The sequence below is a fragment of the Spea bombifrons genome, chromosome 1 (genome assembly GCF_027358695.1).
Source record: "Spea bombifrons isolate aSpeBom1 chromosome 1, aSpeBom1.2.pri, whole genome shotgun sequence".
Taxonomy (NCBI): Eukaryota; Metazoa; Chordata; class Amphibia; order Anura; family Pelobatidae; genus Spea; species Spea bombifrons.
In genome coordinates, this window is record NC_071087.1 from 53,350,186 (window position 1) to 53,422,274 (window position 72,089).

At 40.0% G+C, this 72,089-nt stretch overlaps 2 protein-coding genes across 2 annotated transcripts in view; both read right to left on the reverse strand.

Annotated features, from left to right (window-relative positions):
- Nucleotides 1–3,392, reverse strand: part of LOC128487786 (proepiregulin-like) — a 10,313-nt gene extending 6,921 nt beyond the window's left edge. Inside the window, exon 1 of the mRNA XM_053461627.1 lies at nucleotides 3,131–3,392. Coding sequence (XP_053317602.1) covers nucleotides 3,131–3,173 — 43 coding nt within the window. The 5' untranslated portion in view covers nucleotides 3,174–3,392. The remainder of the gene's footprint in view (nucleotides 1–3,130) is intronic.
- A 15,345-nt stretch (nucleotides 3,393–18,737) lies between these two features.
- MTHFD2L (methylenetetrahydrofolate dehydrogenase (NADP+ dependent) 2 like) lies at nucleotides 18,738–56,435 on the reverse strand. The gene is made up of 8 exons (XM_053461619.1): nucleotides 56,259–56,435; nucleotides 48,910–49,094; nucleotides 47,919–48,041; nucleotides 34,932–35,084; nucleotides 32,448–32,555; nucleotides 30,079–30,171; nucleotides 24,966–25,091; nucleotides 18,738–19,001 (listed from the first exon to the last, which is right to left on the reverse strand). The coding sequence occupies exons 1-8, from the start codon at nucleotides 56,372–56,374 to the stop codon at nucleotides 18,889–18,891; spliced, it is 1,017 nt and encodes a 338-aa protein (XP_053317594.1). The 5' UTR covers nucleotides 56,375–56,435; the 3' UTR covers nucleotides 18,738–18,888.
- Between the last annotated feature and the right edge of the window lie 15,654 nt (nucleotides 56,436–72,089).

Consider the following 72,089-nt stretch of genomic DNA (forward strand, 5'->3'; position numbering starts at 1 on the left):
TAGCTAATCATTAGCTCTGGAGGTATGTTGTAAATAGAATTTCTAAAATCCTTTGTCATGCCAGGCTGGCATGTAATAATGGATGTTAAAGTTCAATAACAGTAAAGTAAGCTTTAGGTTGGCTACCCCATAAGATAAAGTTGTTAGGTAATAGAATCCCTGTAATACAATGTCATTGTTAGCCACCCAGCAAAAATGTATGTGGTATTGTGGAACGATATTACAATGCCTGGATTATAGTCTTTAGGAGTTACAAAGAGAAGCCTGGTAACACCATTCCTGAAATAAGAGGGACTCTGAGTCCTACAGCCAAATATTGGGTAAGATCAAAGCAAATGTTTGACCATTACCATCACAGAATATATATGACAGTTTTATCTTTCAAGGTTGTCCTATTCTGTGATGTGATAGGTAGTAAATATCTCAATGTGAAAAGAGCTAATTTCAGCCAAAAAACACCTCTGCTGGTTTGTGATTTTTCTTTTAACGGAACCAACAACAGATACATTTTATTCTCTGCTGATGTCAGACATTACAAAGGTTAAAGCGTTGCCATTCCTTACAAGAAACTGCATTAATCTTCTCGCATACTGGTGTTTGGCTTTTTCGTAAGTTAACACCAGTTCTGCTGGTTTATTATGCTGTGGAATGTAAAATACAAATGGCACTCCTGGGATATTTAACAACTTGCAGTTCACCAAGATCACATTACAGAGGTTTTTACATTGTCCTGCTAAGGTATGACAACAACTCTGGAATGCCAACTCCGACTCCTTAAGTGAACCAACCCAAGCTATTTATAAAGTATCCTTTACTGGCCAGAATTTAGAAAACAAAAGTAACAACATTGTAAGAGTCATTGTATGCAAACTGGGTAAGTATATGATAGTGGTAGATCATGTAAGACAATTTACTAAATTATTGTTTAAGTCGTTCGAATAATGTGCTTTCTTTGGTGACTTACATGCTATCCAAGATTTAAAATGGTAAGCAACAACCAGAGCTTACAGTATCTATAGGAAGAGTGCAGAATCCAAAGCCAGTTCTCAACTGCACATAGTGTGGGCAAGGAGTGTCGTCCCATGAATTTTAGCACAGGTGGCATGTATTGCATCACCAGCTTTTTTTTTACAACACAGGATAAGGTGTTCTGCTGTGCTAAGATGTACAAAGGTCCCTCCATTAAACTAACGGTAGAACCTGTCAAGCTTACACTCATACCACAAGAGGAAGAATGCTTATTTTACTTTTGTGATCCATAAAGATTTCTTCAGTCCGATATTGCCATCACTGAACTGCTAAGTCATGGGCGACTCTATATGTAGCAGCAGTGGCTAGGTGTTAGGTTAAGTCTGATCCAAGCATGGTATTGTGACCATAGCAACCAACACACTGTTCTTCCTGGCCGGACCATTCTACTTGTTGCTATGGCGAGAAGACCACTTTTGAAATGTTACACCAGAAATATTTGCTCTATATCAAAGCCACTTCTCAATGCCAGGTTCTTTTAGCTTCTAAATTAGATTGCAGGACAAATAGCCCTGGATTCACTGTACCTGAACATTGCAGTGTATGGCCATGAGAACTATGTCAGCTTAACATAGATATAATTAAAAGGTCACAAGCAATTAAACCCGGATAAATGCAACACAGACACAATTGCAATAGGCAAGTGTCTATAATTAGAATGAAATAATGACACCTTTATCCAAACTCATTTGGAATGTGCCGGGAAATGCTGGTTCTAACGTCCTTCTCAAAAGGCAGGGCGTATTTGCCTTAAAAGATATTTTAGGTGTATGATTACACAGGCTGGACATCCACTGTAAGTCATGGTCATTGAGCTATGCAAATACACCTGCTATGATGTAATTTATTTCAACAGCAAAAAACGACAATATATTATTTTGGATTTGCTAGTATTTAGTATATTATAATTATACCTCTCCTAATAAGACCCAGAAAATATTATTAGTATTATTATTCATCATCAATACAATTTCACGCCATGTCTTATAAAATAATTAAGTGTCCACCCTGAGTTACCATGGAGTGGCCAAGAACGCAACTATAAACATTACTGGGAGCACCGACGAAATGTTAACTTAAATGACAGTCTACTGTCTCACTCATGACGAATGCATATAAAAAGTACTTAGTATGTAGTTTAATACAATCCTTCCTGCTAAACCTAGCCATAAAAGTGTATCTACCTAATGAAGAAGCTTCAGCTCTAGAGCTCCAGCTTACCATGCCCTCTTTGGCTGCTTAAAACAGCCAATCGCCAGAAGGAAAGCACTTAGTCTGAGATAAACAGGAGAGCAACAGAAGCATGTGAATGGGCAGTCTGGTTAGACCCCCAAGAAATCTAACACAGTCTAGTGCTGATGTTGACTGGGTATCCGCATGTGGGCATTGCTAAGCAGCTGTGTCCTGCTAATAGGTAAGGGACAAATGCATAGAGAATGCCGACTAATCCATCTACGCATTTGGATAAAAAAAAGGAAAATATAAAGTAACATTCAGTTATCATATGTATTAATGAACATATGATGGCCGTTTATCCAGGGCAACACATACTGGTGCAATAGAGTTTAAGCTTCACAGCCTTATGCAAGGGAAGATGTAATTTTTAATATTCTACCTATTACTTTTGATTTCTATATCATTAATCCTATTCTGTAGTGCTGCCCCCATATATATAAACCTACTACTGAAAATTACTTTACACTATATGCACAACACATGACTCTAAAAAAGCTGAGCATAGGTGTGATGCAAGATATAGATAATATTGAAAAGCAAACACTTAGCTTTAAAAGCGATCTTATTACCATAGCACCATTATAGAATGCGCCTGCTGAATGAACTATTGAAATGGTTGCTATGGTGATAACACTACTTTTCATACATTGTCAAAGAATATATATTTTTTTAAATACTTAAATAACCCTGACAGGCCTCCTAGACTCTGTCATTGCATATAACTCAACTGGTATTTTTAAAATTGTTTAATATTAATTATCAAAAACATTTAAACATGAAATTACAAAAAAAATTCTATAATATTATATATCTATATATACCTATATATATTACTCTATAGGTGTACAATAAAAAGTATACTTACACAAGAAAAGCACCAGACTAGACACTGTCCTCCAGAAATTCATTATGACAGGTAGGATGGGAGTTCTCACCGGCAGCCCAGACTCTTCTGATCCTGTAAGTGTGACTCTTCAGTTCCACAGACTTGGCGTGGAGTGGAGTGGAGTGGAAGGCAGCCACGCTCTACCTACTTGAGACAGTGATTAACAGGGATATGCGTTCGGGCAGGTTTCCCCTCTCACTGAGGAATGTTACCTTTAACTCCCCAGCTTTGCTGTGACCTCTGAGCCACCGCGTCATTTATATAACCAGCCCTTCCAATTAAGACGTAAGTGAAGAGGAGGAGAGATTTTTTTTCTTTCATAATTTTTTTTTTTGTATTTTCAGCCCACCAGCGGAAGTTAATTCCTTAAACCGTGTTTTTTTTCCTACTTAAGCCTCGAACACGGGTAATAAAACACTGGTGGGTGGACTACTCTCCTCAGATACTTCGTACTTTCACCCCCTGTTCTTTTTTTTCTGTTTTACTTTCTCACACACCCACACCGACACGGAATGCTTAGGATGAACTTAATGTATTTAACCATTGCCTAGCTTTCTAAGGTATACCGACCTCTAATCTCTGGCGGGCAATATAAAACCACCACTAGAAAGATAAAGAAAAGTATTGCATACACAGCACATCAAATGTTTTACAGTATGCTGAAAGAGACAGACATTAAAAGGGCATGTAATGTTATAGTAGAAATACTGATAGATATCATTTATTATAATCTAACATAGGGTGAGCAGACGTCCCTTTTTTCAGAGGCAGACTTCTGATCAAAGTTTCTGTAAGAAGCGCCAAAAGTAGCCCAGAGCAACCCTCTTAATGTGTCAGGTGCTGGAGTTGGGACACATCTTCACACATTTGCCCATGGTAATATTTAATAACCCTGACTCCATTTAGTAAGTTGAGACCTCATAAACTGCTTACACTTCATGTAGAAAAATCTATATATTTTTTGGACAAATTTAAGTTGAATTCAGGAGAGATCCTGTATGGAAGAATGGTCTCATATCCCTTGCCATGTAGTCTCCAGGCATCATAGGAGAAGCTGTTATCTTGGCAATGGGAGGTAGCACAACGTATTGACTAAAAGGATGCCAATAATTGTGCCACACATATATTTCACTTTTTTTCTTATAAGCCTATGTTGTGTTTGCAATTGTTTGATATCCATGAGAGTGTAATATTATCTTGCTATGCTAATGAGGTACATGAGTATGTACTAATAAAACTCAGATGCCAGTAGTGGGCAATACAAATAGAGTGATAGCCTCTTTCTTTCCCTGGCATATTTGTACTTTTTGGTCCATTCATTGTTGGACACTTAATTTTGTTTTGTTCACTTTTGTACCAGAAGTTCCTCCAATCGAGGGAGAGGGTATGCCCCCCTTTTGCTGAAGTGCCCCGGGAGGCCTGGTTCACGGAGAAGCGGACAAATAAAGAAGACTGAAAAACAAGAGACAAGAAAAGAAGCGGGAAAAGAAGACAGGGACACGGAAGCAGTTGGCGCAGAAGGTAGAGAGGCATTGAGAGAAAGTGTGAATGAGAGTGTGGGAGAGTATGAGAGAGTGTGAGAGAAGGCATGAATATGTGTGATTTAGTGTGAAAAAACTAATAAAATGCAAAGAAAAATTCAGAGCTCTTTGCTTCGATAGGGCACATCACCCCCTACAAAAAAATAGTGTAGACTTTTAGGAGCTTTTCACAATGTATAAGCTATACTTATGCAATAAAATAAGCTAAAACAATGATAAATAATTGTTACTGCCACATTTGCGTGGAAACCGACCGCAGCCCACTGACTTTACTGAAGTTTAATGGAAGGAAGCGTCACATGACTGCGATTGATTCTTTTTTGACTGCTTGGTAGATTTCACAGTGAAATGTTAAGGTAAAAAAAACAGGTAACAAATATATCCTGCGCACATACATTAATAAATAAATGGTGGATTTTATTATGTCTTGTAGATCACATATGGTTCCAGTATCAGTCCTTATCAGTTTAACTGGTTAATTATATATTAATACGTGGAATCCTGTAAGCTTTACAGAACAATGGTACAGATGATATACTGTAGTTCTATAATAATTATGACATAGAATATAAAGTCAACGTGATAAAACTAGAACTCATATTTCCCATGGTCATATATCTATATATCAAGAGGGTTATAGGAGTGTAGTGATGGGAAGATAAAGATGGGATGTGGCTGTGGAGACAATGCTAATGACAAAGAGGATGAATGAAGACAAAGTGCGTTATAACGCATAAGAGGAAGTACTTCATCACTTTCCCTCTTTCTGTTGCCACATTTTATGTTTGATGGCTTAGGTTGTACCTAAGGGGAAAATCTATGCTGTATCATTTTAGTCAACACGGTGCCTATTTAAATTCTGACATTTTACATAGAAAAATTGGAAAGTTTACAGGAGCATTTACCCTAGTTATTTTCATTTTTTCATAAAAAAGAAAATTGTTGCCTATTTAGAGGTAATCCTTGCCCAGATACTTTCAGTAAGACCACTTAGATGTGGTGCTGGGGGGCCTTGTGGACAGAAGTTGGTGACCACTTCAACTGATGTTTTTTTTTCTATAACATGATACAGGATATTGACATAAATGGTGTCTAGCCATCTAGTGCAGTGTATTTAGCATTACTTCAACAGGGCACGTTTTTAATATCTTCATGGAGCATGGAATATCTGTCTTTCAGAATGAGTAACCTTTTACATCGTTTTGCACAGGTACATAAGATTATGTACATGCAGTGAAGAACAGATGACCTAGTCATGAAAGGCATATTAAAGAAATAAAGGGGCAAATAGTATGAAGTGTGCAATAACTGAAAAGTATTGGCTCAGCGAAAAATCTTCCATTGTTTGTAAAACTATTTGTTTTTAATAAATGTATACTAAATTGCCAGGCATGTCACAAAATGTAGTGCTGGATTGCAACATAGTAGATGATGCAAACAATTATATTTATTTGTGATTTCCTGTTTGCTTTATATTTATGACATCCTGGAATTCCCTAAATGCGAGCATAACTATATTTATATAGCATCATTTATTGATTTCATCAACTACTTTTATTGCAGAATATTTAGACGTTTGGGGTTATTTTAGCAAAAAAAAAGTTCAAAATACATCTTTCTATAGTCTGGTCTTCTGGAAAAATATGATACAGTCAATTGAACCAGAATTCCTCCACTATTCTGTGTTCAGTTTGAATTTTTGAAGGGTAACCATGTTCTATGTTGGAATAATACTAAAGATATATGGTTTCCAGTTGCTAATGAGCCTTTTCTTGAAATGTCCACAAGAAAGACTGTTGTTGCCTATCTATAGTTTAGACTTTATACGCTGGATGAATACTGCACCCCTAGGTTCTTTGGAAGTTTGGAAATGCCTTGAGTCCCATTTGTGGATTTAAAACAGATAGGTATTGTGTTTCACAATAATCATATTCTCCATTTTTTTAAAAAAATAAGATAAAGTTTACACATTTCACTTCACATTTTGCCACAGTTCATCACAGTATATTGAAGCTTCAGTAGATCCAATGTGTTGAGGTGCCATGCAGTTTATTTCCTTTGATTGCTTTTGTAAATTGAGCAAAGTTTGGATAACCTGGAAAAGTTTAGAATGGAAAGAGGAATTTGCTATTTGTAGAATATGTAATTAGAAATACCTTTGTTCATTCCCAACTCCCTTGGACTAAAAACATTGATCATGCATTTAGATAAGGTTGCAGAAGTTGACAGGTAATCAACAAAAGTCATTATGTTGCAACTTTCTTGTATATAAGGTGTGCATTTGTCCACTAACCCCCCCCACCCCCACCTTATTAGTGGGATGGTTGAGATTTAAACCTTTCTGCTCCATCCTGAACCCAAATAACAATGTATAGGAAATCAGCAGTTTTATTTAGGGAATCCTCTCACTCGGGGGCATGGTTGGGCATACTGTAATAATGAATACCAAGTTGTAACTTTGAAGGCAAGCTGTAGAATTCTAATGTATATACTCCTTTTCAATTATATATAATAGCAGATCAATACAAAAATTGGAGCTCATGTAGCAGCGGTAAAGCAATCACAAATATGTGGTGTCTTTATTTGCATGTATCTATGAGCATTTTGGAGCTTTTACAGTTTTGTGAATTCAGAGTATTTTTTTTTCTTAACTATTTCTAATTTGCTTGCTCTTTCGTATTGTTCTCTCTCTCTTTTTTAGTTCTTAACCTCAAAACACACAGAATGTCCAACCTAGGGCACTTCACTTTAAGCTGTAAAGACAGTGGCCCTGGAGTTCTGCCAGTCAGGGGGGCCCAACGGGTGCCGAGCTGTTGTTTTCAGTAACCGTTCGGCGCCCCTCTGTCTCCTCTGGGAGAGGGTAGATAGTGAGGAGGGCGGGTAGGGAGAGGGTAGATAGTCAGAAGGGTGGGTAGGGAGAGGCTAGATAGTGAGAAGGGGGTAGGGAGAGGGTGGATAGTGAGAAGGGGGTAGGGATAGGATAGATAGTGAGATGGGGGTAGGGAGAGGGTAAATAGTGAGAAGGGGGGTAGGGAGAGGGTAGATAGTGAGAATGGCGAGGTAGGGAGAGGGTAGATAGTGAGAAGGGAGGGAGAGGGGGTAGATAGCCTGAGAAGGGGGGGAGAGGGGGTAGATAGTGAGAATGGGGAGTAGGGAGAGGGTAGATAGTGAGAAGGACGGGTAGGGAGAGAGGGTAGATAGTGTGAGAAGGGGGTAGATTTATATATACAGTATACTGTATACAGATTTGGTTTTCCCATCAAAATAACTCAACACACAGCCATTAATGTCTAAACCCTGGCAACAAAAGTGAGTACACCCCTAAGTGGAAATGTCCAAATTGGGCCCAAATTGTCAATATTTTGTGTGGCCACCATTATTTTGCAGCACTGCCTTAACCCTCTTGGGCATGGAGTTCAACAGAGCTTCACAGGTTGCCACTGGAGTCCTCTTCCACTCCTCCATGACAACATCACAGAGCTGGTGGATGTTAGAGACCTTGCGCTCCCCCACCTTACGTTTTAGGATACCCCACAGATGCTCAATAGGGTTTAGGTCTGGAGACATGCATGGCCAGTTTATCACTTTTACCCTCAGCTTCTTTAGCAAGGCAGTGGTCGTCTTGGAGGTGTGTCTGGGGTCATTATGTTGGACAACTGCCCTGCGGCCCAGTCTCCAAAGGGAGGGGGATCATGCTCTGCATCAGTATATCACAGTACATGTTGGCATTCATGGTTCCCTTAATGAACTGTAGCTTCCCAGTGCCTGTAGCACTCATGCAGGCCCAGACCATGACACTCCCACCACCATGCTTGACTGTAGGCAAGACACACTTGTCTTTGTACTCCTCACCTGGTTGCCGCCACACACGCTTGACACCATCTGAACAAAATACGTTTATCTTGGTCTCATCGGACCACAGGACATGGTCCCAATAATCCATGTCCTTAGTTTGCTTGTCTTCAGCAAACCGTTGCGGGCTTTCTTGTGCATCATCTTTAGAAGAGGCTTCCTTCTGCATTCCGAGAAGTCATTTCTAATAGCAGTGTCAGTGAGGGAGACCTGATCGGTTTGCCACTTCGTCGGTCAGGTGAGATGTGTGGATTAGTCGAAACCATGGAGCCTTGGAACAATTGTTGCGTACCCCTCAGAACATTGGGACCCTGGAGCAATTGCTCTGTGTGGTCTGCCGTTAATCCAGCCATGCTCGTATATTATGAATTACACACAGTAAACCTTAATTACATTAAAAACTAATGATATAATATAATGAATGGTATATGGGTTATATATAACACAAAGGATGAGTGTGACACAATATAATTTTCTCTTTTTTCTGCAGTTTGTCTTTTGAAAAGTCAAAGACACTATTATGCGACCTATGCATTTACCTTCAGGTTTTTACTTGTCAAGAAAGTGTTGTAGGCGGAGAATAAAGAAAAGTACCCTGGAGGCTTCTCATTCACATCACAAAATGAAACTTAAGCTGAAGGCATAAACATGTAATCAATCTAATGTGCATAGGTAGACGTCTGGACTTATCTTTTTCTAACTGTGACAATCACAAATGTTTTAGATGTAGCATTAGTTGATAACTTAAACTGGCTTTCAAATGAAAATGCAAACTCAACAGTGGGTAAGGTTCAATTATGAGCTCGATGGACAGTGACTTTTAGGGTCAACATCCTTCCTAAAATTATACAAAAATAGGGGAGCGCATAACTTAAGAAGCATGACTATGGCATTGTCTTAGACCCCACTACTACCACCCCAGGTAGCTTGTTCTTCAAATTCGTAAGGTCCTGTTTTATCTGCCTCACCAATACCCTCCGTGGAACCCCAAATAATTACCCCAGCATAGAACAGCAAAACGTCTGGGGACTTCCCCGTTTCCAATAAATGAAACACCTCCACAATTACGTCCTTCCACCCAAAACCCTGAAACTGAAACAGTTTAATGTCATCTGTGCCTCCCGAAAGCTGCTGACCGCGATCCTGAACTTCAGTTCTTCTTTTGGCTCAAAAGTCATAGAATATCCCACAATCCTAAATGAGTGTGTCCCAAACTGTTACAGTTCCAAGCATAACTGCTCCAAACACAAGCGGGACAACTTTAACCCATTCTCATGCATTAAAAATGTGCCCTCATACAGATGCAGCCTGATGCAGAGATGGTGTTATCTCAACTTAAAGTTCTTTTTCAGATGGACTGGCTTGAGGTTTCCTTACATAAGAAATGCAAAGCTAAAATGTTGTTTAACAAATGGTCAGCTTTTATAGCTACCTTAGATAGACCCCCTAAAATGTCTGTATTGACCTCCTTTCAGGACACAAGACTGTTCTCAATGCAGATAACCAGTAGTAGGCAACCTATATATAGTAGGCAAGTCTATAGCCTAGGGTGTACATTGTGGAGTATTATCGTGTGCATTGTTGTGTAGAAATACATCCGCGCAGCCCTTGCTTTACTTTGTTTTGTTCTGTTCCGGATTGATATCGTACACTGATCTAATGGGGCTTTCGGGACCATTTGTGATACCTCAGCTAAAAGTCACACTATTTTTTTGAGGCATAATTGAAATTCTACACATTCCATTGGCATGTTTATGAATGTTCGAATTTCATTGTATACGGTATCTATTTGATTCATACTAACAGGACTTAATCCTGGATTTATGGTCGTTATCCTGATTTACGGCAATTAGCGTAAGAAGTAGACTATCTTCATACTATCGTCATTACACGTCACCCATTTTTCATCTATAGTTTTCCCACTTATGTGTTTAGACCATTTTTTTGTATATGAGTGTGTAGTAGGCCACACATGTAGTATGTATTTTCCAATCAATCACATAGCAGTATTCAAATTGTGACATGATACCGTATTTGCTCGATTATAAGACGAGGTTTTTTCCAGAGCAAATGCTCTGAAAAATACCCCTCGTCTTATAATCAGGGTCGTCTTATAATCAGACCTCAAATAGGTCTGATTGTGAGACTAAGATCCAGATCCCCCGCAGCGATGCAGAGGACCTGGATCCTCCTGTGTTAACCCCCCCCAACTTACCGGTGCTTCTGAGTCCCAGGTGCTTAGTCCGGGCTGCGTGTAGAGCTCTACGCGATACAATCGCGTAGAGCTCTACACGCTTCCCGGACTAAGCACTGGGGACCCAGATGCAGGGGACCTGGATCCTCCTGTGTTAACCCCCGACCCAACTTACCGGTGCATCTGAGTCCCCGGTGCTTAGTCCGGGCTGCGTGTAGAGCTCTACGCGATATAATCGCGTAGAGCTCTACACAATACAATCGCGTAGAGCTCTACACGCTGCCCGAACTAAGCACTGGGGACTCAGAAGCACCGGTAAGTTGGAGGGGGGGGCCATAACACAGGAGGATGCAGGGGACCTGCATCCTCCTGTGTTATGCCCCCTCCAACTTACCGGTGCTTCTGAGTCCCCGGTGCTTAGTCCGGGCAGCGTGTAGAGCTCTATGCGATTCGCGTGGAGCTCTACATGCTGCCCGGACTAAGCACCTGGGGCTCAGATGCAGGGGACCTGGACCCTCCTGTGTTATGCGCCCCCCCCAACTCAGAAGCACCGGTAAGTTTGGAGGAGGGAGGGGGAGTGTTAAATGGGGGGTGTAAGGCATTTCTGGAGGCAGAGTGCTCTGTGAAATGCCTTTTAACCCCTTTAATGCCACTCTGCCTCCTGAAATGCCTTTTACCTTCCTATATGCCACTCTGCCCCATAATATGCCTTTTAACGCTCTAAGTGCCAGAGTGGCATACAGGGTTAAAAGGCATATCATGGGGCACAGTGGCATATAGGGTTAAAAGGCATATCATGGGGCACTGTGACATTTAGAGGGTTAAAAGGCATATCATGGGGCACAGTGGCATATAGGGGGTATAAGGCACTTCTGGGGCAGATGTGCATAACTGGGGGGCAGGTTGGAAAATAGAAGGAAATAAAACCAAAATATTTTTCTCAAGCATAGCTTTTATTAAAAAAAGTGTTTAAATGAATTAACATTTACTGGTAAAACTTTTTTCCTATAGGGTCGTCTTATATTCGGGCTTTTTCTTTTTTTCCTAAATTAATATTAAGATTTGGGGGGTCGTCTTATAATCAGGGTCATCTTATAATCGAGCAAATACGGTATATACATCAGTTGAGGCAGATGAAATATGGTAGTCTCTCTGTGAGCAATAGTTATTTACACATCTCTGCTGTTGTATGATAAAAGTGTTTTGCCAGTTGGGTGACTGCATTTTTTACAGCTGAAATCACAAAACTAAATTAACTGTAGTGCAGTTTTTAAAAAAAAAAGGCAACAAAGCTTAGTTAGACATGCATCTATCTATCATCATGTGTGCATTGGTTAGGTGGAGATACATATGGGCCAAGGTTTGTTGCTTTTTGATGCTTTACCCAAATATAGACATAGATATGGAAATTTGTCTTCTACGGATAGAGAATTTTCAAAAACTGAAACTTGTGTTGCTCAAAAGAAAAAAATATATAAGCACAAACACTGTATTTTCTGTTGGCTGGCCCATTCATACTCTCACAATGCTCCCACTCTTCAAGCACTTTTCCATTGTTTTTAGAGCCATCTCTATCAGTTCATTTCAAAATATGACGTGCGTGCATTACTTAAAGCAGGATTCCTTTCCTGTGTGGTAAAGGTTATGTGTGCCTAAAATGCCATACTTATCTAGTACGCAGACAGTGTGATATAAAATGGGAATAATTCATGCCAACAAGTAATAGCCTGGCTTTGTTTCTGGCAACTTTAAGTAGTCTAGCATTTTGTGAGTAAAGTTAAAATATTTAACAGGATATGGGAGTACATGAAGAACATATGTTTTTTTTTAATTGATTATATATTATGCTCAAAGCACATGTACTTTATCTATAGATTGTGTGTACTTGATCATTGTAGGAGCTTGTTGCCTCCCTTGCTGTAAGTTTGTAGAAAGTAGAATGGCAACCCATTTGTGCAGGCTTTAATGGAAGCAAACACACTTCAGATAAAGGACTAGGCAAAAGCTGTAGTTAAAATTGAGAATGTTGATAATCCTTAATGGGGGTTTATAGAGCTAGAGAGAGACCAAAGTAAATTTACCTTATACAGGTTAAAAGTATTTCCTAAAAATATTTTACCATCTAATTATTAAATTAAAGCTTTAGGATTGCATGATCTTTCTTAACTATACACCTTGAGATGTATCACTATGTTTTATATCTAGACCACAAGTAACATCAAAATAAACTTTGAACTGCTATCATCAGTGCATTCCACTAATAAAACACAATGCTCCATATTCTAACTGATGATTTCACAAATTGTAGCAGTTGAAGTTTATTTTGATGTTCATGCTTGATGATGGATCATGCTTCGTAATTTCTGACCTCTAAAAAGCAGATTAAGATGTTGGCATTAAAGTTGGGGTCTGTGAAAAGATTTACAAGTCATACTCTATAGCAATGATGTCTGTGCAATTATCTATTTTGAGAGTCTTTACATGACTAAATTCTCTTGAAGTTATCAGCATAGCAGTATCACAGAAACTAGCAAAAATTCACTTACACGCCCAAGGGAAAAAAATATTTATAGAGCAATATAATTGTTTATTAAAAAAACATGGTCATGATATTTCTTTCTTCTTTATACTGTTTAAATATAAGCACTTTGAAACTGAATTTGTATACTTAAGACTTTAATGAGTCAACAAAGATGTCAGAATTCAAGACACTGTGACTAATTGTTGTGACTTTACCAGTCGTAATGAAGTCCTGCCAGAATTGGAGGGGGCTATTGCTGCTGTCTGCTTGTTATGCCTATTCATTACAAAATAAAGCAAAGTAGGGAAATAGCATGGACACTAGCATGGAAGCATTGCTTCTCTGGTTCTCTGGGTCAACACCTGAATCCTCCGGGTTGCGGGAGAGGGGTCTTAACATGCCCTGTTCCCCACCCATTTTCCCTTTAAATGGGGGTGTTTTCCAGTGATATCAGCAGGAACGCTGTTGCTACTGTCTGCCTGTTATGCCTTTAAAGCAAACTAGGGAAATAGCATGGATACTAGCATTCCTGAATTAGCTGGGCAAGTTCCAACAAATGGACAAGGTATCGGTGTTTAAGTATTAAGGGGGAGGTTATGGGTTGCAGCATAGTACCATAAAGATTCTCCTTGCCATTATAAAAACATAGTGATATTTCTGGAGTTAAAGACAGCAAAGGTGTTTTTTTTTAAAAACAATGACACAACTATAAAATTCTGGAGATAAGCAGAATATCGGTTGAATTAATTAAGAATAAACTGTTTAACTGATGACTGGGGATCAACACTAAATGTACGTCACCCAGGTAAAACAAGCTCTCCAAGATGATTGTAGCCCAAACTGTCTGCCAGGAGACAACTGGGCAGCCCCTGCTATAGGGCAACCCCCCTCTACCCCACCACCAAGGCAGAAGCTACAATCTGCAATAAACATGAGACAGGAAGAAAAGGGGACAAGGGTGAGAATCCAAAGAGGAAGCAAAGAGGCAGGAGGTTTCTAATAAAAACCTTTTATAGACACTTCTTTCCATTGACCAGATTCCCACCCCTGCTAAGGCCCTAACTCTCCTTAACCCTGCTTTGACCACCTCGAGCTTATGTTCATATCCTAGAATATAATCATTGCATACATTTAAATGCTGTTATGGCCTTTGCATTGTCACAAATCTTTGTAACGTCATGACTTTTGCCGCAACACAGTGGAGCGTGATATGTTGTCACTTTCCACATTATAGGGCAGAGTAATATTTCAAATTTTTATTAATTAACCTCTCAGCTGTGAGAAACCTGCCCTGGAATGCTTATTCCATGTACTTAAATAAATACCATATCTTCAGAGGTGGAACAACAGGGATTGTAGCCAGTGCAAGGCATCATGGCCCGCTCCCCCAAATCTACAAACCTTGTTATAATTGCCAAGTCTCCTCAACTTTGTCTGGTCAGGTGTATGACTCTCTGCCTATAAAAGCAGCTTCCTGTCACTATACCATTGCCAGATTATTGTGGTACCTGCCTGCATTAGATCAAGCCTGCTACTGATCTCTACTTACCTGTTATCAATCCTGGACCGCCTGACTACGCTGCTTTCTACCAAGAGACCTTGGCTTGCCTGACTACGCTTCTACATTCTGTCCCAACCTCTCAGCTCTTCTAAAAACCAGATTGCCATTCAAAGCTCAGGGACTCAGCCACCTTGGTAACGAGTGGTTACTTCTGGCAGAAGACCTTACTGATCTGGCTGCTGGACTCCAAAACCTCCTCGCATCAGTATCATTACACAGTGTGGGAGCTAATAAGATCACTCTTCACTGGTCCCATTGGCATAATGGATGCCCCTGCATTGCCGCAAAACCCCTCTCCAGGCCTAGCATACTGCTGGGCCAGTGGGCCGCTGCCTCACTCCATCAATCCTCCATGAGCACCCTCTCTATTGGTGCTCTCTCCGTCCTGGAGTCTTGGCTGCTGGATATGACATAATTTAGGCAGAGTGTAAGGATTGCAATAAAGCAGCAGAGCTGCCACTGGCCAGTGGACTACCCCATCCTGAGCCAACAATGGTAGGGATGTGTGTAAGTATGTTAGTGTATGTAAGTATGTTTTTGTGTGTGTGTGTGTGTGTGTGTGTAGGTATGTGTGTGTGTGTAAGCGATGTTTAAAGTGTGAAACGTGTTAAGTTTCTTCCCACTGATTCAGAACATGTATTGGCAGTTTAACCCTGATTTTAAGACAACCTTCCAAACTTTGGATGTTAAGAACTTTGTTGCTCTCACACTTTCATTCACTCTCTCTCTCACTCTCTCTAACATCTCTCTCTAACACCTCTCACTTTCTCACACTCTGTTAATGTCTCCCTACCTTCTCCAACTGAACACTTCTGTGTCTGTGTCTCATTTTTCTCAGCTTTGCTTCTCCTTCTTCACCCACTTCTGCATGATATCAGCTCCATTATCTAGGTATTTCTGCAAAAGGGCAGAGCCTCTGCGCACACCTTCTCCCCGATTCGAGGCTGTCCCAGTGGTGCACACAGTGGCTCCACCCTTTTGCGGCTGTACTCCTAAAGCCCAGACTATTGCCCACAGATTCGCTGAGAACAAGAAGAGTTTCTGCTCTTCTCTTTCTATACAAATACACTAAGTCTTGGTCTTGGATATATAATTACATCTAACAGAGGGCTGTGGATAAAGCAGGGGACAGAGGATCTGAGATGGGCTGTGTGTATGTGATAGGAGCAAGAGATTTGACGGAAGGAAATATGATAGGGGATCAAGGGAGATTGATACAAAAATGATAGAAAAGTAAACTGGCAGTGGTATCATAGACAAAGGAGAATGGTTAACATTATTATTATTTATTGTTTTATATAACGCCAGCATTTTACATAGAACTGCACAAGGGGTAAATAGGACATAACAAGTAATATGTAACATAATTTCACATACAGTAACAAAAGGTGAGGAGGGCAGTGCTCAAACAAGCTCACAATCTAGATGTTAACAAAAAATATATGAGGGGATAAATAAATAATATATAATAATATATATGCAAAAGAGTAAGAGATAGGAATAGAATTTCAAGATAAGTGTAGGAGAATTTGAAAACTGAGGCCAAAATAGCTGAGTTAGGAAAATCTCCAGTTTAGCTGCCATTCCAGTCCATTTCTGGCCTCAATTCTGCAATTCTCTTGCATATCCCTTGACATTGTCACCTATTCTTAGTGAATAGATTAATTAAAAAACCCAACATTTTATTTATTTATATTTTATTCAGTTTTTATAGTAAATTATATTTGTATCTTCTGTTTAATGCAATACTAATGTCTTATTGCAAAAACTGTTTTTGTGTGTGTGGCTGCAAGTTCCGCCACCACTTACTTTGACAGGTGAGAAATGTATTCAGTGGTTTCAGTATGAACTTCCACTAGTTGTTTGTTTCATCAACCCGAAAGCCATAAAAATACTCAGGAAAAGTTCAATGAGTGGGTGGGTGGGAAGGAATGTTTGTTTCAAAGCTTTTACACTTCTTATTGGTTATATACTATAACAATATAAACTATAAACGCAGGAGGCATAAACTACCAGCAGTGCATTCAATTTTGAATAGAATACATTCTTTCAACAGGCATATTTAAGATATTGTTTACCTAAACCCTCTGAGCTGGAAGAACTTGGAAGATAAGAACCATTCTGCCCATATAGTCTACCCATTTTTCCTAGACCTATGACCTTAATCAGTCCCTGGTCTTGTTTTAGATTCAGGATAACATTATGTCTATCCAATGCATGTTTAAATTCACTTACTTTATTAATGCCTTAAGGACAATGGGCGGTCCCTAAACCCATTGAAAACAATGCATTTTGAGCCCATACATGTACGGGCTTTGTCATTAAGGGGTTAACCTTTACCACTATTGATGGGGATCTGCTCCACTTATCTACCACCCTCTCAATGAAGTGAAACTTCCTCGTATTACATCTGAACCACTTTTGAAACAAACTTTCCTCCTTTGTTAAATCCCTGTAAGTATTTAAATGTTTCTATCAGATCTCCTTTCTCTTTTTTTTTCTCCAAGCCATACATATTGAGTTCACTCATGCTTTCATGATTTTTATCCTGCAAACCATTCACAATTTTAGTAACCCTCCTTTACACTCTCTACAAAATGTGAACATCTTTCTGGAGATGGGGTCTCCAAAGCTAGACACAATGCTCTAGGTGAGGTCTGACCAGAGATCTGTAGAGTGGCAGAACCACCTCCGTCTTCTTGCCAATAATGCCTCTAAGCTAAACAACCTAGCAACCTGCTTCATATTTCATATAATCAATGGGACCACTGACGTTAGTATATGTGTGGGCATCATTACATGTTGCTACCTGAATATTGCTTCATCAGAATGAAATGAATATGTGCCCCACTTCCATCCAAAAATTCCTCTGTTGATCATTAACACGCATTTACATGAAATCCTTCCCGCTAGATAATCCACACCCAAGTGGAGTGAATCCACATCACCATTCTTATATAGTTTTAATATGTATCTTTTTTGTTATTTTACACTCCCATTTTGTCTTTAACTAAAGTAACAACAACATGAGGTATGTACAAATAAACTATAGGTTGTACAATATTAACCCCGTTAAGGACCAGAACAATCTTTGTTATTTTGCAACAATAGTTTCCCTGCCCTAAATCTTACATTATTTTTATTAACCCCTTAAGGACAATGGGCGGTCCCTAAACCCATTGAAAACAATGCATTTTGAGCCCGTACATGTTAATGTTGTATCATAGGATTGGAGGGCAGCAATATGCCCAAACCGTGCATATTTCATGTATCCTTTTTGGAACTGTGTTGGCCTTTTCTCATCCTATCAAGCTGCCTTCTACCATTATTATTCAGGATCAAGAGGAATATGGTGACCACTGACCAAGGGCACTTGGGCAAGTGCCTCTTTTGCCCCATTTTCCACCCCTTACAAAATTAATTCTGCAGTTAGAGAATAACCAGGAGATGAAATGTGCTCTGTTTGGATGTGTTTTGCATGAAAGCTTGATCAAAGATAATGACACCAGTCAGTACAAGGTATTCATTCGAATTATCTTTATTTTTTGGTAAAGAGACACTAAATCCTACTTGAATCATTTTGTATTATATGCAAAAGGTCATTGCGATAAGTCATTTTTTTAAAAATAAATACAGTATACGAGTAACATTTTCTGTTTTGAACAACTATACCAAGGTTAAGTATTTTTTCTACAAAACGTGTTCATTTTGCTTTAATATACTGAAAAACGTAAAGCTAAAGCTTTTGAATTACAAGCAGCGGAAGTGTTGTTTTGCATAATAATTATTTTGCATCACAGTTGCATCACCCTATTTACAACTTATCCTGCATACATTTTATATATATATAAAAAAAACAGATTTCTAAAATGTTGAAAATATGTTCTATACAAATAAATACTCAGAAAAAAAACTGAAAATGAAATAAATGTTAATAAATTATACGGATACAACAATTGCATGCTTACTGATTTAAACAGAGAACCACTGCTATAGAATAAATTATTTTTTTAAATGTGGTTGTTTGCATAAAATGTGCTACTGTAGATGGGGAATTTGTTATCCATTCTAGTAAATAAGCTTTTTAGCTGCCATCAGGGTGTTCTTCAAAAGCATGGCAACTGTCATTGGTCCTACACCTCCTGGGACGGGTGTGATAAAACCCGCCTTTTCCTTTACCCCTAAAAAGAGCGAAAAAAACACAACAGCTTGTTACAAAACCAAAGTTATTTGCTGTCAGTAATAAAATACATGCTTCAATGAAATGAAAGGATTTAACTTCTGTGGTAAATGTTGCGCACACTGATAATCAAAGCATAATTTTTTAAGTAAATGTAAAATAACCTAGTACTGCCACACTACTTTTATGACATTGCATTCTAAATACATAGATATTAATATGAAGTTAATTCCCCTTTTACAGCTATAACAGCTTCCACTCTTCTGGGAAGGTTTTCATCAGGTTCTGGAGTGTTTCTGTGGGAATCTTTTGCCCATTCACCCGTTCATTAGAGCATTTGTGAGGACAGGCAGTGGTGCTGAACGAGAAGGCCTGGCTCGCAATCTCCGTTCCAGTTCATCCCAAAGGTGCTGGGGTTGAGGTCTTCTGGGAAATAATAATAGAAAAAGGCTCCAGGCACTCATGGGTTCCATCAGGCAGATTTATTGGAAGAGATGAACAACAACGTTTCAACCTCACGATGAGGTCTTTATCAAGTTGAACTTGATAAAGACCTCATCGTGAGGTCGAAACGTTGTTGTTCATCTCTTCCAATAAATCTGCCTGATGGAACCCATGAGTGCCTGGAGCCTTTTTCTATTTTGATTTACTGGGGAGCTGGCCCAGCTAAGCACCTGAGTTCCTGTGGGGAGTGAGTGCAGATTCCTGATTCTGGTGACTTTCTGGGAAATAATGTCATATTCAAGAAATTTGCTTCTGTACCATTTGATTATAATAAATACTGGGCACCAGTAGTTGTAGATATTTATACATTACATGATTACATTTTATTAATAGAGATTCTGTAGCACTATTACAATAATGGGAAAGTGAAAACTGACAATTATAGACAATACTGGCACATAAGCTGAAGAGGGCTCTGCACTTGCGAATTTACAATATATTAGGAAGGTTGAGGGGGGAATGAGACTGCATGCGTAAAAGTGATGTGAATGTAGTAGGGGGTTGTGGAGAAGCTAGTTGCATGCAGATATCAAAGGTGGTTTCTTTCCAGATGTAGGTTTGTGGTATTAGGCATATAGATTGTGTGCTTCTCTGAAAAGGTTTTATATACACACACCACCCATTGGGAGCACTTCAATTCCAATGAGCACTTTAATACTTTTTGCAGCATTTCCCTCACTGTATGTTTTATTCACATATGAATAATAATATCTATTTTCAAAATTAAAATGAGATATTTACTCAACCCCACTTTGGTCATTAGCTTAAAAAGACCTGAAATGTTTCCCTAGTGTTTGTCCAGTGTGAGTCACATTGACTTCTGCTCGGGACAGACTGGGCTCTTTCACTTAACCTGTGGTGTTATAAGCCTGACAATTAGCAAAAATAATGATCAACCTCACATCGTGCACATATCAGAAGGATTTCATTAGTAGAATTTAGTTAACTGATCATTGAAAACATAAAAAAATATCTAGGCATGTGTATCAAAAGAGAATTGTACCGTCTAAGACAGGGGCGTCCAACATTTGATAAAATCTTTGTTTATGAATGCTTTGGTCCACTAAAAACTAAAGAAAATGATCTCCCCTAGAAATATATATATTACATGTAGTAGTGCTAGAAGATATAATACTCAATCTTGGTCAGTTTAATAATATGTGGATATAATCCTAATTACGTATATAAGGTTTACATGAAGAATTGCTTAACATGCTAAATAGCAGCTCGGGGCTTCCCTTTTCATTTTTTTACTGTTAAGGAACTGGCATTACTAATATAAGTAAAATGTAGGGAGGAGACATAAAAAAACCCTAAAAACTAAAGCATCCTGTTCAAGTAGTTTGAACATGTAAAAAAAATAGCAAATCCATGAAAATAATGAGTCATTGCAGTTTTGGTGCCAAATATTATCACACTGTATCTCAAATCATTTCCCAAGTTTTCTCCCTCACGTCTTTGCCTTTTGGCTGAGATCAAGTGAGTACCTGTGCGAGGGAGAAAATTCGAAACACTGGTCTTAAAGTGACACTTTAAGACACACGGTTATCGTATGCACTTTAATGGATATGTTAGCTGCATGGTTCCTTTAAATTTTCATCCAATATCATTTGCCCTACTCCCTACCCTTGAGCTAAATGTCCTTCAGGAAAGACATTTGGCTGAACAAATCTACCTGCACATGATCTACTAACATCCAGTCAGCTCCAGCTCTGATGAAAGCTGTGTGCAGGGGTCTGTGCACATGTATAAAGTTCTCCCATTGATTCATACCAAAAATTAACCACTTCATGCAGACAATCAGTGCCAAGAAATGTCAGATTATGGAGGAAGAAGGTTTTGCAGCATGGCTTTTTTTCTCATTTTGGAAGAATGTATATTAAAGTATTCTGTAAGGACCCTGTTCCAGGCTGTGTTTTTGCCTTAGTCCAGCTAAAATGGCTGTGACACCCTTGGAATTGGGGTTTCCTGAGTTTGTATCAACAGTCTTTTGTGTGTACATCCTGCAAATTGCAGACTAACTACAGAAGGACTTCAGTTAGCTGCTACATCTGTGGTAGTGCTTCCTGCTGGACTATGGCTATAGGAAGCGATCATGTTAGAGTGCCTAGTGTGACCTGGCTTGCAGTAATGACAGTTCTGACTTTTTCAATCCTGACCTAGGCTAGTTCCTGTTGTTGCCTGATTGCTGTCTGTACTGACTTTTGGCATGATTCCTGACATTCCGTATCTCTCCATTCCTGAACCTGGCCTTGACGGGGAACCATTTGGAGGGCATACTCCTCGACACCAAAATTGAGATTTTGGTCTCGAGGAGTACATACCTTGGAACCAGGATGCATCCATGGAGGCCCCACCTCGCAATTTACAGGATTTAAAGGATCTGCTGCTAACATCTTGGTGCCAGATACCACAGCACACCGTCAGAGGTCTAGTGGAGTCTATGTCTTGACGGGTCAGGGCTTTTTGGCCTCCATGGATGCATCCTGGTGCCATGTGTTTTCCAGGTAAGCAACACGCACGCACTCGGCCATCCACGTGATTTTAAATAAAACATGATTCATCAGACCAGGACACCCTCTTCCAGTGCTCCGTGGTCCAGTTCTTATGCTTGTGTGCCCATTGTAGGTGCTTTCGGCAGTGGACAGGAGTCAGCATTGGCACCCTGGCTGCTCTACAGCTACACATCCACATATGCAACAAACTGCAATGAACTGTGTGCTCTGACACCCTTCTCTCAGAACCAGCATTACCATTTTGGATTTGACCACACGGGCCAACCTTCACCCCCCATGTGCATCAATGAGCCTTGGCGAACCATGACCCTGTGGCTAGCCATCACAATTTTGCCTGTGTCAAGGTCGCTCAGATACTTATACTTGCCCATTTTTTCTGCTTCTAACACATCAACTTTGAGGAAAAAATATTCACTTGCTGCCTAATGTATCCCATCTGCTGACAGGTGCCATGAAAACAAGATTATCAGTGTTATTTACGTCACCTGTCAGTGGTCATAATGTTATGGCTGATCGCTATATATATATATATATATTTTTTTTTTTTTTTGATACCTCTGTAAGAGAGTTTAATTTTATAGCAGAGGTAACATGCCTAAATTAATATCTCACAAACATCTCACCTTTTGGTAATATACAACAAAGAAAGAGAAACATAGGATGAGGTTTACAGAGACATAACATAATGGAACCTGTTTATTCTTCGTATTTCTGCTAATAGATAAATGCATGTAAAAGTCCCTGGCAACAAAATACTTATAGGCTCACACGTGTAATACAGGATATGAGCCTGTTGCATAATTACAAAATAGTCCTAGAAGGGCATGTTAAGATCAGAGAAACTATGTGCTGCACATTAGCTTGCCCTGTGAACCAGTAATTAGTCATAAATGATTTTTTAAAATATGGGAATTGTGACTGAAACACCGTTAGAAGCTGCTCCTTAAGCCCAGGATAGGAACCAGAGATCAGGCATACGAAGGGTTAAACGAATAGAGCTCTTTGCACATTACCCCAAGCACAAGACACAACTGGTGAAACGGGCCTGAGGTTTATTGAAAACACACTGACGTAAATACACGCAGTAATCTTGATAAGAGCATGATCCTATTAGCAAACAACACTCAGACACCCTGGAGCCGCAGTCAGGCCACTACAGCCAGCAATACTCACATAACACAAAGTCACTGGTTTCGGGTGTTCCTGGGGGAATGGGGGCAATCCCGGGGTACAGATGGATAGCTTGGAGTCCCAAGGTCCGAGGGCGGGTCTCAGAACGCCAGTGACATGATAGGGTAATAATATCATGCTCTTATCTTGGTAGATTTACATAACAAAAACACTATAAATATATAAAATCATAAAGGAATCACAGCAAAATTGTCTTTGCAGCCCTATATCTGTGACATCAACAAAAACTGCAGTATTGTAATTAAAATCAATGAGCATATGCTATACAAAGGAGTTAATAGTATATGAAAGTCACAGGAAGACACAGATATCTAATGCTCCCAACTAGATTAAATAGTCTAGGATATCGATGTGGCACAGCCATGTATTTTAAAATCAAACATGACTATGAAGAGATCAGCTTTCCAAAAATGTGTGAAAGCAAAGGAAGCTTGCTTCTGCCTCTAGAGCCCCAAGTCAAACAATACACCCCTATAGAATGTAAACTTCCTCCTCACCTGTTGTTCTGTAAGTCAAAGTGTTATGTTATATACTACTTGTTATGTTCTGTCTAGCCATTGTACAGCGATACGCTAACCTTAAGAGTTGTTGAAGCAGTGGCGTAACCACAGGAGTTGCAGCAGTCGCAACATGTGAGTTGGCCCGTCTCTCAGAGGCAACCACCTCCGGTCCAGCTCGGAAGGGTCTTTCTACACAATTGTGACGCAGCACGAAGAGAGACAGGCGCGCAGGAGTGGTTCCATGTCTGTTCTTTCCTTCTTCTGTCTCAGCGGTAGAAGCGCCTCCCCTCAAAGAGCATTAGTGACTGGAGGACCAGCGGTAGAGAGCCTTATGTAGGGATGGCTGTTGTACATGTTTATTTGGGGGGCTTGCCTGTAGAGAGCATATAGATGCCAGGGAGGGTTGCAAGGAGATCTCAAGCCAAGGAAGTCTTGTGAACAATTTCTCCATTGGTGGGCAAGGCAATGATAATGAGCCTGCCTATATAAATAACACAGGGTGGCATATGACTAGCACATTGTGGCCTGTAGCAAGTAGGGCCAAGTGGCTCAGACATTCTTAGTCCATACACTAATACACTCACGCTAACACTGTACATTAACACATTCACTCGTACCTTGATCTGGATCTCAGAGCAGCTTACACACAATTCGGACTGTCCCTTTTTGAAGAATTCATACTAGTTGATACTCGGTTACAGAGGTGTCTGAATGCACCTGCCGCACCTGCCTCATCGCACCCATAGATCCATCACTACACCAATCACATCTCAATGTCTATGAGGCTGTGATGTCAATGTTACGAACACAGAGCAGGGATGTAGCTTTATATATATATATATATATATATATATATATATATATATATATATATATATATATATATATATATATATATATACACATACATACACAAACACACATTAGACTAGAATGTATAATTATGAATTTGTTAAATTTGTTAATGTGAATGTCCGGAATAAACAAAAAAACTAAACAAAAGAGGAAGGTCCGAATTTTTGTTTGAAACCTATGGCTTTTTCCCTCATCATTTCCGTGTCTCTGCTTCTATGTACGCATATTGTTCAGTAAAAGTATTCTGTTGCCTTATTAAAAACAGTGTGCATGGGATTTCCTTGTGTAACATCCAAGTTACAAAAAAACACATTAAAATAAATATTGCTGTTCTTGCCAAGTGTTATACTTTGTGGGCAACAGTTTTCAAAATTAAATTGTATGTCCTGGATTAGTTACCTTCAAAATCCACGTCACCAACTAACATTGGTCTTCCTGTAATTGGATCATCTATATGATTAATCCCCACATCAATTATAGCAGCACCTTCTTTAATCATGTCAGCTGTGATTAATTTTGGAATACCTGTAATAATAATTTAAAAAAAAGTTACCATAGCATAACAAATTTTTCAAGCTACTGGTGCGAATTATCTGGCTGGCAGGTTGTGCATACATGTCACCAATGCTACTTTGGCAATAGTTGTATTTTTTTTTCTTTTATCAGTTTCGTTTTGTATTTGTGTTTGTTATAATATTTGCCTTGAAGGTAAGAATAATTTTTTTCTACTTTTTATATTAACCTATATTGATCTCTATCAACACACCTTAAAAAAATCATAGATGGCTCCTAAATCATGTACTGTCTGGCTACTAAATGATACAGTTATGTATCCCCGGAGTGTATCAACTGTATTTGCTGTATATATATATCATATATATATATATATGATATTCTAAAGGCCATGAGGTCCCAGAACCAAGGAGCAAAACTTGACACTTAAAAGGCATCGTTCTCTGGGCCATAACAGTATGGAATCCCTTTGGGCTACTAATCTGTAGTGAATTTTTCCACTGAATACAGTCAGTATTTGTGATGGAACCCTCCATCACTGGGGCCGCTGGAGAGGCCTGACAGCCAGCCTCCTCCCTATTGACTATGGGCCCTGGCTTTGTCTTTACCCCCAGAAGTATATCATCTCATCATCTCAAGCTATTGGCGTCTTTCATAAATGATACTCACTGTCCTTTGGTTATTTTGAGCCTATCAATCACTTCACAATAACATTAGCTATCTCATATTCCCTGGGTTCTATAAATTAACAGAGACATCTAAAAGTTTCTGTCTGGCTCCCATTCACCCTCTACATATCACTTTCTATCCCTGCAAAATTATTGAATTAGTATATACAAACACATATTGGCTTCCAACTGTGTACTCATTAAGAAAATGACTTCATTGCTTTTTAATTGTGTCTCTGGGCACATGAACCTATCAATAAAGTGCCAGGAGAGATTCTAACAAATAAAATATCACAAGGGTATGATGCAATATCAAAGAATAATTGGTGTGTTTTACTGATACATAGGAATTGAGCTAGCGTTCCTACTGTCCTTGGCACAAACTGACGGAAAATGAAAAAGCATATTTGGTTTCGCTACACAACCCATATATCAAGACTTGCAGGTTGGGCAGATCCTGGGAATATACTTTCCAACAGTATTTAAAGAACTTTAAGACCCACACCTTCTTCCAGTAAACTAATTCAAATAAGTGCCCTACCTACTGGACAAGAACATTGAAGCACATGAAGATTAAGTTTGATATTACACAGCTGGGGCTGTTCTGTGCCAAAAAGAAATGAATATAAGTGTTAGTCTTATTAGCATATTTATTTTCTATTTAAGCCATAACATTTATGACATATATGCCTGCAGTATCTTACCTACACAGTCTGCAGTACTTACACAGTCTGGTGGAATTTTTAAACAGTCACTAGGAAATATTGTTTGTATGTAATATTGTGTTTACATAGAAATGACCAGAATGCAAACAAACCCTGTAGGATGAGCTCATCTGCATAGTTGGTGAGGTGACTGTCACCATTATAGCTACAACTGTGTGTTTCCCTGCAAGTGCTGTATAGGAAAGCATCTGCTCTTGGACTTGGTGCATGTGAACCCTAATCATCTGATACAGATTATGTTGTCCTATTTTAATTGCCTCGAGAACATTCTCAAAATATCGCCTTGGCCTCTGTGTGTCTTACTTATCTGGATTGTTTTCTTAGACATTTTCATGCACAATTAGGAGTTCTATAACCTTTATTTCTGCCTGTTGTGCAGCTGTGTTCACTGCCTTTCTTACCTTTCTTTCAGCAAGGCTATATGCTTTCCTGATCTTTCTGATTGCTTAAAAACTTGGCTATCTTTGACTTTCAAAGTCATGTTTTTCATTGTCATCATATATATAAATATACAGTGGTCACTCTAGTCTTTGCAAGGTTTATGCATGCAATATACATCACAAAGACTAGTAAATACTACCACAACTTAAGACGACTTGTTGAGTTCCTACTTCCCAGTTCTGGGACTAAGATACTCACTTTACATCATTGATCTGCTAGACCTTCTATATCTTCTCCTGAAATCCACCAACTTAAAACCTTATAGCTGAATCTGAGCTACCTGCCACAGCCTTCTCTGTTCTTTTCAGTACCTTATGTTGTAGTAAAACAAAACTATGTTGTAAGGTCCTAGCAATAACATAATCTTACAGTTTGTAGAACTGTGGCTGATACAGGTGTTATCTGCTAATTTAGCTCCTTGTCACCGCCATCTATTCTGTCAACAGCTAACTGCGCATAAACTAGTACAGACTAACCATCCTAACTTAATTTCTGTTTTTTTTAGAAACCTATCAGTTTCTGTATCTAACTTAGGGCAGCGACACATGAAACTCTTAGTTATTTCATTCTGGCTCTACACAGATCACTGTAAATCCTACACAGTTGCTCAATCTCCTCAAATGGTAGAGCCATCTTTGGATGGGGTGAAGACAAAATAGATGTTATACTGTAATTTCCATGCACAGATCACTAATACGATAGAACAGGCTTCCTCAAACTTTGGGTCAGGGCACACTACTGAGTTGCAGCAGGGCTCTCATACTGTTGAGCTCTGGGATGTTATGCTTCTTCATGGCATGCAATATCAAGTGAGCAATGTAAGGGACCTACTGGTCACTGAGGGAGAGACTTGCAAGAATGTGCTATTTTACTAAAATGAAGGATGCAAAAAATATATATATATATAATATAAAGTCACAAGCAACAACTTGCAGGTTGTTATTGGTTTTGTTGTTAGAAAATACAAGCAATGATAATTTTCCTCTGATTGATTACTGTCTGCCAAAAGTGTTACACATTAAAAAACAGGCTCTGTAATGGCTCTGTATTGTTAAACAAAACTACTACAAGGAGAAATCTGAAATTTGAATTCTATTTCTCCTCCTTTCATTAAACCCTTCGTGACAAAGGCTGATTTTACTTTTTGTACCCTTCGTGACAATGGCCGTTTTAACATTCCTGCGCTGCTCGTGTTTAGCTGTAATTTTCTTCTTTCCCGTTTACTGAACCCACACACATTATAAATTGTTTTTTTTTCAGGACAAGAAGGGCTTTCTTTAGATGACTGTTTTGATTGTATCATATTATTTACTATTAAAAAAAGTATGGTGAAAAATTTAGAAAAAAAAAATGACTTTCTAACTTTTAGTTGAAAAATCTTTTACTCATCTATAAAAGGTAATGAAAAAAACTGCTAAATAGATTCTTCTATTTGTCCTGAGTTTAGAAATACCCAATGTTTTTATGTTTTTTTGCTTTTTTTTCTACACATTATGGGGCAATAAGTACAGGCAGCGTTTTGCTATTTCAAAGCCATTTTTTCCAAATCTGGTAATTCTTCCCCCCATGTGCCATTTCGGGTATATTTGAAGCCAGCCAATGAAATTTGCCCCATCAAGTCATATATTTTTGAAAACTAGACAGCCCAGGGTATTCCAGATGCTAGTATTTTTCAACCCTTTCCAAGCACTAATTCTACCATCAGCCTTTGTCAAACTTTATGGTAGTAATTTTTTTTGCATTTGTTTTGTCACACACATTTTACTTCAGGTATGAATAAAAAGGTTCTCGTATATGTCACTATCACAAAACACCCCAATATGTGTTTGGCAACATCTCCTGAGTACAGCGATACCTCACATGAATGATTTTGCATGGCTGTTTTGGGGCAAAAGGGCCACATTTGGGACATGCGCATTTTTCAATGTTGAACTTTGGCATTTGGGGATCCACTGCCCATGCCCTATTTGGTACATCTTTGAGCTGGGCCATTTCAGTGTGCCCAACAAAACCATATATTTTTGAAAACTAGACACACCAGAGTATTTCAAATGCTGGTATTTTAACTCTTTGCATGCACACATTTTACCACCAGAATTTTTTCAAAGTTCAAAGCATGGGTTTGTCATTTTTGAGGGGAACTAAAAGGCCACATTTGGTACGTGTGCATTTTTCTAATTGGAAATTAGATGTGTGGCCATCCTTCCCCCCCGTGTTAATTGGGACATTGTTGAACCTGGCCAATTCAATTTATTTCCCATTAAATCATACATTTTTTAAAAGTAGACACCCCATGGGCATTTAATATGCCAGTATTTTAACTCTTTCCATGCGAGAATTGTTTTAAGCTAATGTGCTAATTTTAGGACTTGCTCACAAAAATATATTTTTTATATATATATTTTATGTTTTTTTGCCTTTTTAAAAAAATGTTTTAAAATTTTTTTTTCAACTTGAAGGTTCCCCTGATAGTGACATCAGTGGGAAATAATTTTTACATTTTACAGGTTTTTTTTACTATTTTTTTTCTAATTATTATTAATTTTATTTTATTTTTTAATTTATTTTTACTAATCACACTGTGATTAGAAAGCTGGGCTCCATTGACTTGCATGGTTGAATGCAGTACCTGTATTCAACCTGCTAGTGGAGCCAGAGTTCTCTAGAGGGTCTGGAGACCATCTAGCGAACTTTTTCATCTTTATTATTTTTTTTCTCGGGCCGCCGCCATCTTGCTGATGGCGAAGATCTCCGGAGCGGTCACAGTCCATCCAAATGTAAGTGTTTGGTGTCGCTGGATGTCTCCTGATCGAGGCATTCCAGCGACACCATTTAAGTTTAGGAGGTGATTGTTGATCGCCTCCTAAACGCTTTTAAAACGGGCGTCCGCCGGCATACAATGTATGGCGGTTGTTGACGCCCCGGGGAGGGGCCAGACACGGCACCTGGTGCCGATCGTGTCGTTGCTGAATGCCTCGACGTCGAGGCATTACAGCAATGCCGTTTGGGTGCAGAAAGCGAACGTAGATCGCTTTCTGCACCCGTTTAAAGACGTGCCGGTTCTGGCACGTCATTTGTCGTAAACGACTTGTTTTTCCGTGCCGTGCCAGAAACGGCAATTGTCATTAAGGGGTTAAACTTTATTTTTCCACTGGAAATTCTTACCTGCAGCTACGATTACAATATCTGCTAGCTGTGTGTGTCTCTTCAGAAGGTCTTTTGGGGTATACCTATGAGTAATTGTCACTGTAGCATCACCTGAAGATGAAAAAACACATAAATTATATACATAAAGTACTTTTTCTGGTCACGTCTTCCCACATGCCAAGCATAATTTTCTAGTACAGGACTTGCACAATTAAAAAAGCCATATGCAGGAAAGAGTATAGAATATAATTGCTGAACAGAATAGTAATGTGCAACACTTACACTGTCCTCTGAATGCCTAACTTCATTATGCTTCACTTTATCTAATTCTTAATGTAACATCATTATTGGATGGGCTTGCCGTAGCTGTGCTATCCAACCGCTTGTAATTCCACCTCCCTCTAGCTACTGAAACTGGTAAATAGCATCAACCAGTGGCGGAACATCCAGGGTCGCGACTGCGACCGGGCCCTGGAGTTCTGCCAGTCAGGGGGGGGCCAAGAGGTGCAGAGCGGTAGTTTTCAGCAACCGCTCGGCGTCCTTCTGCCTCCTCTGCTCCCTGCCGCCACCCCAACTGCAGTGTTGGGAGCGTGAGGCGTCTGTCTGTATGACATCATATACCGGCGCTCAGCAGTGAAGCCGCGCACACCGCGCCAGAGCAGCGGGACAGAGGCCTCGCGCTCTCACCACAGGACTGCACGGTAAGTGACCTACAAAGGGGAGTAGGGAGAGGCTAGATAGTGAGAAGGGAGGGGGGTAGGGAGAGGGTAGATAGTGAGAAGGGAGGGAGGTAGGGAGAGTGTAGATAGTGAGAAGGGAGGGGGTAGGAAGAGGGGTAGATAGTGTGAGAGGGGGACAGGGGTAGATAGTGTGACAAGGGGGGGTAGATAGTGTGAGAAGGGGGTAGATAGTGTGAGGGGAAAAAATCATGTTTTTTTTGGGGGGGTGCCCTTAACAGATTCTCGCACCGGGGCCCTGAGGCTTCTAGTTACGCCCCTGGTAATGCTGCTTGAGAGTTTCATTTGGGTTAAAAGGCAGTGCAGTGCCACTGACTCAGCTCATTGGTTAGCAATATGGTCATGAAAAAATAGAATGCATTCACCAAACTTGGGGTACCTCGGTGCAGTGGAGGGTTAAGAAATAAAAAAAACCCTAATAAAGTTGGCAACAAATATATAAACATAATATAAATGAGAGGTTTTGGTTATACGAATTGGCCAAAGCATAATTAAGCTCACCCGCCACGTCAAGGCACACTCTCAATAGGGTGAGAACCTACTCTCACCTCCTACATAGTGGGCACACAAAGCAGTTTATACTGCTACCAAAACCTTATTAATGTGTTGGGGGAGGTGCAATTAAACCTCCTCCCTATTAACCCCTGGACAGCAAGCTGCAACCAGACTAATGAGGAGCCAACAACCTCAAAAATGTGCAAACATGGAAAGGAAAAAAAGTCGGTGCGCTAAGCTAGTCTCAGGCTCAAATAATACAAATGTATAATATGAGGCCTACCAAACAGTGTGAGCATGCTGCAAAAACAGTGTATTGGCTGTACAATGTATACAAAAAAACAAAATACCGTTAAGAAATATATGTCACATAGTGTGACGGAATCCCCAATATTAATGCCTTAGATGGGCGTTTTTTGAATATTATTTGCTGGTATGCTCTGAATTCTTGCTTTGTTTCGTGTATTTATTGGTCATAATTATTCTAGCAGCAACCTGGAAATCTGAATGTGCATGCCTTTTATGCTTTTTAGGTTGTGCGCTCCCCCAATGAATAAATATATGAACATAAATCTTGTATGACCTATTCTCTACCTATATACCAAATACAAATATACAAAATATACAAATATACAAAAACAATAATAATTAGTGCAAAAATTGAGAATTTGGGAATATTGAAGATATTCAAGTGAGTCAATTAGGAAAGAAAGGGAGCATTAAAAGAATTTCAAGCTCATTTAATTGAACAGGTCTATGTCTACAAGAAAGTGGACCTGCGAACAGTAAATTTATATGTTGTCACTAACTTATTGTTTTGTAACCATTCATTTCAATCTTCTATCATAATGATGCTGCCAATTGTGATATAGATTTACGAGTACCCAAAAAAACTACAGTAATTAAATTTCACAGTTGTGCAATATCTTATTTTAATGTCTGAAAAGTAGTTACAATTGTTTGCTATGGTGATGAAAACACTTTTCAACCTTTGCACCAGAACTAAGTTTTGCACATAACCCTCATAGAATCACATAAAATGCAAGTGGTCTATGTAATTCATTAACTAGTTTATGGCATGGTGTATGCTAATTAATTGCATTTACTCTGCCAAGTCATGTAGTAATAAATTGAATGCGATGCTATATAACTTACCTCCAGGTCTCTCATGTTTCCCGTCCGTGTGCAGCAGCATTGATATTGGCATGCCCACATTCTTAGATCTTCCGGCAACTACTACATTTTTCCCAAATGTTTCTATCCCTTGCAAGATGATATTTGAGAATATCTGTTAGTGCAGTGAATCAAGTGCAAAAAAACCCATCTGTTACAATGTACAAAAATATTTACTTACAGTTTAGAACAATTAATTTTTTGGACATGTATCAAAAAGATGTACCGTATTTGCTCGATTATAAGACGACCCTGATTATAAGACGACCGCCCAAAATCTGAATAATAATTAATGAAAAAAGAATATAAGACGACCCTATAGGAAAAAAGGTTTTACCAGTAAATGTTAATTCATGTAAACTATGTGAACAATTGTTTGTTAATAAAAGCTATGGTTGAGAAAAATATTTTGTTTTTATTTCCTTTTTTTCAACCTGCCCCCCAGTTATGCACATCTGCCCCCAGGCTTGCCACTCTGCCCCAGAAATGCCTTATACCCCTATATGCCACTGTGCCCCATGATATGCCTTTTAACCCTCTAAATGCCACTGTGCCCCATGATATGCCTTTTAACCCTCTATATGCCACTGTGCCCCATGATATGTCTTTTGACCCCCTATGTTCCACTCTGCCTCCAGAATTGCCTTAAACCCCTATATGCCACTCTGGCATTTAGGGGGTTAAAAGGCATATTATGGGGCAGAGTATCATATAGGGAGGTATAAGGCATTTCAGGAGTGGCGTATAGACGGTTAAAAGGCATTTCTGGAGGCAGAGTGGCATTAAGGGGGTTAAAAGGCATTTCACAGAGCACTCTGCCTCCAGAAATGCCTTATGCCCCCCCATTTAACACTCCCTCCCCCTCCCTCCCTCCTCCAAACTTACCGGTGCTTGAGCGGAAGTTGTCTACACGAATCGCGTAGAGCTCTACACGCTGCCCGGACTAAGCACCGGGTACTCAGAAGCACCGGTAAGTTGGGGGGGGGCATAACACAGGAGGATCCAAGTCTTAGATCTGGATCTTAGTCTCATAGTCAGACCTATTTGAGGTCTGATTATAAGACGACCCCGATTATAAGACAAGGGATATTTTTCAGGGCATTTGCTCGGGCAAATACGGTAGATTGTCTATGGATAATGTGTTCATATGGGTCTTTAAACATACGATATGTATTTCTCATATGAACAATTGCATGGAATTGTCAAATATGAATATGTGCATAGATGTTTGGTAGAAAAGCACTAACTTGAAAAGCAAATGCAGAAGCAAATATTGAATTGCTTAAAAAGACCCTCAAACAAAGAAACTCAGGAGAGAAAGACATGTGAGCTAGGACTTTAACAACATTTACATTTTATACCACCATTTTAAAGATCACCTGATTTAATCCACCTATAAAAAACGATTTGGTACACTGATAAACCCAATAACATATCAAACTGTGTCAATAAGTGATTTGGCAGGACTGAGCAGAAGATCACAGATCAAAAATGTTGCCCTGGTCATTTTCATAGGGGAATGTCATTATTACAATCCATATGTTGATGGCTTGTGGAAGCCAGAACTGAAATAAGTACATACAGTACATTTATTCTTGAAGGGGGGGGGGGGTGAAATATTGATTTTAACTTTGGGTGAGATATTGCTAATATGACATGTTGATGACATTGGATCAAAGTAGAACTGTCACATTTTCAAAATCCTATACTTCACAGTTCCATAGACTAAATAAATCTTTGCAGTTGTGTTTACATGTTACAGGGGGTTACAAGGCATATCATGGAGCACAGCGACATATAGGAGGGTATAAGGCATATCAGGGAGGCAGAGTGGCATATAGGGGGTATAAGGCAATTCTTGGGGCGAGTAGCAAGCCTGGGGGCAGATGTGCATAACTTGGGGGCAGGTTGGCAAATAAAAGGACATAAAAACAAAAAAAATATTTTTCTCAATCATAGCTTTCATTAAATATGAAAAAATAGTTTACATGAATTAATATTTACTGGTAAAACTTTTCCTATAGGGTAGTCTTATATTCAGGCTTTTTCTATTTTTTCCAAATTAATATTCAGATTTTGGGGGTTCGTCTTATAATCAGGGTCGTCTTATAATTGAGCAAACACGGTATTTAGAATGAGATGTCATAAAAGCCTTGGTGTAATGGTCAGGTGTCCTGTAACGTTTTTATAGTGTTTTGTATAATATATATATATATATATATATATATATATATATATATATATATATATATATATCTCACAGATCCTCTCCTGATAACATAGGAATGAATTGTGATAAGGTAAGATGAAGAACTCTTCAGTTCCTAGGTGTCTCTTTATCCATATCGTCTTTATCCTTTTGCATGTTTATACCCTATCACATACATAGGCACAGACCCATACATCCTACGATCTATAACATAAGTAAAACAGAGCTGTCAACTGCACACATCTTCCTTTCCTTACCTGTTCTTTTAATAATTTCCCAGACTGCCCCAGCAGTGGCAGGGATGATGGAATTCTGGTCCAGGCAAAGTCTTCCAATATTTACAATGTGGAAACCATCAACATCTTTTTCTGGTGCAACAGCATTGCATACTGCTCGCTCATTGATGTGATCTAAAACAGATGAGAGAATTTATTCAAATATATATATATATATATATATATATATATATATACACATATATTCTAATATATGGCGCCAACAATTTTAGCAGGGCAAGAAACAGTTTTCCAAGAAATACTTGGTTATAACTTTATAACTCAGTTTTTTTGCCATTTTTCTGTTTACATATGTTTAAGTTATTATTTAAGTAAACATACAGTGCAGTTTTTCCATAATTTATTCTCGTTAAACCTTTTCTATTCTCATGGCTCCAGAAAGGACATTTCTAGTATTTTAGTGCTTGCTAAATTACACCAAAGCAATAAGGCATATCCATAAATTATGTGATTATATTTTAAATGCTCCATTATGTAGGATGTAGTTGACACATACATGTGTTTTAAGATGTTTTAAACCTTCACATATTTAGCATTTATAGTCATTTTACTAGCTAACACTGATAACAGTATTTTGCTAAAATAGAGTTTGTAATAAATAGCCAACTGGAGAACTTAAATCTGCTGAGCAGATGCCCTTGAAACCTCTCTCCCTTGGTTCTTTGTGTTCCAGGAAACCTAGTTTGACCAAGGAAAACAATGTAATTTCTGCTAGGGGTCAGGACACTAGCTTTGGGGACACAAGCTGTGTTATATTCTTGCCTGGAACGGCAGCCCCTATAACTATAACTCCTGTTGAACAAATTTCTATCATTACCGTAAATGTGTTTTATTAATGGGTCAATTATCTGGGTTTGACAAAAAACACCCACCCTCCCCTGAAGGCACATAGATAGGGTGGTGAGTATATGACATATTAATATACTGGGTCATGGGAAAACGTTTGAGGAACATTTGTTTAAAGCAATATTATCATGTACAAGCTTTTTATATAGCATTGTGAAACTTTTCTGATAGGTGGAGGCATATGCTCCAGGAGTAAGGGAAAAAAGAGGTAAGTCTCGACATCTGGACTTACCTCTCTATCTCCCTAACGTCCAGGAGGAGGCAGGGATGACCCTGCGAGGGAAGTGGGAGTTGCATCGAGTGTTAGTGTGTGTATGCCTGGGTATACATGTTACTGTCTGCCTCCCTGGGTATGCATGTTAGTGTGTGCCTGCCAGGGTATGCATGTTAGTGTGGATTGGTATGTGTGTGTGTCTACCTGGGTATTTTAGTGTGTGTCTGGTTACGTATGTTCATGTCGTTTTGGGTATGTATGTTAGTGTATGCATGTGTGTCTGCCTGGGTATGTTAGTCTGTGTCTCCCTGAGCATGTTAGACTGGGTGTCTTGATATGTTAGAATGTGAACCTGTGTCTTTATGTGTGTTAAAATGGGTAGCTGGGTATGTTAGCATACAGGATATACCTGGGTATGTTAATGTGTAAACATGTGTCTTTAGGTATGTTAGTGAAAGCTTGTCTAGGTATGTTCGTATGTGTGGGTGCCTCTATGTTAATGCGTGTCTGGGTTTTATTCTGTGAGCATGTGTCTTTGGGTATGTTAGTGTGAGTGCCTAGGTATTTAAGTGTACATGTGTCTTTGTCTAGGTATGTTATTATATGTGTGTCTGGGTATGTTTGTGAGTGTGTGTGTGTGGGGGGGTATATTAATGTGTGAACATATGTCTTTGGTGATTTTAGTATGTGTGTGACTAGTAGTGTCAGTGTGAGTACCTGGGTATGTTAATGTGGGTGTCTGGGTGTGTATGTTAGTCTGCATGCACATGTATGTAAGTGATGAGTTTCTGAATGTGTTAGTGCTGAGTGTCTAGTTGTGTTGGTGTGTCAGGGTATATGTGTGTGGTAGCGCAAGTGTCAGGGTGTGTGTTAGTGTCCCTCCCAGCCTTGCTTCTTCCTCAGATAGTTTACACAGAGTTTATGAGTTACTTGTTAATGACAATTTCCATCTATACAGATATAATAAATAGCATCCAAAAAGCTATACTCATATGAATTATGCCATTCTCTTTGTGATAAGCTTAAAAGACCATAAGCATTGTGATAAGACCATAAAATATGAATGAATATAAAGGCAGAGCAGTCTATTGCTTTAACAGTCCCAATTATAATATAGATGATAATCTGCCAATCTCACAACTTTATCTCTGGATCCTATTCTGTCTGGGGATCTTCCTCTTAGACATCCTGGTTTAGTGAATAGTGATTCAATAATTGTAACAAATTATCTTCTAATAGTTATTTTCAAGTCACCTCAATCCTTAGTGATGTTAGATACTTTTAAAAGGGCAGCAGCAATTCAGGGCTGCCAGCATGTTTGGGAGGGTGGCTGTAAGAGCTAGACCGTTGAATGTGAGACATGGAGGGGTGGTGTCGGTCCCAAAGCTAAAATTGAAATTTAAATTGGATAATGAGGTGTCCTCGAGGTATTGGGGAACAAATGTAGCACATACTGTCTCCAGTGCACCCCATTTTATTTGATGCTCTACCGAGTGCTATAGCTATTAATGGAGTCATGCATGGACGTTTTCTTAGAAAGAAAACACGCATGAGTTAATTTAATGGAATGATGAGAATGTGTAGGCAGATTCAGAGATGTACCTAGACATCAAGAGTGAAGGTTTTTTTTATAATTAAAATAAAATTAAAAATCAGCAGTGGCAGATAAAGAGCAGGTAGGGCCCTGGAGCAGCACTCCAGGAGTAGTCATTAGAAGTCCTCAGAATGCACCAATAGAGATGGCAAAATTTAAAATGTACAGGTTCTGCTGTCAGCCTACCAGTTTTGACTCCAGTGTACTACTTTTGGGTCAACAGAGGAACATTTTGCATCATAATTATAACAGCCTGGCAAAACAGTTCTGACAGACGATATTTTTTATTCTGTTCATGTGTAGGCTAAATTATAAAAAAAAAAATGTATGAGAGCCTAGGAAATAGGCATGAGGAACTTACCTCCAAATATGTAAAGACACATAGTAGTAGGGATGCAAGATGAAATAACATTTAATGAACCAGGGTCAGGTTAACTCCTAATTAGTTGTTAGTAGCAGACCTCTTCTGTCATTACAACATACAGTTTTACCCAGGCTTTGTGTCTACGTTAAATGGAGGTGCTTCTATATAAGACGGTTTGTGTTGACCCAGTGTATTATTACAATATAATGCTACAGCACTAGAATGTACACATGTGAATAATACCTCAGATGAGGTGGTTTACCCCTTAATGACAAAGCCCATACATGTACAGGCTCAAAATGCATTGTTTTCAATGGGTTTAGGGACCACCCATTGTCCTTAAGGGGTTAAGTTCCTTCTCCTTCTAGATAATCTCCAGTGATAAAGTGCATGTATGTATGTTAACATTATATTGATAAACAAGAGGCCATTTTTAAACAATGTTACCAATACCAATCATAGACTGTATGCGTATCCAGTGCTGACATCATCAAGGTTTATGTGTGAGGTTTTGCATATCTGGTTTGAATAGACTAATCTGTCAAAATAAAGACAAACCCTGAAAATCAAGGTCTGACTCCAGCTGAGGCTCAGCCAGATGGGAATCAGAGATGGGAGTGAGATGAGTCACTGACTGCTGTTACACACACCTACTATTAAACAAGCTACAGGTTATTTCAAGACTTCAAAAGAAACAAAATACCTACAATACAATGCCAATACAAATACAACTTTCTTTAAGCCATTAAAATAGCTGACATTGTTATAATGTAAATATTTCTAAATTTTACTTTAATACATTAATAAAATTGTGCAATCTGTCAGTATTTGGCATGTTTTATAGAATAGGGTGCAGATATGTCTTTTTTGATATGTCTGGGTCACACTGCCATTCTTGCTAATTAGATATCTATAGATATTAGTTGTAAAGTACAATTCTAGTAAAATGTATTAAATGTGGTCTTTTCACCATAGCAACCAATAGAATGTTCCTGGTCATTTTGGCTAACACACTGGTTGCTGTGGTAATAAGACCATTTCTTAAAACCTGGAGCTGGAATTACTTGTTATAAGTATCCCTAAATTGTGTTATTGTAATCGGAAAGGCCTTTATTGTTTTTTTCATATATAGTGCATGCATTGAAAATCGTATTCAAAATATTTGCAATCCTATAAGTGGTATATTCTGGCCTTGCTTCAATCAGCTTTCAATGTTCAATGTTTTCAAAACATAAAAAACTTAATTTTACATACAAGATAGGATCTGTTTCTCAAGCAGTATTTTTCTTGTCTTGTCTGATTATTAAACGAGGTAGCATTTACAAAGTCTTTCCTTCTTTTGTATGTCATTTTTTGTGTGCATTATGTCATCACCTTCTAGTAACATATATTGACAGAAGGTTGCTTTTGTGTAACATGGGAACATACTGTACTCCCTCTAAGAAAAATGTTGTCATAATGTTTGCATTGTATTACTTTTGCAACCAGTAACATACCAGGTATGTAAAAAGATGGTCCTAAATGACCCATGACATGCCTGTTAAGACATTGGTTTCACTAAGGAGGTATATTTCTATATTTAATTATTTGTTTATATTGTGTATTTAGTTTGATGAGTGGTTAGTGAGTGGGCAGTGGCGGAACTACCGGGGTCGCGACTGCGACCGGGCCCTGGAGTTCTGCCAGTCAGGGGGGGCCCAAGGGGTGCCGAGTGGTTGCTGAAAACGACCGCTCGGCAACTCTTGGGCCCCCCTGACTGACAGAAACTCAAGATGCCTCTGGGTTGTCCCCGCCGCTGCTGCTGTCGCCGCCGCCGCGCTGCCCAGCGTGCAGTGTTGGGAACCGGCACTTCACGCTAAACGCCAGCATATGACGTCATATGCCGGCGCTCAGCAGTGAAGCGCCGGCACCCGAGACAAACGCCTCACGCTCCCAACACAGGAGTTGATGGTAAGTAACCTACAAAGGGGGGGTAGGGAGGGAGTGGTAGATCGTGAGAAGGGGGGGAGGGAGTGGGTAGATCGTGAGAAGGGGGAGGGAGAGGGTAGATCGTGAGAAGGGGGGAGGGAGTGGTAGGGAGGGAGAGGGTAGATCGTGGGAAGGGGGTGGTAGGGAGGGAGAGGGTAGATCTTAAGAAGGGGAGGGAGAGGGTAGATCGTGAGAAGTGGGGGGAGGGAGAGGGTAGATCTTGAGAAGGGGGGTGGGGAGGGAGAGGGTAGATCGTGAGAAGTGGGGGTAGGGAGGGAGAGGGTAGATCGTGAGAAGGGGGGTAGGGAGGGAGAGGGTAGACCATGAGAAGGGGGTAGGGAGGGAGAGGGGAGATCGTGAGAGGGGGGGTAGGGAGAGGGAAGATAGTGGGGAGGGAGAGAGGAGATAGTGAGAAAGGGATAGATGGGTTGGGGTTAGGGGTGGGGGGGGGCCCTTAACAGATTCTCGCACCGGGGCCCTGAGGTTTCTAGTTACGCCCCTGTGAGTGGGGATTTGGTTAGATGGAAAAAATGGAAATAACAACTTAGACAACGTATAATAAGTCAAAATCATATAAGAATATAGGGTGGTTTCTAAATCAGGCAAGAATTTTCCCCAGTTATATAAACTGTGTACAAAGCCGGCCTTAGGTGTTCTGGCGCCCTGTGCGGACTACTCCTCTGGCGCCCCCCCATCCCAAAAAAAGAAAGGAATAAAAACTTGTAACAAAACTTGTAACAAAACCCCAATCACTATATACTACGCCAAACATTGATGTGGTGTAGGCGTACCACTTCATTGTCTGGCTTAGAAACAAATTCTGGACTGAAACCGAAAGTGCAGCATTTACCTGGCCAAAACCGAATATGACCCCCCCACCATAAAAAAATCTAACACTTTTATTTAAAGTAAGTAACACACCAAAATAGGACAAAACAATTAAATAACAATATTATATATATATGTATATATATATATATATATATATATATATAATTAACAGCAATCACATTCCTATCATGCCCAGGCATACCCAGATTCCAGGATGTACTCGCAGACTTGGCATGATAGGAGTATGATTGCCCTATCTAACCCTTCTCACTCCCTTCTCCCTATCTACCCCCTTTCCCCTGTCTCACTCCCTTCTCCCTATCTACCCCATCTAACTATCTACCCTTTCCCTCTTTGAAGTTCACTTACCTTTCAGGAGTCCTGCAGTGGGGGTGCAAGGCCTCTGCCTTTCAGCTCTGCCACTGTATGGAACAGTATAGAGTGATGGGAGTTATGATGTACTTTTAGAGCATAATTAGATCATGAAAAAGACATTGGAAATGGTACAGCATAACACCCATCACTCTCACACACTTACCAATCCACACATATACCAATCCACATGCATACCAATCCACACGTATGCCAATCAACACGTATGCCAATCAACACGTATACCAATCCACACGTATACCAATCCACACGTATACACTAATCCACACGTATACCAATCCACACGTATACACCAATCCACACGTATACACCAATCCACACGTATACACCAATCCACACGTATACACTAATCCACACACATACACTAATCCACACGTATACACTAATCCACACGTATACACTAATCCACACATATATACCGATCCACACACATACCCATCCACACACATACCCATCCACACACATACCCATCCACACACATACCCATCCACACACATACCCATCCACACACATACCCATCCACACACATACCCATCCACACACATACCAATCCACACACATACCAATCCACACACATACCAATCCACTCTCACTGAATGCTTTCCTACCTTTCCTCTTTTCTCCTTACAGCTCCTTTTCCTTCTCTTCGCTCCTCTTCTTCAGTTCTTCTGTCTTCTTCCGGGTCAGAGGGCACGGACAGCGGTGGGCGCGGCTTCAGTGTTGTGCGCCGGGATCTGACAACAAACCCCGGCGCACAACAGCTGTTGCCGCGCGGATCACAAGGGAGCTGTATCGGAGATCCTTGAACCGGCTTAAAATCACTCAAGGGAGCGGGAGGTCTGTTAAAGACCTCCGATACCGCTCCCTTGCGAGCCTGCTCCTCCAGCGGCGGACATTACTGTCTGTCTCTGGAGGAGCAGGCTCGCAAGGGAGCGGTATTGGAGGTCGCCAGTGGCGTACCTAGCGGCGGCGGCTTTCCACACCGGGTGCCCCCCTGTTTATAGGTTTTTGAAATGTGTATGCACTAGATATCTGAGATTGCTATAGCTAGTTGAGAAGAGACCAGACAGCATACTTGGTCATCATGATAGACCATGAAGCAATCAAATATCAGTACAGACACCATCATGAGCTCTACGCAAGGATTTTATCATCAATTTCTTGGGACATGTTCTTGTACATATAGCCTATATATGCAGAGCCAACTGTGCACAAAAACTTCCCCCCTTTTTTTGTATTTTGTCACATTGTATCCTGTCCAGAATCTGCTGGTGCTCTATAAATAAATGTAATGTAAAAACACCTTCCTTTGTTTGTTAATAATTATATAAACCATTAGCAGCAAATACAAACTGTGATAGTTGCGCATTAAAAAAGCATTAGGGTCACCCATGCACAACAATGGGCAACGTTCTTTTTTATCTATTACATTTTCTCTTGTGTATGGATGTATAAACTTCTGTTTTAACTATTTTGCAGGATAGAATTGAAAAAGAGAGAAACATCACTATATTATTAGGTGTAAAGCATTTACTTAAAATAAAAAAGACATCAGGTATACATGCTCAATATTCTGTTCCATCATATATGATTGGAGCGCCATCTAGAGTTCTGTTGTATATTAAAAAGAACGGTTCACTCAATGCAGTGTTTCTGTGGACTTATTTGTAATTTGGATAATAAGTTTAAAAAGGGATCTTTTTAGTCTTCAGTCCAAGGTTATATTTCTGAATAGTTGGACAAAACAGATAACATTATATAGTAGTACATTTTACAGTAGTTGGAGTCCAGTATTTCTTACACTGTAATCTCAATAGCATGATGTCAACCAGCATATGGATCTACCTCGTAAGTAGAATAGGTAGCTGCTATGTGTCCCAAGCCAAACACTATTGCTTTGTGGAGTGCCAACCTTAACACATTACCATGTGCAAATGAGACGATAGTCACATTTATAGGCCAGGAGGGGTACATGCTATCAGAGTTGTGCTTATTATAAGAGGCAGTGCTGTCAGAGGACATGTGATAACAAAACACGTAAAACAACAAGAGTAGTGGGTACAGTGTCTTGCAAAATTATTCACCCACTTGGCATGTTTCCTATTTTTTTGCATTACAACCTGGAATTAAAATTGAGTTTTATTTGGATTTTATGTAATGGGTATACCCCATATAACATTTTCAAAAAAAATCTAAAAAATAAAAAAGTGGTTCACGCAAATGTATTCACCCCCCTTTGCTATGAAGCCCCTAAATAAGATCTTGTGCAACCAATTACCTTCAGAAGTCACAATAAAGTCCACCTGTGTGCAATCCAAGTGTCACATGATCAGGTCACATGATCTAAGTATAAATAACCTGTTCTGAAAGGCCCCAGAGTCTGCAACACCACTGTACAAGGGACACCACCAAGCAAGCTGCACCATGAAGACCAGGGAGCTCTTCATGCAGGTCACGAGAGCTCCACAGCGGAGATTGGAGTATATGTCCATAGGACCACTTTAAGCCCTACACTCCACAGAGCTCGGCTTGATGGAAGAGTGGACAAGCCTCCAAGACTTTGCTTGAAGAAAAAAATAAGCAAACATGTTTGTAGTTTACCAAAAGGCACGTGGGAGACTCGCCAAACATATGGAAGAAGGCACTATGGTCAGATGAGACTAAAGTCGAGGTTTTTGGACATCAAGGAAAATACCTCCCGTCACCCCAATTGGTTGATGCCAGAGGAGGCCCCTGCAGGGCGACCAATAGGCTCACTCGCACAGCCTTTTAAAATCATGGTGCAGCAACTTGGCCGGCAGAGACCACTGGTCTCCCTGCTCCAAAAGTTAAAAGTCAGTACGAACGACCAATAAAGTCGCTTGTACGGACCTTTAACTGTTGGAGCAGGGAGACCAGTGGTCTCTGTTGGCCAAGTTGCTGCACCAGGATTTTAAAAGTCAGTACGAGCGACTCTATTGGTCGCCAGCAAGGATCATCTGGCATCAACCAATGAAATACAGGTGCACTTCATTGGTTAATGGCAGAGGAGGCCCCTGCAAAATAGTTATTGTCAGGACTCGGGTGATCAGATCGGGTAGGAGCCCATGTGCAGGGGATACTTGGGGTTCAGTCTGTAACCCACGGTGCATGATTATGCAAACAAAGCCACCACAAGCAGAAATCCAGGCAAAGCAGTATATTTTATGTATATAACAGGACCAGCAAATAAGGGTAATACAGTCTAAGCAAGAAACCGGACGTACGGCAAAATAAAATACCGGTAAGAAGTCTTTTGGCAGGGAGCACGCTTGGAAGGGCACGAAAGGCAGAGAGCCCGCTTGGAAGGGCATGAAAGGCAGAAAGCCCGCTTGGAAGGGCACGAAAGGCAGAGAGCCCGCTTGGGAGGGCACGAAAGGCAGAGAGCCCGCTTGGAAGGGCACACAGCCCGCTTGGAAGGGTACGAAAGGCTTGGAAGGACACAAAGCAGGGAATCCACTTGGAAGGACACAAAGCAGGGAATCCACTTGATCAGGACACAAAGCAGGGAACCAGGAACAGTACAGGTGCAGAGCCACAGCAGAAAGGTCCATAGACTTCAATAAAAAGGAACTGACTCTAGGGCAGGGCAGGTTCATAAAGGCAGGGTAATCCAGGTAACAAGGCCCAGCTGGATGTATTGACTAGGGCTCAACCCAGGTAACAAGGCACACTTGATCCCAGTAATTGAGTTCTGAGTGCTCCAGAGGGCGGAGGGCGGCCACTAGTGGTAACAGATTTAAATGCCACAGGTATGAAAAAGCCATGGTTCAGGCAGCGAAAAAGTGGTTCCTGACAGTTATATTAAATTGCCCCTTTCCATCCCTTCCTGATCAGTGATAAACTGTGATCTGTGGTATTTTTATAACCTATTTTTTGACATTTAATGTTTTTGTTTAAACTTTAATTTAACCCTTGCAGCCATGTGGTATTGTTTGGGTTGCTCTGGTCAGTACATTGTACTGATCAGATTTTATTTTCAATTTTCTTTGTGGCAATCTTGTTTTTTTATTTTATTGGTTAGTTAGGTGGGTGATTATGTGGGATAAGTTGGTTAGTTTTTGGTTGGAAGTTATAAATAAAATAATGTTTTTTAAAAAAACAATAAAAAACAGATTTATAGTTCTATTTTCAAAGTGCTCCTAATGTATAGTGTGGAGGAGGCTTACGCCCGTCTGGCATCCAATTTTGTGCAACCAGACATACCCCCATTCACGACAAACCCTGGCATTACAATAAATAACAGATAAATAATAAATAAAATGACTGGGCAAAGATTTGAACTGCTCCTCTGCTTCAATGACAACGCTCAGTGTCTGCCAAAAAATGATCCCTCATATGGCAGGCTCTATAAGCTAAGGCCCCTTCTAACTGCTCTATATATATGTGAGATAACATTTGTATTGATGAATCACTTACGCTATTTAAAGGCAGATTGCTTTTCAAGCAATACATACTATTTAAATAGAGTATAAAATTCAGCAAAGTTTGCCAAAGTGGCACAGGTTATACTTTTGACTTTAGTGTTTATGAGGGAAGCTTCCTATCTGGATCATCCAGGGTGACTTCGAACAGATGGAAAAGTGTTTTAAAAAATCTATAGTTTGATCTGGTAAATTGATGGATGCAGGATGACCAGATGCCAAAATTGAAATGCACATGTCCCAAATGTGACCGTTTAACCCCTCAAACAACCTGGCAAACCCATGCATGGTTGGTATCACTGTATTTAGGAGATTTGTGTGTGGAAAAAAATACAAATTTAGGCTGGTGGTACAAATATGGCATGGGAAGTATTAAATACCACCATTTGAAATACACTGGGATATCTAGTTTTCAGAAATATATCTCAGAGGAATCATCACAGCAGGAAGAGAAATGCAGTAAGTGCTCACTTACAAATTGGACAAAGTCATCATCTTCTGTGCAGATTACCGATCTGTGAGATAACTTGTCCAGATGTGTGAGAACATGCAAAAGCTTGGAGGAGAGACTTTCAAAAGTAAAGTGGAGCTGTGATTGTAGAGAATCAGAAATCTCACCTTTGAAAGGAAAGTACGGGTGTTAAAAAAAAACAAATACCGCATTTTGCAGTTTACGGCTCGGGCATGGCTTGACTGTCGGCAAGGCGATTGATTTCTTAATTTGGTATCTTGCTTAATTATTTATTAATTTTCATGATATATTTTTATATTTATATTATATAAAGGTTAACATCCTTCAAGGGATTCCAATTGGCTTGGGACCTATTGAATGCTGCTTTGTGATTGCATTGAAAACAATGGTGCAAGGACCAAGAGGAAACTGGGTGAGATTTTTACCACATTTGTTGTTTGCTTATTGGAATGTGCCCTAGGAATCCAATGGGTTCTCCCTTTTTGAATCACTTCATGGCAAAACAAGCTTTGTGGTTCACACTGATGCTTCAAGATTTGAAGCCCCTCGTGGCAGGGGAAAATGGACGCTTATTGCGCTGGAGCTTGGCACTAAAGCCCTAAAGTTTCACTATCTAAAACCAAAAGGCACAAGCTCCTGGTAATGCAGATGGGCTGTCTAGGTAGGAGGATGCCTAAGACTTTTTTGACTACTGCAGCACAGACTTGAACAGAGTCAGGCCCCAAATTGCCATCTTGTGGTGCGCGAGAAATGTCACAAGTTAGGACTAGTCTAACTACATTGTTTTATGTTAATGAGTTCCTGTTGAAATACACTCTAGGTAAGGATTAAGACACTTAATTTGTCACCTTTGTCACGTTATCCTGAACCAGACACCCTGACATCACGTTTGAATACCAGTATTTACTTTGAAAGGAGGCACCACAATTGGCATATGTGGGACAGCTCCATCCTTAGCAAATGGACAATGCCTTCATTTCATTTGGACATTGGCTAATTTGTAAGGGAACACCAACTTTAGGGTGTTAGACTTGCACTGTGCACGTCCTCCTATGTGACCCACAAGCCCAGAGGGCACTAAGGAAATTTACCAGTAGTCTGATCAAGCAGCAAAATGACACACCATAGACAGTCATTCAGTGAAGTCTCTCCTAAGAACATTTATGTTTTCCAAAGGTTGTTTAAATATAGATACTGCCCACAGTGCACGATGGAGGGGAGATGTCACTTTACGTGTTCTGACAGTGCCAATTTGCATGGGTTTTGTTGGGAGCAATGTAGTTTGAACTCAAGAACTCCTTCCAGGAGCAAACATGATGGGTGCCATGCTTGGTGATTAAGGTGCTGTTAAAAGGATGTTGGTAGTGACAGGAATTGCCTGGTTTTGAAGCGGGAGCAGGTGGTAATCTAAAGCTTTCACAAGCTAATCCACAGCCTGTTAACAATCTACTCTATAATTGCCAGTCTAGAGGAAGAGGACTAGACTCACTATCTTCCTGTTTCACTCACTATTTCAAACTTAATTTATCCCACCTCAGCCTATACTCAGCACCCATCCCTGTCACACCATCACCCTCTCTCCCAAAGTCTTCTCTTAATGTCTCAAACTATATTTTATGTGTGTTCTCTACAAAATGGTACTGTAATCTTCGGTAATCTTGACTTTATATTAAATATAAATATATTATGCCCTGTGTTGCAGTACTTACGTACGTATGAAATATTCTGTTTTCTTTATATAGCATTTTTATTTGATACTGTAATTTTTTTTAATAACTAATTTTTCTATAAAAAATGGGACATGGCCTACCATGAAGTACATACCTGGCAAAGGTAACTGTACCAGCAGCCCACTAACACTGGATTCATTGTTTAACTTTGCTATAACTTTCAATAGTTCTTCCTGAGAAACATTACTGGGTCTTTGTATAACTTCATTTGAGATGCCTGAAACAAAGAACATTATGATTGAGTCATTTAAATAAACTTTCTGTATTGTGCTAATGTCATCTGTAGAAATACTGACTTTAATTACCATATGTCCTGCATTGCCATCAGCCCACAGTGCAGTCATAAATTTTAAATTCTTACCACAATATTACTATTTTATTTAATCATGGTGAAAAAAAAATATTTTTCCTACCACCTTAACATATGTTCCCTATTTTTTATGTTATTAGAATTCTGTGGAATAAGTGAATGTTTTGTTGCTGCAAAGGTCTCCATAAGCGAGTAATTGAACAGTGTTGTTCATGATTAGGAGATTATTTCTAACATATCCTCAGCAAATGATGAGATATATCACAATATGTTGACATTCTTTCTTAATTAAAAGAAAAAAAATGTCACCCAACAACTTTTGATCATTAATATAAACCACCTGTAGTCTGCAATTGTGTTTCAATACGAGATACTATTTTGCTCAGTGTAATTAAATGTAGTGCCACCAGAAGTTATTCCCTGCTGAAATGCATGTGCATGGAACACAGGCATAAAATACGGTATCATAATGGTCATGTGTATGGCCTGTGAGGAAGCAGGGAACATAGGGAACATTAGTTGTAAGTGATACAGGGTGACCTGGGCCCCTGAAGTAACTGCTGCCCTGGGAGATTACATATTCTTTCTTGTTTCTTTTAAAACGCATCTTCACACATTTCTTTTCTAGTTAAATATATTTTGAATTTGAAAGCAAGCTTCACTTAAGAAGGTATGACTAATGTTTGGCTTGTTTTGACCATAATTACATATACCTTGCCCTGTGATATGTGCGCCCTATAAGCACCATTTCTTTTCACGACAGTGTAGTAATTACCTACAAAGTTTGCGGCTTTGATCTTATTCTTAACATAGGTGTGGCTTGCAGGGCTTTCTCCCACCAGGATCACACTGAGATGAGGTCTTTTGTTTCCAAGTGTCAGCCAGCATTCTACCTCTTTCTGGACTTCTTTGTGTATTTCTTTGGCAAGTTTGGTTCCTGAGATAATTGTTGCCATGGACCTGAAAATGACCATGGGTTTTGGGAGGAAAAGTTAAACATTTTTTCTGGGTCCTTGAAATACATAAAATATCAACAAATCATAATATACAAGACAAAAGTTCTTATTCACTAAACCACTAGTGCTTGCAAGTTGGCAAAAAATGTGAATTCGGGTCTAACTGCTACATTAACTAAAGCAACTTTTAAACTTCTAAAGTAACTTTTAATACAATTGCATGCAGGGTAGTTAAGCATATCTAAGTTGATGGCAATTGAAAAAAGCAAGCAACTGGCAGATTCATTAACCCATGAGTTGCCCAAAAGTTTCAAATGCGACTTGGAACTAACCCTAGGAGGTTGTGAGCTCACTTGGGAGCCCCTGTCATCCCCAAACATAAAGTAAAAATAAAGAAAAAAACCCCACAAAGTTTGGAGTCCCCAGGTCCCTCTAGCAGTGGCGTCGGCAGGGGGGGGCCAGAGGGGGCCATGGCCCCCCCAACATCATGCTGTGCCCCCCCAATTGAAACGCCGGCTTTTTTTTTTAATAGACCCGGAGGAGAGAAAGAGAGGCGCCGAGCGGTCGCTGAGGATTAAGTTCTCAGCAACCGTTCGGCGCCTCTCACTCTTCTCCGCGACCGCGAGGACTCTGCCTTGGTCGCAGTGCCGGCATTTCAAGCCGGGCGCCGGTATATGTCGTCATATCCGGCGCCCGGCAGTGAAGCCACGCACACTGCAGAACCAGGGATACAGAGACCTCGCGATCTCACCGCTGGACAAGCCCAAGGTAAGTGAACTTCAAAGGGGGGGTAGAAAGTTAGGAGGGGGTTAGAGAGTCAGAAGAGGTAGATAGGAAGTGAGAAGGGGTAGATAGGTATAGATTGGGAGGGAGAGGGGATAGATAGGATAGATTGGGAGGGAGAGGGGGTAGATGGGATAGATATGATAGATAGGGAGGGAGATGGGGGTAGATGGGATAGATATGATAGATAGGGAGGGAGATGGGGGTAGATGGGATAGATTGGGAGGGAGAGGGGGGTAGATGGGATAGATAGGGAGGGAGAGGGGGTAGATGGGATAGATTGGGAGGGAGAGGGGGTAGATGGGATAGATTGGGAGGGAGAGGGGGGTACATAGGATAGATTGGGAGGGAGAGTAGGTATATAGGGAGGCAGAGGTGGTAGATAGGGAGGGAGAGGGGGTAGATAGGATAGATTGGGAGGGAGAGGGGGTAGATAGGATAGATTAGGAGGGAGAGGTGTTTATGGGACAAACTTGGCGTACGTTCAGCTGTTTGGGGACAAAGTTGACACAATATATAATTTGGGTGCTGGTCGGGTTTTAGGTGGGCAGTGTGGACACCAGGGTTGGCTTTGGGGTGTGTGACCAGTGATCTATGCCTGTAATTTAGGGTGTTTTATCTATACCTTTAATGCAGAGTTTATATGTAATTTCCAATTGATATATACCTGCAAAGCTGGGTTTTGTGTCATTCTGTTCATCTGTATCGGCTATATTTCCATACATTATTTATGTTTACCTGCTAGTATAGGATTTGTATGTCTTATTCAGTTGATCAATACCTGGAGTGCTGTTTCCATGTGTTGTTTATTTGATCTATACCTTCAGTGCTGAGTGTACATGTGATTTCCAGTTGATCTATACCTGCAATGCTGGGTTTGTGTGTTCTGTTGGTTTATAACTGCAATGCTATGTTTCCATACATTATTTATGTATACCTGCAAATACAAGTTTTTTTTTTATATATCTCATTTAGTTGCATGTGCTGTTTCCATGTGTTGTTTATTTCATCTATACCTGAACTACAGGGTGTAAGTAAAAGAGCGGTATGGTTTAGTGAATGAGGGGATAAAGGGACTCTGGGGATGATTACAGGGGAGAGGACCTCTCAATGTCACGGTGCAGGACTGACTCTCACGGTCTTTCCCTGATCTGCAGTCAGTGTAGGAAATATTTCTTTTTTTTGTTGTGGTAGCGGAGGGAGTGATTGCATGCAAGGAAGCGTTGAGCGGGGCCCAAGGAACTGCTTGGATAGGGTCCAATTTTTTCACTATAAAATATATTGGCAGCAGGGGCAAATATTTATATATGTTTTGGCAGCAGGGGCTAATATTTATATATTGGCAACAGGGTCTAATATTAATATATATATTGGCTGCAGGGGCTAATATTAATATATATAGGAAGCAGGGACCAATACTATATATATCGGCAGCAGGGTCTAATATTAATATATATCGGCAGCAGGGTCCAATATTAATATATACCAGCAGCAGGGGCTAATATCAATATATATCGGCAGCAGGGGCTAATATATATTGGCAGCAGGAGCTAATATTAACATATATTGGCAGCAGGAGCTAATATTAACATATATTGGCAGCAGGGTCTAGTATTTATATTCATATTGGCAGCAGGGTCTAGTATTTATATATATATCGGCAGCAGGGGTTAATATTAATATATATTGGCTGCAGGGGTTAATTATATATATTGGCTGCAGGGACTAATAATATATATTGGCAGTAGGGGCTAATATTAATAGATACTGGTAGCAGGGTCAAATATTTATATATATCAGCAGCAGGGTATAATTTTTATGTATATCAGCAGCAGGGTATAATATAAGTATATATCCGCAGCAGGGGCTAATATCAACATATATCCCCAGCAGGGGTTAATATTAATATATATCAGAAGCAGGGTGTAATATTTCTATATATCGGCAGCACGGTCTAATATTTATTTGTATTGTCAGCAGGGGCTAACTTCAAAGAGATAAGTGCATATTATGTAGTTAAAAATGCACGTCTAACGTGTGTGTGTGTATATATATATATATATATATATATATATATATATATATATATATATTTTGTGAGACTGTGAACCCCAGGGAGTTGATTGGCATGGCATCTGGGTACAGCTGCTATGCAGATTATACATATGGGTCCCTGGGGTGGAGCAATTGGAGAGCAGGGTGGGCCAATGCTCCATTTCCCCATTTTGTGGAAATTCCATGCCAGGTTTTCCAGGAGGCAAGAAGTCCACACGATCCGGCCCGGGATTCCTATGGGGCCGGCATTAGGCACAGGTGCTGGACATTAAAAACCCCTGGAGCCTGATACTCAGAGAGACTGTTGGGGGAAGAGGAAGTTCCCTGTGCTCCCAGGGCAAGGAGAGGCCCTGAAGAAGACAATCCCTGAGCCAAGTGAGGCAATACCTGCCTGGACATTTTGTGTGTTGTCTGGGGGAGGTTTTCCAGAGCCTGGCGTAGCTGGGTCTGGCTGGGAGGTTGAGGTAGTGGGTGATTAGGCTGGTCAGTCTAGACCAGCATAGTTAAGTTAGAGAGGGCTCCAATTGGGAGCTAGGTTTTATTTTTATGATTTGGTTTTTGGGGTTTCAGCAATTAAGAATAAAGTGCTGTTTTGTTCAAAGCTGCTGTTCCTGACTCTGATTGCCCTAGAGGACTGTGCTTAGGACCCCTAAAAGTGACATGTATTGCCCTCATGCTATAGGGTTTGTCACAATATATATATATAGTGTATATGTACAGTTTTATAATTGGCCCCCCTACTTTGGTCCCTGGCCCCCCATGTGCCCCCCCTAAATATGAAAGCTGGAGACGCCACTGCCCTCTAGTATCCATGCCCCTCATGCCTCCTGTGTGCAATGGGGCTGGGGTAATTTAATCAGTAGGAATATAATACTCAGGTGTACATCTCACCCCATCCCTTGCATCCTTTTCTAAAATTACGGTATGGGAAATAAGGAGCCAAACACATGCCTTCCCCTCACCCCTATCCTTTCCAAGTGCAATTGGTCATGTATTATCTCATGAGAACCTTAAAACCATTCTCCATAGGTTGTACATTGATACAACTCCCAATCTCTCACATAGCCCAAATCGAAGTATTTGTGTGGATAACTAATAGCTAGGAATAAACCGGATATGCTTCTCCTTTGACCTGTCCCCTCATCACAAGATATTTCCAAAAGGGTTTGTGTCTATTAGGTGTATGATCCATCTGTACAGATCGCTAAGTTGAAAGTATGTAAGTCAGGAAATTGACTTAAACTGTCACAAAACCCAGAAAGTGGCAGGTAAACCAAGGCTCCCTTCCAATCGACATCCATAATTTTGTCCATCCCCTTATATTCCCATTTGCCCCAAAGATTGTGAGTGGTCTGAATCAGGGTAATAGTAGACCCTTTAAACACCAAGTTGTGTCTTAGCCCTTCAGAGTCGAAGCAAGAGTGCATGAGAGTGTCTTGGAATACAAATGGGTAACATCCAAGGGACTGGCTTCAGAAAATGTTCCTCTAAATACATCCAAAATATGTGTAAATTCACATTCCCCATATAAAATGTTGTAATGTGTGATGAGAATAATTTGACCTGCAGAAATCTGTAAACTCTCAGGAATCCTAGACCCCTAGAATATTAGTAGCTTTCTGGGACTGCTTAAATTTTAAATTAATGTACAGTTGTGTGAAAAACAAAGTACGCCTTCTTTGAATACTATGGTTTTACATATCAGGACATAATAACAATAATCTGTTCCTTAGCAGGTCTAAAAATTAGGGAAATACAACAACAATCAGAAGAACAACACATGGCATATTATACCATGTCATGATTTATACAACAAAAATAAAGCCAAAATGGAGAAACCATGTGTGAAAAACTATATACACCCTTAGAGCTTCTTTACTCCACTGCTACCAAATCTGCTATGAGCTCAAGCCCTGGATCTTTTGGAGACCGTACAATGCCCCTGAACCCCTGAGTGAAAATGTTTGCTGCCATGTTGAGGTAGAAGTTAATGCCCTTAAATATCCGAAAAGTAGCAGCAGGCAAAAACTATTTTAATAAAAAAATAAGTGTTGCTGCTGCCTTTTACATCATTCTTCACAAAAAGCAGCAGAGAAAAAGAAATGTTATTAGTGAGTGGACCCATTGTCTTTTCATACCAAGTAAAAATAAGGTTATATTGCAAATGCAGAAATATATGTGTACATTAGCATCAACAATATTAGTTTCATACATGTCATGAAAATGACAATTACTTTGGATATTGCCAGGACACATTCATTCTTTTCTTAGTTCTTCAGTGTAAGCGTTTGTCCAGAGTGGACACTTGCAAGAAGGGCCTATTGTATGTAATTGGTTTATTTTTGTCAATTCTAGTTTCGGCATTCCCCATGAATGCTTGTACAAAGCACTAGGTAAATTGTTGGCACTATATAAATAAAAGACAATCAGAATAATTGTTACTTGGCTTTCAAGGACGATTTATGCTTTTTTCTGTTTAGGGGCATTGTAAACCGGTTCCATAAATCAAGAACATCTGAAACTGATTACAGCATTAGATAAGCCCTATGAACCTTGAATTACCTGACAACTAAGGACATATTGCTTGCTTCCCAAATGAGTTTCTATATAGGTATGATTACATTAGAATCATCTGTAGTATCATACATAGGTCTGAGAGGTCTGAAGCAAATATAGGGAAGCATTTTCAATAGGCTCCTTATTTGATGTATGGTTCACATTGAAGTACATATGTGCTTCTGCATAATTCCTTGTCATATACAGTAAAAAAAAAGCAGAATATTGATTTCTTTGCATATGCAAGCATTAATCACTGAGGTGAAAAGAGACATTTTAGCCCATGTATACTGTACATTTATCATTTATCATATATATACATAAACATACAATGTTTTCTCATTTTTCCTGATTCAGACCAATGTGGAAATTAAGCTAAATTTAGAATAGCAAAAATAAAGAAGAAAAGCTAATAAAATGGAGGTCATGTTGTAAATAATAGTGCGGCCATATGGAGAGGATGTGCCTACATTTCTAGCACTGCAGTCATCAGTTAAAACTAGTGAAGTGTGAAAGGAAGGAGAGGCTGCAGCTGTAATACATATAACTGCTGAAACCATCATTATCCCTAATCTGTTTCTGAAAGACAAAGGGATCACCAAACAGTAACAATGGCAAACGGTAGGACAGAGAAAGCTGAAGGTCACACACATTCTGACCCCATACATTCATTCACACCTTTCTATCATACAAAAACGACTAGCATATTCTACGGAGCTGTGGAGTATTTATTTGGACAGCGTGTTTTTGGAACACTATTTTTGTTTTAGCCAGAAAAAAATCTATAAAAGTACTAGACTATTGCTAGTTTTGAGACAATTAAATTATTATGTTTATTATTTATTTGGAAAGCGTGCAATTAATTAGCTGGAATAATTATGTTTACTGTACATAAGTTATATTTCAATGTATCTTTAACCATAAATCCTAATAATTGTTATAAGATTTAGGGGCTAATGATACATTTCTATGTTTTAGTAGTTGTCAATAAATCAGAGACCAAAGGTACAAAGGTACCTGATTCATCTGTGATTTGATGATTTCATCATCTTCATTTGATTGTTTAATTGTTTCTTTTTCAAAAATAACAGAACGCACATGCTTTTATCTGAAATCCCAAAATGTATGTCCCCTTAACTCCTCCAGTGCCAGAGCTGTGGTGCATGATCATCTTGCCTGTCTGATTTTCATGAAATTTTATTTTTGTGGGCAGTATATGGACCTTTCAAGTACTACATGAAACCTACTGTCACATACCACAACCTATTACTATGTCATTTATATATGGCCCTTTGAAGGGGATTAAAAACAGCCCCTGATGTTTTTATCTTCAGCTTATACTGCCCTATAAAATCTTTGATTTAGCATAATTGTTCTGTAATTTATTTTCAGTAATTTCCAAACAAGAATCAAAAAAGATAATGCTGCTTTCCTTGTGAATAACTATCATTATTAGGCAAATTAAAAAACAAACACAATTCTCATAGCAAACTCATAATACCAATAAAAATATGAAAATGTGAAAAACCACACTGCTTTTCATCTATCAATAAACCTTCCAAAATAATATATCTACACTTATATACAGGATTATAACATTCCTATGGATGTATTAATGCATTAGCATTATTTTGCAAAATACACACCAAACCTATTTAAACCCATATATAAAGGAAAAACAAGAAAAAAAGTAATTTTTCCCCTTTGACCCCCAATATTTTGCAATGTTATGTCAGGATGTGACTCATATTGCTTATCAGACACCTGATCTCACCTGCTCCATCCCATGTGCATATAGCAGTTTATCCTCCACTTGTCTGCGCTGGGTCCTGCAGTTGCAGACAGTGTCCTTTTTAGTATGTGAAGGGTATTGGAAACTGAAGAAATCATGGCCACTGCTTATTTGAGGATAAGGACATGTAAAGGGTTGTAGTTTATCTCCCCAGCAGAAGCAGCATCATTTGCAGTGTGATCAGTAGGACCACTGACTAGTCAGCGCTGGAGAACTGTACAGAGTGACTATGTAGAGAAGAACCTCCTCCTAATGCGGTGATTGGATGCAGCCCACCCTCACCTGCACAAAGGCTGAAATGTCATTGGTCAAGTAAGAAGAAGCACAGAAGGTGGAAGTGTAGTTTAATCCCAGGCTGGTTCATATAATACGGTAATATGGATTTGCACTTGATAACTGTTTTAAACTTATTGGTGTTGGGGAAAAGCAAACTAAATGTTTTATAGTGTGAAAAGTGCAGTGTTTTTAAATAACTGCTAAAGGATCCATGAACAATAAACAGAAACATAATATCACACTGTGGAGAATATTATTTTTGTTTTTACTGAAAGAATAACATTTCGTTTATTGTGAAACCCACATATGTTACGCAAAAATACAGGTAATTACAGAAAACTGATTCTGGAGCAAACCTGAAAACATGCTGTGGCTGCTGATTAGACTATTCAGTTGTTTCCCATGGTGATAAGACTGTGTATTTTTGATTTTGCACCCAAATCAATTCCTATAGATAACAACCATTGAACTGTCTTACAACTTGATTGATAGGTACGAGAAAGATCAAAAGACTCAAACCTTAACCTCTTGAGGATGCAGCTATTTTACACTTGAGGACGCAAGGGGTTTCAGCCGGAGAATGAAACATGTCCCCGAATCCTTGTGTTCCGTTGAGCTCTACTACTGTCCCACAAAGAAAGACAGAGGTAGAGCTTGGCGGTACAGTGGGATAGAGTAACAAAATCAGGACAGTAGGTAGGCATGCAAGATTACCCAGGAAGGTTGACACTTTATAAGCAGCTATTTTACTCTTAATCTCTGATAACAATTGTGGTAATATCTTTTTGTCATTTTTCACAAACATGCTGTAGTATAACACTACATTTGTGCAAATGTAGAAGAAACTCTAAATTTGCAGTCAGTAACATTCCCTGGTTGCATCCATGTCCTGCATGCATAGTTATATTAGGTTTTTGATATTTTAAATAAAGTGGTACCCGCGTCCCCTCACAGGCCTGCTCTTTTGTAAAGTGTGCCGGTAAAGGAAAATCTTATGATCTCCCTTACCTGGCTTCTTGAGGAGTGTGGGGCCTGGAGTGCACCCTTGGTAAGTGAGGGCCTGTGTGGAATGCACCTGCTGCACATGCCTTGGCATACCCCTTGTGAGTTCTCAGGGCGAGATATCCAGAAGGTACAATTTATTTCTCTGCCTTATGGGGAAAATTATATGGCCATTTTTGATGATGATGTTGATAATGACAATGACCTGGATTTACATTATGAGCCAGACTTGGAGTCAAGCGGCAGCAGCAGTGTACCTATGCAACGGGTTCCCCTTCATGCACTGGCAGCGCAACCACATCACAACCATCACGAATACAACAGCAAAAAAACACTAATACCACTGCTATCTCATCTGGTGGGAGATGGGCGCAGTGCAAGTTGAGTCGTAAGGTAGTGAGCAGGGGTAAGGTGAAATAACATTTCACCAATTCTCGGATGACTCAACATCTACGTACACAGCACAGAGCAGTTTTGCTTCACAGGGAAACTGAAGGCATTGGCGACAACAGCATACCCACAACGGCCTCCAGCAGCAGAAGCTGCCAGACCAAAGGTCGTGGTGAGGCATCAGCCTTCTCGAGTAGTGTGACTGATTCCCAGAGACAGGTAGGGCACATATATCCACTTCATCAGCCTACCATAGAACACTTTGGGGCTTTCCATTCAAGGGGGATGTGAAAGCAGCAGTCACATAAGGTGACACGACTACTTGGTCAACTTATCACCGTTGGAGGTGCGTCATTCTCCATGGTTCAGGGGGAGCCCTAGAGGCTCTCAATCCCCACTACCATCTCCCCTGTCGCACCACCTTCAGCAGGGCTGTAGTGTCCTCTCTTTACCTGTCTGGGGTGTCATTGTTGAAGACCAAGCTGTCCAAGACAGCTGGACAAACAATCCACTTCACCTCTGACATATAGAGTGCCACTAGTGCACAGCATGCTTTTCTATCACTGATGACACACTGTTGGCTACCCAAATATTTAGAGGACAAGGACAGGACCACTGTTGCCGATGTAGGCAGAAGCACATGAGTAAAAAGAGGGGCGGGACAGGAGCAGAAGGGCAGCAGAATTATAGATCCTTTCTACTCCATGCGGAGGTTATGGATGAGCAGCACACATCAGCTCACATTTTGGCAGCTCTTAGGAAGATGCTGGTGCAGTGGATTGGACCACAGGCAGGAACAGCAGCTCCACAGGGCTGCATGTGCCTCTGCCACTGTCTGCCTGCCTAGGCCCAGTGCTCTACTACTACTACTGCTGCTGCCCCTCTTTGACTCTGCTTACTCTATAATCTATAATTTGGGGGTAATCCAGACCTGCTCTGCAGGGCTACGTGATCTGCTAGCTTCTGCCTGCCTGTCCTTAAACATATGTATTTTTTTAAAAAATATCTATAACATTAGGGAAATCCAGTCCTGTTCCATGAGGCTACACGTGCCGATGATGTACGAGTGCCTGCCTTTATTTTTTTTTTAAATAAAAGGTGAGTCCCGAAGGTGTCAGGGACTTCAGGTTTCCCTCTCCGCCAAGAGTGACTTCTCCCTTCAGGACAATAATTCCCCGCAATCCGTAGGCAATATCCCCAAGCAAAGTAAAGGGATATCGCTAGCCAGTACCCAAATAACCAGGCAAGACTAGTCTTAAGGTACAACAAGAGGTGAACTGATTTATTTTAGACACAGACGGCTGGATATATCCAGCAAAACACACATTAACATAAAACAAGATACTGAGATACAAACCGCCCCTTAATCTGCATCCCAGATACAACAGGGCAGTAAAGGGATTATGATGATGTTCCGAATAAAAAAAGACCCCTGAATTTTGGCCCAAATGCAAGGCCAGAAAATAAAATGTGTTGTCCAAAAACAAATGTGGGAAAAACAAAACAAAAATGCATCTAAATTGATTTTGTTCGCTGTGCTCACGGCTAATATTTTGTCAGCTGGAGTCTGAGGGGCTATTTCATAATAAGCAAGATTTACTCACAGATCTAGTGAATTACTTCACATTGTTTTGTGTTAGTAAATGTTTTCTGCTCAGTTGTTTTAAAACATGTTTCATTGTTTTCCTGATATGGAAGTGAATAGGAAGGGCAGATAATATATTTAATTTCTATATCTCTAAACTTTTGGTAGGTGGAGACCTTAGTTGACGTCTTTTTTTTTTGAGCCAACATAGAAAATGTTATAGATTCACATAGGCTTTGGGACCTCCGTAAAGTTTAGATGTAATGCACTAATTCTAGAAACAGAATTGTAAAATGATGCGTGTAGTATGACAAATGACCACAAGATGGCATTATTATATTATATATTATATTATTATATAACATTATTATAAACTAAGTAAAACTGTTACACAAACACGTTTTTCATTAAAAGCATAGTCATTCTGTTTAATAAAAGCAAGTTGGAAGACTTAATCAGTTACTAGCTCTTAAAGTGATTTTAAGATTTAAGACATTCTATGGCACTTTGAAATTAAGTATGTTTTAAAGTTGAATATTTAGGAAAGTGGAACGATTGATAGGTAATTGTTGTAAATTATTCTAATAGCTATGGAGGACAGAATTAAAAATTGGTTGAAATCCCCATTTAGATTAAATCTTAACTTTACTGCCTCCTAAGAGAAGATTAAGCATGCAGGCATGCAGGTAGTTTTCCCCTTCTTAAATGGTATCAGGCAGCTGAGTTAAAAGTAGTATCTGCCCTCAAACAAAAAGTGGTTGTGTATTAATATAAAATAAATGATACATTAAATATAGTTATTGAATATGTTACATTATATTTTATCTGGCATGTTGATGAAGAGGGAAACTACATTATATGAACAAAGGTAGGATATTACATCTAATTATTGAGTTTAGGTGTTTCAGCCACATCTATTGCTAACAGCTATATAAAGTTAAGCACGTAGGCATGTAATCTCAATTGACAAACATCGGCACTGGAATGGGGCATACTGAAGAGCTTTGGTGAATTTAAACATGGTACTGTCATAGGATGCCGCCTTTGCCACAAGACAATTCATGAAATTTCTGCCAAGGTAGATTTGCCCCAGGTGATGAGGAGGAACATTAGCTCAGAAGTGGTAGACTTTGGTTTTTCTATGAAATTTTCAAATGTCCAAAAACAAGAGAGGGACCCCAACAAAACAAACAAAAATGAAGCAGAGAGCTCCAAATGTTTTTCATTCTAACTCTCACACACTTTCTCATGTTCTCTGTCAATGTATCCCTATCTTCTCTGTATCTCCGGTTCTTGTTTTCTGTTTCTAAAATCTAAAAGTGTGTCCAAATCATTTTCAATGAATCAATGTGTCCTTGAATGATCAAGCACTGTTTGTTAGGAGCTTCATGAAATTTGTTTTCATGGCCGAGCAGCTGCACACAAGCCAAAAATCACTGTGCGCTATGACAAGTGTCAGCTGAGGTGCTGGAAAACACGCCACCAGTGGACTCTGAAACAGTGGAAACATGTTCTTTGGAGTTAGACAATAGGTGAATCTGAGTTTGGTGGATGCCAGGAGAACACTACCTACTGTAGTGCATAATGCCTACTGTTTGCTGGAGAAGGGATAATGGTCTAGGGCTATTTTTCAGAGTTTGGGCTAGGCCCCTTAGACAATTTTATGCTTCCACCTTTGTGGCCCTATACCCCTGTGTAGAAAGCAAGATCCATGAAGATATGGTTTGAAGAATTTAGTGGGGATGAATTTGACTTGCCTGCACATAGCGCTGACCTTAATCCCTTTGAAGCCCTTTGAGATGAATTGAAATGCCAATCGTGAGCTAGGCATTCTTGTACAACATTGATGTCTGACACCACAAAATCTTGTGAAAAACCTTCCTGGAAGAGTGGCTAAAGTTTTCCACTTAAGATGCCTTCATCTGAAGTAATTGGACAGTGTGGAGGGCATGTTACATTTTTACAGACCTTGGGAAGGAATATAGTTTTGCTATAGTAAGTATAGTTGGCATTAAGGATTTAGTTTATGATTTCTTCAAGATATTTTCTATTATGCTTCTATTAAGTTTTATCTTGGTTAATAAACAATACCATTTTTTAATATTAGTTATAGATTTAAATCTTTAACCCATTGGAAGACCTCCAGGTACAAATAAAGGACCTTTGTCTAACATAAAGATATAATAGCCAAAAGGTTATGTTTGCATCTTGTACCCCTGTTTTAGGCTGCTATTCGAACCAGACGATGAACTTGATTTTCTTGAGTAATTTGAAGAGATACTTTTCTTTGAATCCCATATGATTCTGTGAATGCATATCAGATGGACTACTACTGTATAGACCCTATGTGTTCTTGGATGTGTAAAATTCAGAATTTTACGATTCTGGACAGGTAGTAGAAGATACGGCTGAATAACATTGGTGAAACATCTTTTGAGTTTCTGATGCAATACAACGGAGGATTAGGGTTAAGATCAAATCTAATAAGCCTCAAACCAGGTGTAAATGCTTATATGGGATGCACACATGTGCAGGCTGACCCAGGAGCTTCTGCTGTAAAGTACACAAGACCAGCAGGGAGTGCTACATGATGGCAAGGGAGCCAACTGTACACCCCCGGGTTGCCAGACGGCTGATGGTGTGTCACACTGCCAGCAGGACTTGTTGTAGAGAGCGCCCTCCAGGGGACAATCAGGATGGCATTTATGGAACCGGGAGATTAATTTGGGTGCATGAAGGTGGTCTGAGGGTTCCTTTCCACTAGATGAAGTACTGCAGTTGACCATGATGGCTGCGAGGATCTATAATCTTTTATACTTTGTATTCCTCTGGAAAAGATTAGTTACCTATGTATTCTTGTAAGGCAGGACAGGCTTAAGTGCTGGGTCGAAAGCGACACCTTGTCACCCACACTATATGCTTGTAGTGTGTATATGAGAGTTCAGTCTTATGTAGGGTGTCCCATTACAATAAAAAATATTGTCATAGTTCATGGATGTGAGCAAAGGAAACAGGTAGATTGATGGGAATGAGTGAACCAGGAAACCTTGTAGGGTGGAAGTGGTATGATGCAACGGGTACCCATTACATTTTTTTGTTGCACTTGCCGCGTTGAGTCTAAGTTTTACTCCATACGGAGCATCATACCTGGGCATCCTTTTGAAGCGCTTGGAGCCAATCTTCTGAGTGGAACCATTACATTGGAAATGTCCAAATTGGGCCCAAAGTGTCAATATTTTGTGTGGCCACCAATGTTTTCCAGCACTACCTTAACCCTCTTGGCAGTGGCGTCGCTACAGGGGGGCAAGGGGGGGCAATTGCCCCCCCTAGGTTAATCCTTGCCCCCCCTGTTGCCCCCTGCCGAATTTGGATCCCGAGAGAGAGGGTGCGGCCCGAGTAAGATCAGCAGCCAAGGCAACCGATCTTACGCGGGCCGCACCTCGAGCCCTGGTACTTACCTGTGGGAGGGTCTTCTGTACTGCATAGAGGAAGCGGAACCTAGCAGAGTTCACGTGACATTACATGACTCTGCTCCAGTCCCACTTCCTCTGTGCAGTGCCAGAGAATGCAGAGGGAGGCCGCGCCCTCTGCTGAAGTCTGTGAGCGGCGTGGAGGAGCTGCAGTGCAGGTAAGGGGTGGGGAGGGAGTTTGAATGAGAATGTGTGATTGAGGGAATGAATCTGTGAATGAATGAGTATATGAATGAATGAGTGTGTGTGTGTGATAGCATGGATGTGTAAGTGCTGGAACCTAGGCATGATGGGACTTTGATTGCTGTTAGCAATCAAACTCCTATCATGCCAAGTCAGCCAGTACATGCTGAAACCTAGCTAGCTGCCCCCCTTGTCTATTGATGCTGCCAGCAGTATGGGGTCTGCCCATCACTTACAGCCACCCTGTACCAGCATACACTGGCTGACTTGGCATGATAGGAGTGTGATTGCTAACAGCAATTACAGTCCCATCATGCCTAGGTTCCAGCATTTACTGGTTGGATGTGTAAGTGCTGGAACCTAGGCATGATGGGACTTTGATTGCAGCTAGCAATCACACTCCTATCATGCCAAGTCAGCCAGTACATGCTGAAACCTAGCTAGCTATCCCCCTTGTGTATTGATGCTGCCAGCAGTATGGGGTCTGCACATCACTTAAAGCCACCCTGTACCAGCATGTACTGGCTGACTTGGCATGATAGGAGTGTGATTGCTAACAGCAATCACAGTCCCATCATGTCTAGGTTCCGGCATTTACTGGTTGGATGTGTAAGTGCTGGAACCTAGGCATGATGGGACTTTGATTGCTGTTAGCAATCACACTCCTATCATGCCAAGTCAGCCAGTACATGCTAAAACCTAGCTAGCTGCCCCCTTGTGTATTGATGCTGCCAGCAGTATGGGGTCTACACATCACTTACAGCCACCCTGTACCAGCATGTACTGGCTGACCTGGCATGATAGGAGTGTGATTGGTAACAGCAATCACAGCAAGCACAGTCCCATAATGCCTAGGTACCAGCATTTACTGGTTGCCTGGGTATGATAGGAGTGTGATTGCTGTGTGGGCAGTGTGGACGGCAGGGCTGGCTTTGGGGTGTGCAACCTGTGATCTATGCCTGTAATTTAGGGGGTTTTAAATATACCGTTTAATGACGTGTTTTTATGTGAATTCCAATTGATCTTTACCTGCAAAGCTGGGTTTTTGTGTTATTCTGTAGATCCATATCTATATATTTCCATACATTCTTTACGTATACCTGCAAATACAGTGTTTGTATGTCTTATTCAGTTGATTAATACCTGCAATGCTGTTTCCATGTATTTATTTGATCTATACCTGCAATGCTACGTTTCATATACTATTGTATACCTGCAAATACAGGATTTGTATGTCTGATTCTGTTTATTTGATATATACCTAATACCTTCAGTGCTGAGATCACAAGTGAATTTCAGTTGAGCTATCCATGCAAAGCTTGGTTTGTGTGTTAGTGTGTTGATCTATACCTGCTATCAGCAACTGGGGCTAATATTAATATATATGAGCAGCAGGGGCAAAAACACTAAGGGGGGTATAAACGACAATGCAGTGTGAAAAATCCATCCTGATGCAGACGTCTGTGACGTGGATTGTGTCCTGCTGTTTGTGTGTTTTTGGTTATCAGTGTAGCAGAGCCTGTCCTCGGGTGTGTGTGTATAGGTTTTGGTGTTGCAGAGCCTGTCCTGGTGTGTGTGCTTGGGTGTTGGTGTGGCAGAGCCTGTCCTGGTGTGTGTGTTCAGTTGTCAGTGTGGCAGAGCCTGTCCTAGGGTGTGTGTTTGGGTGTCAGTGTGTCAGAGCCTGTCCGTGTGTGTGTGTGTGTGTGTGTGTGTTTGGATGTGGGTGTGGAAGAGCCTGTCCTGATGTGTGTGTGTTCAGTTGTCAGTGTGGCAGAGCCTGTCCTGGTGTGTGTGGGTGTCTGTGTGGCACAGCCTGTCCTGGTGTGTGTGTGTGTTTGGATGTGGCAAAGCCTGTCCTGATGTGTGTGGGTGTCTGTTTGGCAGAGCCTGTCCTGGTATGTGTGTGTATGTTTGGTTGTCGGTGTCGCAGAGCCTGTCCTGGTGTGTGTGTCTGAGTGTTGGTGTGACAGAGCCTGTGTTGGTGTGTGTGTCTGGGTGTCTGTGTGGCAGAGCCTGTCCTGGTGTGTGTGTGTATGTTTGGTTGTCGGTGTCGCAGAGCCTGTCCTGGTGTGTGTGTGTGTGTGTCTGAGTGTTGGTGTGACAGAGCCTGTGTTGGTGTGTGTGTCTGGGTGTTGGTGTGACAGAGCCTGTGTTGGTGTGTGTGTTTGGTCATCTGTTCCTGGCACTTAACTTACAGTAGGGATTATTTAATTAATATTTATCCAGAGATAAAATACCCTCCTGAAGTTGTAGTGACTTCAGGGGACAAAACGTTCAAGGCCCTGAAATCATTTAATGGAAAAGTTATTTATTGTGTTATAATATTTATTTCAAGGATTAGTCGCCTTCAGGCTTCCCATGTTGAATGATCAAGTATTATTTTAGCCCAATAACAAAAGTATAATTCCATAGCACATTACTTTTGGAAATTATGAATACCCCCCCAGTTTGACTGTGATATCTTGTGTGCCCCCCCATATATTGTTTCTAGAGTCGCCACTGCCTCTTGGGCATGGAGTTTACCGCCCAGGTATCTGAGAATGAGGGAATGAGGATCTGTGAATATGATATGGTGTGTGTATTTGGGTGTCGGTGTGGCAGAGCCTATCCTGGTGTGTGTTTGGGTGTTGGTGTGGCAGAGCCTGTACTGTGTGTTTGGGTGTCGGTGTGGCAGAGCCTTTCCTGGTGTGTGTGTTTGGTCATCTGTTTCCTGACATTTTTTTTACTGAAGGAATAAATTAAACTATGTCATTTTTACTTATCCAGAGATAAAACGATCCCCTGAATTTGTAGTCACTTCATAGGACAAAACTTTCTAGACCCAGAAATCAGTGAGAGGAAAACTAAGTTATTTACTCTATTTCAATCTGCATATTTTGTTAAAAAGGATTAGTGGCACTAAATTGTGGCTTCAGACGCCACACTGTATGATGACTTTTTTTGTGTACTGATGTACAATCCCATCACATCAATATGCATTAGAAAATAAGGAAAAGATGGGCATGGATGGTGAGCTGATCCGGTGGCGCAATGGGCCACTTGACTAGACTTGCCCCCCAGGCCTTATGCTGCCAGCTCTCCCCGTGTGTTATGTCCTTCTTTGTGACCTGGTCCTTACCAAACCTTCTGCAAAGAAGCTACAGCAAGACACCCGTCCTCCATTCGGTTTGAATCATTTTTCTGATTATCTATTTGGATTCAATTCTGTGCTTTTTTTGCATAGTATGATATTACTGTGTGTCTTTGCCACATAGGGCTGTAGCATAAGAAATATGTTAAAAAAATCTATTATTTGCTGCACCTGGATAATGTTTACTCAGGTTGGAGTGTCTGTTTAATGAGAAGAGGGAGTATTCTATCTAAAATGATTCAAAGCTCTCACAAGCAATTTCACTTGGTGTCATAAAGTCAATATATAGACTCATTCAAAAAGTCATTTCTGTGTGCCACAGAATTACGTTTCTGGAAGTTTCATTGTATTTACTTCTTTTTCATGTGGTGCCAATTATCATACCGTGTCATAAAGTTAAAACCCAAGGCATTTATTATCAAAGGGTCAGTAGATAACATTCTTGACAGCAAGCACATAAGTTCACCTCAAAACCCCAGAACATGTAAAGTATCATGTAAGTAACATGCCCCCCTCCCATCCACAGCAAACATTCAAAAATAAATATATATCCATTTGACCTCAATTATCAAAAGGAGCCTATGGCAATATGAGGGGGTGAAGAGAGGGTACAGGATGAGTCCTGTGGGACATTTTTATAACTTTTAAGCCCTAACCCATTGACCAGGAGGACATTTATTTCTTTATTTAATTAAAAGGTTGAAGATCGTACAAAAAATTGTACTAGTAGCGTTCACTCAATTAGTGAATATAGGTGCTGTTTTGCCAGTGTTGAATGAAGTTAAGTCTAGTCAGGCAAGTTAAGAGTCAATTTACCATATACATGATAACATATACATGATAAAAATAGCAATAAGGTAATTTTAACCCCTTAAGGATTAAGGATATTTGTTGTTAACTTGAGGACTAAATGGTTTTAATACTTTTACTATTTTGTTTTCAAGAATAATTTATCTCTCAATGAATTTAACTACACACATTGTATATATATATATTTCTTCAGAAGTAGGGCTTCTGTTTTGCTTTTAAGAAACCAAATCTAAAAAATAAAAATTTAGAAAAACAAGAATATGAACGGTTTGACCAAAACCAAAAAATATGCAAAGCTATTGCAGGTGAAAAAAATGTGTATAGATAGATTTAGTTATGTTATTTGTTTATGAAGTGTAAACAATGGGTAGCTGTACAAAGACTGCCGAACAAGCAGTTAAAAGTCAAAATAAACATTGTACTCACCCCAGTAGTCTTGGGTGGGATATAATATTATGTCCTCTGCCAACAGGCCACCAGCCTCCCTCTTCCTCCACCTTATGAGTGTTGTGGGTGGGAGGTAAGGAGCCCACCTACCTTCTACCTACCTCACCCCCCATCATGCACAGTAGGATGGTAAGGCTTGAAATTAAGAATCTGCCTCCTGCCTCTCATCCCCTCCCATGGGAGTTGGACTGGGGTTAAAATATCATGAACACTTTGGATAGGCAATGTCTCTAACTCTGGGATCGAGGGGGTTGTGTTTAAGTAAAAGGAAAAGCCAATACCTGCTTACAACACTTTTAATTACCCCATGTAGAGAATGAGGTCAATCCAAGCACTCTTTGGGTCCCAGGAGGGTGAACAATGAAAATTAAAAAAGTCCTTCAATGCTGATTTTGCTTGTGACTTTTCAGTTGATTTTTCAATGCTGTTTCCATGTAGAGTTTATTTGATCTATACCTGAACTACTTGAGGGGGGGATAGAGCACAGTGAAAAGATAGACAAAAGGCGTTATCAAAGCAGGGGGATTGTGTCATATTTATGATCTGTCTACATGACCCCGCCCTTATGGGAAGGGTACAAAGAGGAGGGACACAAGGGGTGTAGTCAAGGGAGTGACTAAACAAGGTTTTACCTAAGGTGGCAATAAATATTTGCACCAGCCGGGACTGACTACTCCATTTATTAATGAATAGACCCAAGTGGGTGCAATATCTTATAGAAAGGAGCAGGCATGTCAAAAATGATCTTTTTCATATGACTATTCTTTCAGTTGCACCAAAGGAACAGTATAAGTTATGTTAACTTAAGGAGCATAATTGAATACAAATAAAGTAATTACAGTTTAATGGTGAGGCTATATTTTCTTAACATTAAGTGAACAAACATGAACATGTGTTTTTAATGTGAGTCTGTCTGCTATTATGTTATTAACGCCTTTCTTTCCCATGACACTTGATCTCTTGGGGTATTTATCAATTTTCCAAGCTGCATTTAGATCTTATTTGTTGTTTGATGCTGTATTAAACTTCAACTTTTATTGAAGGCCCTTTAAGCTAGGATGAAAGTATTTTCACTATGTCATTGTTCAACTCCTTCCTTCTTTCACATTTAGTGTACCCACATAGATGATTGTGAAAGCACCAAACAAACTGGATGTTTCTAATCATCCACTGTATCCCTTTGCCCACCTTCTACACATTTTTCAGCTATACTTGCCTGCCTTTGTCTTTTACCTCCGGGGTGTTTACTCACTACAATTATTGCTGCCTGCCCCGACCCGTGCATGTTTGTCATTTATGAACCTTAAGATGCCTGCCTTGACCTTTGGGCCATCTGACCATTTTGTTGTCTCATTCCTAGTACTATGCATCTGATTCTGGACCTCCATGTCTCTACTGCTACTTGGGTAGCTCTGTCACACTGTTTTTTCATTGTTTCCATTTTGAGCAATAGTATATACAGTATGTGTGTATGGCTATGCCATCTATAGCATAGTCATGTATGGCTAAGCCATCTATAGCATAGTCATATATGGCTATGCTATAGATGAACCTTTCATCTATGAAGCTAACCTCAGATGAACTATGAAGCTGCAGCAGGCACGCAGTCCCTGTCACATTGTGGAGTAAGTGTCTGCCAGACAGCTCTGCTTTTTTATGACTAACTGGAGGTTTATTTAATTATTTTTCAATGTGAATGTGCCACCACCTGACTTGTTTCTTTAATAGAGAGTGTACAAATCCCAATCCGAACACTAGTTAATGTATATAAATCACAAGATATACTATTAATTGATATGATTATGTTTGTTTGATATTATTTAGGAGAATTAATTAATAAAAGTTATGATGTATATATATATATATATATATATATATATATATATATACACACATAACAATTTGCATATGGGTAACCCCCAGTGGATATTAACAATAGTTTGGCATTATTATATTTGGGCTGTTTCTAGTTAATTTTAATATTAGACAAAGATAACCCAGGTAAACATAACTTGCAGTTTGTAAATGATAATTTTCATATAAAGCTATCCAACACTACCTGGCCCTATGTGAAAAAGTAATTGCTCCCTGACAGAGTAAATAGAAAAGGGGGAGGGATTTGTTTATATACAAACCCTAAACTAAAGCCCATGAAAGCCGTGCATGGTGACAGTAATGTGGAGACACTGTGGGTGGAGATTATGCTACAAGCCACCAAACATTAGTAATGAAGGGGAAGATCAGCTGCTATTTCAAATAGGCTGCAAATAGGAATTGGTTTTTAATCATGGGAGATTAGAATTACCCAGATATAGATTGGAATAGTGAAACTAGTTCCACCAAGGGCAGCAAGTTTCTGAACCTGCTTAATGACCAATTTATGTCACAATTAGAAGAGACCCCAACCAGAATGGATGCCTGTCTGCATCTGGTAATAACTAACAATGAGGAACTTATCTCAAACATCAAAGTAAGAGAACACTTGGGGAATAGTGACCATAGCATGGTTTCTTTTGAGATTAAATCCAAAAAGCAAATGGGTAACTATTCTACCAAAACAATTAATTTCAGAAGGGCAAACTTTGAGGGGCAAAGGTGAACTATGGAATGTATAGACGGGGATGGATTGTTCTCTGAACTAAACACAGATGACAAATGGAATACCTTAGGGCACACATTGCAAAGTTATACATCTTAATATATACCTACAGTGGTGTTGCTACAGGGGGGCAAGGGGAGCAATTGCCCCCCCTAGGTTATTCCTTGCCCCCCCTGTTGCCCCCCCTGCCGAATTTGTAACCACCCAGGACAGTCCTTGACTGCTAACGACTCCGATCGCCTTTTGGTGTCAAGAAGGAATTTTTCCGCCTGATGGCAGGATTCGAAGTAGCTTAATTAGGGTTTTTTTGCCTTCGTTTGGATCAAGGATATGAAGGTTAGGTAGAAGAGTTTACCTTGATGGACTTAGGTATTTTTAGAACCTTATGTACTATGTAAGTTACTAAATCAACCAATTAACCAAGTTTAATTAGTAATAGTGATAAGTTTACTAGAAACAACAGGCATGATTACTGCCAGCCCTGTTGGATCTAAACATCGATCAAATAGAGCCTGTCTTGCATTGGGGTACCTACAGTATTTGGCACCCTCGGTAACTCACATACACACTCGCACACATTTTTAGACATACTCTTGTACTGTCCCAGATCCTAAGTACTCCACTCCTGTAAAAATGAAGCTAAAATGTCTAAAAAGAAAATGTTACAAAGCCATTTCTAAAGCTCTGGGACTCAATCGAAACCATTATTATGGAACAGTGACATCGGTTCCGTTACATCTGGCGTAAAGCTAACACAGCATTCCACAATAGGTCATACCAATAGTCAAACAGTGATAGTGTTTTGATCTGGGGCTGTGGGTGAAGCACAGCTTCACCAAAGCTCCAGGTCACCAAAGGGAAACTCAGGGTTGCAGGAGAAACGTTTGTGACACGCAACACTCCAGCCACCATATCCCCACTTGCTTCCCCTCCAACAATGTTTCATGTGTGTGTTTGGCTAGCCCACTGATGTCACCGGGACTGTCCACCGACATCAGCTGAACCGTCTACCTGCATTCTGTAAAGTGAGGTATTTTTATGCAAATAAGCAAAAACAAAAGAAATCGAGAAGGTAGAAAACACTTTTTCACAGCACTGTAAGATAATACATGCAGGTTTAAAGTATGATTCAAGTGCATCTAGAGGATTAAGTGAAACTATAGGATAGTAATATTCCATGGCATTTGGTGTGGTACATCAGGAAATTGGAAAGGTGTTTCAGTCTGTCGCTGCTTCCCATAGCAAGCTCTAAAACTTTTCTAGCTGCATGGGAAATTTGAAATATGACTTGTACCTCTCAACATTTGAAATTGCATAAAAATAATCTTTTTTGTGGCTTGGTTAGGGGGCAGGGCCTTGTCCTGAGTTTTTAGGTGACCTTGTGACCTATTAATAGCTATATTCTTCACTATGTTATGTAAAACCTCCTACATTTGAAACACATTAAGCTGTTAATATACTAAAGTCAAATACCTAAATGTAAATTCCTCTATAACCAATTGGTTATGTAAAAATGCAGACTAATGCTAATTTACTATAATGGACTTATAACATTTCTTGTATACATTGTACAGCCAATACACTGTTCCTTGCAGCATGCTTACACCTGTTTGGTAGGCCTCGTATTACACATTTGTATTATTTGAGCCTGTGACTAGCTTAGCGCACCGATATTTTTTCTTTTCCCTGTTTACACAATGGTGATACCAGAACCTATATGTGCTACCTGTTTGTGTATAATAAGGGCCCTCCACAGCAATGTTGCCTTCCCCAAACCACCATGGATGCTGAAAAACCAGATGTGAAATCCCTTAATGCATTTGATAAGGACCACATATCTTATACAAAGCTTAGGTTGGAGCGATCCGGTCAGAGACGCATTGCCCCATTATAATGCATGAAACAAGAGATCATGCAATTC

What these genes read in the sequence shown, in the direction of transcription:
- MTHFD2L (XM_053461619.1), bottom strand. Translation starts at nt 56,374, where the DNA reads ATGATTTCTTCAGTTTCCAATACCCTTCACATACTAAAAAGGACACTG. An exon ending in ATGCACATGGGATGGAGCAG is followed by an intron (nt 49,095 to 56,258) that starts GTGAGATCAGGT and finishes GGTCATTTTCAG; the next exon opens with GTCCATGGCAACAATTATCT. An exon ending in GGTACAGTTACCTTTGCCAG is followed by an intron (nt 35,085 to 47,918) that starts GTATGTACTTCA and finishes CATCTGTTTTAG; the next exon opens with ATCACATCAATGAGCGAGCA.